This window comes from Bubalus kerabau, chromosome 2, assembly GCF_029407905.1.
Source record: "Bubalus kerabau isolate K-KA32 ecotype Philippines breed swamp buffalo chromosome 2, PCC_UOA_SB_1v2, whole genome shotgun sequence".
NCBI classification, from domain to species: domain Eukaryota; kingdom Metazoa; phylum Chordata; class Mammalia; order Artiodactyla; family Bovidae; genus Bubalus; species Bubalus kerabau.
The window spans coordinates 21,351,544-21,423,632 of record NC_073625.1 but is presented as its reverse complement, the minus strand read 5'-3'; the positions used below and the strand labels follow the sequence as shown (position 1 = coordinate 21,423,632).

The 72,089-nt window shown below is 41.5% G+C and overlaps 1 protein-coding gene across 1 annotated transcript; it reads left to right on the top strand.

Moving 5' to 3' along the window:
* The first annotated feature begins 15,196 nt into the window (after positions 1 to 15,196).
* On the top strand, positions 15,197 to 65,132 carry LONRF1 (LON peptidase N-terminal domain and ring finger 1). Its single transcript, XM_055567224.1, has 12 exons — positions 15,197 to 15,987; positions 43,414 to 43,532; positions 44,776 to 44,898; positions 47,863 to 48,012; positions 48,550 to 48,790; positions 48,890 to 48,986; positions 50,844 to 50,958; positions 53,976 to 54,097; positions 56,564 to 56,722; positions 56,848 to 57,010; positions 61,266 to 61,418; positions 63,775 to 65,132. The coding sequence occupies exons 1-12, from the start codon at positions 15,267 to 15,269 to the stop codon at positions 63,931 to 63,933; spliced, it is 2,322 nt and encodes a 773-aa protein (XP_055423199.1). The 5' UTR covers positions 15,197 to 15,266; the 3' UTR covers positions 63,934 to 65,132.
* The last annotated feature ends 6,957 nt before the right edge of the window (positions 65,133 to 72,089 follow it).

The window sequence follows — 72,089 nt, the reverse complement described above, 5'->3', positions numbered from 1 at the left end:
GCTTTGAAAGTTACTCAGTGCAGTTTTGTCATCGGTAAAATATGGATAATGGTACCTGTCTCAAAAACTGTTAAGGGAAAGGAGATAATGCACATGCCTGTGCCACGTAGTAGCTAATAAGTGGCATCTACTTTGACAATGGAATACCCAGTTGCATTTGATGATGTATAAGCTAGGTTGTGTGGTTCACTTAAGGGAGTACTTGAAGGTACTTTGTCACTAACATGAGCAAAGGCAGTCACCCAACCACAATGCTGCCTTCAGGAGGTTAAAGACCTCCCCTCTGCTACTTGCTGGGATTATGTTACTGGGTAACATCACACTGTCTTCTTTATTTATTGAGATATAATTGATTTCAGTTCAGTTCAGTTCAGTCGCTCAGTCGTGTCTGACTCTTTGCGACCCCATGAATTGCAGCACACCAGGCCTCCCTGTCCATCACCATCGCCTACAATATTATATTAGTTCTGGGTGTACAACTTAGTAATTTGATATTTTTATAGATTATACTCCATTTAAAGTTATTATAAAATATTTGATATGTTCCCTGTGTTGTACATTACATCCTTGTAACTTATTTCTTTTATACCCAATAGTTTGCACATCTTAATCTCCTATATTACCTTTTTTCTCCTCTAATCCCTCTCTCCTCTGAAACAACTAGTTTGTTCTGTGTATCTGTAAGCCTGTTTCTATTTTGTTTTATTCATTTGTTTTATACTTAGATTCCACATATAAGTGTCTTTTTTCTGTCTGACTTACTTTACAAAGGTCTGGGTCCATCCATGCTCTTGCAAATGGTAAAATTTCATTCTTTTTATGGCTGAGTAATATTCCATTGTGTATATAGATACCACTTCTTCCATATCCTTTCATTTGCTCATGAATACTTAGCTTGTTTCCATATGTTGGCTATCGTAAATACTTCTTCTTTGAACATTGGTGGGTTCATGTATCTTTTCTAATAGTATTTTCATTTTCTTCAGATAAATGCTCAGGAATGGAATTGCTGGATCACATGTAGTTATGTTTTTAGGGTGTTTTTTTTTTTTTTTTGCTGTACTGAGTCTTAATTGCCGCATGCAGATCTTTAGCTGTGGCACATGAACTCTTACTTGTGGTATATGGGATCTAGTTCCCCCATCAGGGATCAAAACCAGACCCCCTGCATTGGGAGCATGGAGTCTTAGCCACTGGACACACCAGGGAAGTCCTGTAATTTTCTTATGTAGCCACCACTTCATGACCTCTCTCCCACTCACTGTTGAAAAACAATATTCTTTTCTTACATATTTTATGGCACACTTACTTATATTTATATTATTAATGTTTATATTTTCGACAACCGTATAAAGCCCTGTAACACTGGTGCACGCTGTATATCTTACCAAGGTAATTACCTGAAAAGTAAGAATAAAGGGATGACCTCCACCCGCTCCCCTCTGCCACCTTGGGTTTGATGCCATTAACACCACTGCTCCTTTGTTAGGCACACAGCTGTTGTGACTGGGAGAAACGATGTGCTTCTGTGAACACAGGATGTGCAGGCAGCATCCTGGACTCCTTCACCTTCAGTGTTAATAGAGGAGGTGGCCCCAGACACCATGGGAAGGCAGCTGCTGCGGACCTGGGGGCTGTCTCCTTCTCCCTGGAGCTCCATGGCTACTGGGCTCGGCTTCAGACACAGGTAAGTCGCTTGTGTTCCTCAGCTGGGATGGCCTGGGTACAAGTGTAAGGCTCTACTGATGGTCTTGGGGGCTAAACAAGGATTTTCTGGTGAGTAGAGTGATCTCTCAGAACTGACGGGGACACAGCTGAAGGGGAAAAGGGTGGCCAGTGCCAAGTTTCAGGTGGGGCTGTTGTTTGTTCTGACTGTAGATGGGTATCTTTACACACTTCAGCAGAAGCTGCCTGGTTAGCTCCAAGGTCTTTGTAGGGCCCCGCTGCTTCCCTGGGTGTCTCACCACACCTGGCACGCTCCTCACAACTGGTCCGGCCAGCAGCATAGCACCAGGTCTTGCAAGGCTGGCACTGGTGGATAGGAGGCTCCCAGTCCGCATTTGCATATGGCGTGTCTGTTGCTCACTTCTCTTGCTGGTCTGGTTAGAGCTGCCCTTAAAGATCAGTGTGTACTTGAATTAGCATACCCTCCCTTGTGCAGCGTAGCTTTCTGTGCAGGTGGTAATCACGCTTACCGGATGCAGCTTTCCCCTGGGTAATCTGGTAACCTGGATGCATAGTTCATGGCCATCTGTTTTCAATATAGCTCTGCATGGCTCCGCATATCACGGGCTGCCGGGTGTTCGGCAGGCCTGGGGTCAGGTGGCTGAGCGCAGGGTCTCCCTTTTGCTCCAGAGCACCCTGGCAGGGGCAACTTGGAAGGGATGGGGACGCTGATTACCCACCCTTCGGCCCTTTCAGCCAGCTGGGTACGAGCCAGGGGTCTGGATCCCAACCACGCGCATCCAAGGGCACAGAGAGAGACGTGGTGGCACGTTCAGGAAGGGCCCATCCCCCCCCACCCCACCCCCAGACTCATAGAGAGGCCCTTTCACCCTCTCATTCCTGAACCTGGGCCGAGATGCTCAACTGCTTGCCTTTCTCAAGCCCCCAACTAAAACACCCCGGGGGCCACCTTTAACCCTCTGGACCATTGTGACCTAGCGCCTTCACACCGCCCTTTGTCCTCGCCCCCCTGTAACCACCCCCCACCTCGCCCTCGGGGTAGGGACACCATCTACTGCCCACCCTCCACCCCAAACCCTGCGAAGGCACCGATGCCCTGGGAGGAAGCACGGTGCGCCTGCATCGACTCCGCCTCCATAGGGCACGGCCCACTCCTCTGTGGGCGGGCCCCAATGGAGGCCTTAATTATGAAAGGTTTCACATATGGACCAAAACGACTTGGTTTTCCACTGGAAAAATATCAAAATAGCAAGGGTGTATTTGTGCAGAAATTACAGCCTCTCAGAGCTGGAAGGGAACTTAGAAATTATATGTCAAACTCCCTCATCATACTGGGAATGGGAGAAACTTTTGCACATGGGTGCACAGTGTCCGAGTGGCTTGTGAAGTCACTCAGTCGTGTCCGACTCTTTTGCGACCCCATAGACTGTAGCCCGCCAGGCTCCTCCGTCCATGGAATTTTCCAGGCAAGACTACTGCAGTGGGTTGCCATTTCCTTCTCCAGAGGATCTTCCCAACCCAAGGATCGAACCTGGGTCTTCCGCATTGCAGGCAGACGCTTTACCATCTGAGCCACCAGGTAAGCTTACTCTTCGAGTGGCTTTCCCTCTGGATAAAACGATTTTTGGCATTACTGCCTGCAGCAGTGTCTTTTAACTCACACTGTCTCGGCAGTTGGAAACTTCTCTTACGTGTTTAAGTGGCTCTATTTTTCCCCCCAGAGAAACACAAAGCAGCTTTGATTTGTCATATAAACAATTCCAAGACATTGTTAAAGCAAGTTGCTTATGTAAACAGATATAAATGAAAGCTTCATAAATTCAGCTCTTGCTGACTGCATTTGAGTTATCTAGTTATATTTGGGCCCAGATAACTTGGCTACATCAAATTTAAGAGAAACAAAAATGGAGCTGTTTAGTTACTCAGAATACCTCTTCTGGTCAGAAAGGTTTGATCTCAATCTAAAGAAGCCTGCCTAAGGGACAGACCTTAATTATTTTAGACCTCTGTTGATGTAATAGGGGACATTGCTGCAGTATAGTAATATCTGGATTAATAAATCTTCTAAGGCCAAAGGCACTTGTAGCAACATTATCTTGGTCATAAATGTGCCTGTGGGAATCTTTGATTCTCTTCACACTGGATCAGAAGTATTGTCACCTGAGATGTGAGTGAGATTTCAGGTCTGAATTTTCACAGACAGAAACCAGAGTCAGAATCAGGTTAAATTCAGTTCAGTTCAGTTCAGTCGCTCAGTCGTGTCTGACTCTTTGCGACCCCATGAACCGCAGCACGCCAGGCCTCCCTGTCCATCACCAACTCCCAGAGTCTACCCAAACCCATGTCTACTGTGTCGGTGATGCCATTCAACCATCTCATCCTCTGTCGTCCCCTTCTCCTCCTGCCCTCAATCTTTCCCAGCATCAGGGTCTTTTCAAGTGAGTCAGCTCTCCTCATCAGGTGGCCAAAGTATTGGAGTTTCAGCTTCAACATCAGTCCTTCCAATGAACACCCAGGACTGATCTCCTTCAGAATGGACTGGTTGGATCTCCTTGTAGTCCAAGGGACTCTCAAGAGTCTTCTCCAACACCATAGTTCAAAAGCATCAATTCCTTGGCACTCAGCTTTTATATAGTCCAACTCTCACATTCATACATGACTACTGGAAAAACCATAGCCTTGAATAGATGGACCTTTGTGGCAAAGTAATGTCTCTGCTTTTTAATATGCTATCTAGGTTGGTCATAACTTTCCTTTGAAGGAGTAAGCGTCTTTTAATTTCATGGCTGAAATCACCATCTGCAGTGATTTTGGAGCCCCAAAAAATAAAGTCTGACACTGTTTCCCCATCTATTTGCCATGAAGTGATGGGACCAGATGCCATGATCTTCGTTTTCTGAATGTTGAGCTTTAAGCCAACTTTTTCACTCTCCTCTTTCACTTTCATCAAGAGGCTCTTTAGTTCTTCACTTTCTGGCATAAGGGTGGTATCAAGATGAAAGTGAAGAACTATTGGTATTTCTCCCAGCAATCTTGATTCCAGCTTGTGCTTCCTCCAGCCCAGCGTTTCTCATGATGTACTCTGCATAGAAGTTAAGTAAGCAGGGTGACAATATACAGCCTTGACGTACTCCTTTTCCTATTTGGAACCAGTCTGTTGTTCTATGTCCAGCTCTAACTGTTGCTTCCTGACCTGCATATAGGTTTCTCAAGAGGCAGATAAGGTGGTCTGGTACTCCCATGTCTTTCAGAATTTTCCACAGTTTATTGTGATCCACACAGTCAAAGGCTTTGGCATAGTCAACAAAGCAGAAATAGATGTTTTTCTGGAACTCTCTTGCTTTTTTGATAATCCAGTGGATGTTGGCAATTTGTTCTCTGGTTCCTCTGCCTTTGCTAAAACCAGCTTGAACATCTGGAAGTTCGCAGTTCACATATTGCTGAAGCCGGGCTTGGAGAATTTTGAGCATTACTTTACTAGTGTATGAGATGAGTGCGATTGTGCAGTAGTTTGAGCATTCTTTGGCATTGCCTTTCTTTGGGATTGGAATGAAAACTGACCTTTTCCAGTCCTGTGGCCACTGCTGAGTTTTCCAAACTTGCTGACATATTGAGTGCAGCACTTTCACAGCATCACCTTTTAGAATTTGAAATAGCTCAACTGGAATTCCATCACCTCCACTAGCTTTGCTCGTAGTGATGCTTCCTACGGCCCACCTGACTTCACATTCCAGGATGTCCGGCTCTAGGTGAGTATGAGTGATCACACCTTCGTGATTATCTGGGTCATGAAGATCTTTTTTTACAGTTCTGTGTATTCTTGCCACCTCTTCTTAATATCTTCTGCTCTGTTAGGTCCATACCATTTCTGTCCTTTATTGAGCCCATCTTTGCATGAAATGTTCCCTTGGTATCTCTGATTTTCTTGACGAGATCTCTAGTCTTTCCCATTCTATTGTTTTCCTCTATTTCTTTGCATTGATTGCTGAGGAAGGCTTTCTTATCTTTCCTTGCTATTCTTTGAAACTCTGCATTCAAATGGGTATATCTTTCCTTATCTCTTTTGCTTTTTGCTTCTCTTCTTTTCACAGCTATTTGTAAGGCCTCCTCAGACAGCCATTTTGCTTTTTTGCATTTCTTTTTCTTGGGGATGGTCTTGCTTCCTGTCTCCCGTACAATGTCACGAACCTCCATCCATAGTTCATCAGGCACTCTGTCTATCATATCTAGTCCCTTAAATCTATTTTTAACTTCCACTGTATAGTCATAAGGGATTTGATTTAGGTCATACCTGAATGGTCTAGTGGTTTTCCTCACTTTCTTCAATTTAAGTCTGAATTTGGCAATAAGGAGTTCATGATCTGAGCCACAGTCCACTCCTGGTCTTATTTTTGCTGACTGTATAGAGCTTCTACATCTTTGGCTGCAAAGGATATAATCAATCTGATTTCATTGTTGACCACCTGGTGATGTCCATGTGTAGAGTCTTCTCTTGTGTTTTTGGAAGAGGGTGTTTGCTACGACCAGTGCGTTCTCTTGGCAGAACTCTGTTAGCATTTGCCCTGCTTCATTCTGTATTCCAAGGCCAAATTTGCCTGTTACTCCAGGTGTTTCTTGACTTCCTACTTTTGCGTTCCAGTCCCCTATAATGAAAAGGACATCTTTTTTGGGTGTTAGTTCTAGAAGGTCTTGTAGGTCTTCATAAAACTGTTCAGCTTCTTCAGTGTTACTGGTCGGGGCAATAGACTTGGATTATCGTGATATTGAATGGTTTGCCTGGGAAACAAACAGAGATCCTTCTGTCATTTTTGAGATTGCATCCAAGTACTGCATTTTGGACTCTTTTGTTGACTATGATGGCTACCCCATTTCTTCCAAGGGATTCCTGCCCACAGTAGTAGATATAATGGTCATCTGAGTTAAATTCACCCATTCCAGTCCATCTTTGTTCGCTGATTCCTAGAATGTTGATATTCACTCTTGTCATCTCCTGTTTGACCACTGCCAATTTGCCTTGATTCATGGGCCTAACATTCCATGTTCATATGCAATATTGCTCTTTACAGCAGCGAACCTTGCTTCTATCACCAGTCTCATCCACAACTGGTGCCATTTTTGCTTTGGCTCCATCCCTTCATTCTTTCTGGAGTTATTTCTCCACTGATCTCCAATAGCATATTGGACACCTACTGACCTGGGGAGTTCATCTTTCAGTGTCCTAGCTTTTTGCCTTTTCATACTGTTCATGGAGTTCTCAAGGCAAGAATACTGAAGTGGTTTGCCATTCCCTTCTCCAGTGGACCACATTCTGTCAGACCTCTCCACCATGACCTGTCCATCTTAGGTGGCCCCATACAGCATGGCTTAGTTTCATTGAGTTAGACAAGGCTGTGGTCCATGTGATCAGATTGGCTCATTGTCTGTGATTGTGGTTTCAGTCTGTCTGCCCTCTGATGGCAGCTGCAATGACGCACAAGCGTGGCCGAGAGGAGCTACCCCACGTCCAAGGTCAGGGGCGGTGGCCGAGAGGAGCTACCCCACGTCCAAGGTCAGGGGCGGTGGCCGAGAGGAGCTACCCCACGTCCAAGGTCAGGGGCGGTGGCCGAGAGGAGCTGCCCCACATCCAAGGTGAGGAGCAGCGGCTGCGCTTTGCTAGAGTGGTTGTGAAAAGATACCCCATGTCCAGGGTAAGAGAAACTCAAGTAAGATGGTAGGTGCTGAGAGAGGGCATCAGAAGGCAGACAGGTTAAAGCAATGGCCAGAATCCTGGGAGTTTCTATGAGCTAGTCAGCTAGCAGTAGGAAGGATCATCACACTGACACTTGTATACTGAAACATGCTCTATGTTTGATGTTTTGCTTAGAGCTATGATCAAGACATTTCTGATTACAAGGCATTTTATTCAGAATTATCATGTGTTTTTTATTTGGTTTCATAATGGAGTCAATGGAATTAATTAAGGAGAGACATAAGAATATGGGAGCTATCCTACTGGGTGAGATTCCTGGACCATTCAGCCCAGGATCCTGTTACCAACAGAAAATTCAAAGGCTGGATCTTGGGAAAGCATCTTTTTTTTTTTTTTTTTACTAAATTAAATTTCTGTAGCATCTCACTTGGGCTTCCCTGGTGGCCCAATGTAAAGAATCATTGACAACTCTTGCTTGCCAATGCAGGAGTCTCAGGTTCGATCTCTGAGGTGGGAAGATCCCCTGGCAGAGGAAATGGCAACCTACTTCAGTATTCTTTCTCTGGGAATTCCATGGACAGAGGAACCTGGTGGGCTACAGTTCGTGGTGTTGCAATAGAGTCAGACATGAATTAGGAACTAAAGAGCAAAAGTCTGACCTCCTTTAGTAGTATTTTAATGTACCCATTCTTTAGCTTGTTTACAACCTTTTAATATATTTTGTTAATTTTTGTGATAACTAGTGTTCCATGCTAGTTGAAAGAGTTCTTTATCTTGTTTATTTCACTTAAGTTTGAAAGAGCATTCTCATTTAAGTTTTGAAAGACTGTTTCCTCATCTAGATATGTTACAATGGTAAAGAAATAAAAAAGAGATTCTTCTCTGTATTGCATTTACCTAAACTAACCTGACCTGCAGCATGTGCTAGACATTGAATAAAGATCACCTATAACGCATATCAACCTGTGTTGCATGCCTTTCTTCTCCTCTTTTTTCTCTTATCTTTCTTAACAACTAACCTGGTTGCTCATTCTACCATTGTGCCCTCGTCTTGACTCTCTGATCTGTACGTGTTCACCTCCTGGCTAGGAACTCTTCCATCATCTGAGGGCATCATCTCTCCTTTCATGACACTGACGTTGTGGACTGCTTGGGACACAGATCACTGCCCTAACCTAGTCACAGATGTCTTCCTACCTCACATGCTTCCATCTCCTTCACCAGCTCCAATGCCCTCCCCATATAACTAACATACTCCAGTCTTTCAGATGAAATTCTGCAAATATTCACCTTATCCAAGCCACTCATTATTTTATGAATTACAACCTCAGATCCTTATGATTTATCTAATAACTCAGATTCTTAAAAAGTCACATACGAGCTGAAAATGAGTCAAGCAAAAGTGTACCGCATGGCTTTATCCTCTAAACCAGGTGACAGGCTAGTCACGCTGTATAACCTTAGAAATGTACAAAGGAAGCAAAACCACATGGGAAAGAGATGGGAGCAGAGGCTCCTCTGCATTTGATGGGCCTGGGGACTTTACCAGATTGAAGGTCCACTCATGAACTTTCAAGGAGTAAATTCACTGGGTATTGTTTTTTTTTTTTTTAAGTATTGCTGATGCTAGAACTCGACTTCTACTTGTCTAGCTCAAATATTATTTTGTCAGATTCTGTCACAAGAAACCATGTTAGAGGTTCCATTCTGTATCGTTAGATCCAGCCGTGTTCGTATAGTGGTTTGTACTCTGCATTGTGCATCCTTAAATCCATAGACTTCCAGCTGTGGCACAAACAGCCAAAGCCAGAAGCTGAGCCCCAGAGCACGTGGATGTTCACTCTGTGCACCCTCTGTGTGGAGCACCAGAGCCCCTTCCTTATCCTTTCATTCAACAGTTTTTTTAAATTGAGGATCTATTTATGTGTTCTAGACATTAAAAATCCAATGGAGAATAAAGCAGTTTATTACATAAAGTTTCCCTTGTAGAACTCATACTCTTGGGGGAGGCAGACAATAAATAAGAGAAAGAAAACATAACGGTTATATTAGTGATAAAAGCTAAAGATGAAAAAACTGGCAAAAGAGATAGGGAGACGAGGCAAGACATCACAGGTGCCATTTCATCCGAAGTCTAAAGGTTTGCTGGAGGCTGGGACAGACCAAGTTCTGGGTCATGGATGGGCCTTTGGATTTTCTTCTGAGTTAAAACGAGAAATAACTGCTGTGTTTCAAGGAACACACGGTTCGTGTTATAAGGTGCTGATAACAATGAAAGGGTGTCATGACAACAGCAGGGGCCAGTGGCAGGAATCTAGGTGCGAGATGCTGCTGGTGGCTGGCACCAGGGCGGTGTCAGGGGAGGAGCGAGATGGGGTCAGAGTCTGGATATATTCTGAAAGTAGAACCCAGAGGATTTTCTGGCCCACCATTCATGAAGTGTGAGTGAAAGAGAGGAGTTGAGGATGACTCCCAAGAATTTTTGGACCCATATACGCATCCCAGCAGATCTTTTCAAATGCTCAAAGATTTTCTGATACACCCAGGAGTTTAAGAAGCATTTCCAAATAACAGTAGTAGTAATAATGCTAGATTCTATCCAAATGAGTAGTGCTTTATAATTTTCAAGTTATTAAAGCTTTATTTGCTATATTAGACTGTTAGGTATTTGTTTTCTTGATTTATGTATGCATATGTTTTGTTGGTTATAATTTTCTTTTTATCTGTTCTCACCTGCAAAATTTTTTCTCTTACCTAAAGAGTAACCCATGATGTTATTTTAGTTCAGATGCTGATGGCTTGACCCAGGGTGATGGTGGGGGTGGCAGGGAGTTGGGAAGCAGAGGGAGCAGAGAGAAGGAGTCAGAGTCTGAATATATTCTGAAAGCAGAACTAGAAGGATTTTCTGGCAGGCCTGATTGGATGTATGAAAGCCGAGAAATGAAGAATATAAATTGTCCTAGTGTGTTAATGGTAATGTCTTCTTATCTCTGATTAGGGTGAAGAGTATTAGGTGATAGCATTAATTTGTGTGTGACTCATTCAGCAGTTATTATCTAATGCCCTGAGTGCTTGAGACACATCAGTGAACAAGACAGGCAGAAATCCCAGTTTTCAAGGAGCTTACAATTTTGGAGGACAGACATACATACTCTCTCTCTCTCTCTCTCTCTCTCTCTCCGTGTGTGTGTGTGTGTATATATAATTTCAGGTGACAGTAAGTGCTAAGGTGAGGGGTGAGAGGAGAAGGAAGGAGCATAGACAATACCAGGGGATTTGTGTGTGGTTAATTCTCAGAACTTGTTAAATAATGTGTGGAATTTATTCCTATGTCTGTTTCTATTTAACAGCTTGATACTGGGAACTACATTCCTTTTATCAGTTTGACTACCAGTAAAATAGAATATGGGTTATGTCCTTAGCATTTCTATGTTCTTCAGCGTATTAGAAAAGAATTAAGGATGATGATCTTGAGCCCTTTGATGGTGTTCCCCATGGGGATGGTGGTTTAGTCACTGAGTCATGTCTGACTCTGCGACCACAGACTGTAACCCACCAGGCCCTTCTGTCCATGGGATTTCCTAGGCAAGAATACTGGAGTGGGTTGCCATTTCCCTCTCAGGGGATCTTCCTGACCCAGCAATCAAAGCCAGGTCTCCTGCACTGCAGGCAGATTCTTTACATACTGAGCTACCAAGGATAACATTATTTTAATACTGGGCAATAAACTTGGTGAGACAGTAGTCATTGCAGGCCACTGGGTTTAGACATCTACTTACCATCACCTCTATTTAACCTACTCAGTTTGTGCTCATTAGGACTCTTCACTTAGAACACCATTACTGCAATCATATACTGTATTTTTAGCATCTTATATAAACTTCCCCACAAATGCCCAAGTTATGTAACCAGCTCCCCTCCCCCAGGCTTTCCTCCAGCCTCTCAGAGACTGTTAGAAGGGGCGAGGAGGTGTGTGTGGTGGGGGATCTCTGTCTGGCCGAAAACGCTCACGTCCCAGGGCTGGTTCTCCCTCCTCAGGACATGGCTGGGTGTGCTCCCATCAAGTGTGTTTCTCATCCCTCCTTTTCGCTTTTCAGCCTTCACCTTCTGCTGTTACATTTTCATCAGGTGTCACGTTGCTGCACTCCTGTGCCCGGGAGACCATCTGCCTCCTCTCACTGTGTTCAGACCAACCCCCAGGACTCTGCTCCAGAGGCAGGAGGCACCTGAAAGAGAGTTCCAGTTCTGGCATTTCACAGGTGGCAGATGAGGCTCAGCAAAGCCATGGGCCTTCCTGCCTGGCACAGAGGCACAGGCGCAGTCCAGGTCTGTGGCGTCTCTAATGTGACTTTCATAAGTGAGCAGCTCCTCGGGACTCAGTGTCCTCATGGCTGTAAAACGAGGGGCGTGCCAGGTGGGCTCTAAACTCCCTTCCATCTGGCCCTTACGTATCAATATGCTATTGGCTACACACTGACTATATTTCATTTTAGAATTGACTGTTCTCAGTGCATTGACCAGAATGTTACTAACTGAAATGAATCAGGAAGAGGACATAATTTTGCTTGGCTCTTTAAAGCTTAAATTCTGTCTGTCTTCTTTTTTAATGGTAAGAATGTGAAGAAACAAATGGTAAATTCACCCACAGTTAAAAAAAAAGAAAGAAGGAGGTTCAGATACACATCTTCAGCTGACTCGTGCACAGGAAAAGCACTGTGTTACGTGATGCTTAAATAGTTTACCTAACTATATCAGGAAAAGTCTCCTTCTGGCGCAGTGGGGGCGGGGGAGGGCTGGGATACGCAGGGAATGATGGTGATAAGCATTTTCCAAATTAGGAAACAGATATGCTTTTCTTCGTACTCTTACATAACTGATCTATTTTAGAAGACAACACAAAAAAACTGAAATGAAATACAAATCTCATCATTTTACTACTTTGTTAGCTAAGGCACAAGCAAGTAACGCTGGAAGGGAAAGAAAGGAGAGTTTTACCCCATCCTATTCCTCTTGGTCTGGAGGTTACCGCCACCTCTACCCACCACACACACACACACACACACACACACACACACAGGATTCCCTCTCTTCTGTGGCAGGCTGCTGGGTGAGTCAGAGACCAAAGTCCAAATTTTTTTTTTTTTAATGAATGAAAAAAGATACTAATTTTTCTCTCCTCTGAATTGAAAACGCACCCACATCAAAGTACATACCCTCTCGTGGTGGCACAGAATGATAGACAAGTAACCTGTCTTAGAGCTGGTGATAGTTTTGCCCCAGACTTCCTGACTCAGAGGGAAATTGTGCAGCACACAAAGGCCACAGAGGCAGTACAACCTCTTACATAAATAAGTTACATAAATGAGAACCAGTTATGTAAATGTATAAACCAGCAAACACGAATTATAACCATTCACAAATGCCAAGGAGAACACAGCAAGAGTCCTCCTACAGTCCCATCCCCCGCCCCCATATTATCAAAATTGTACTATTTTATTTCACACCAGAATCAGATGTGGCTATTTGTCACATTTATTGGGGAAAGAAATTCCAAAGGACAAATGATGTTTCATACTATTTTCTGAATATTATATTTTACTTTGGGGGGAAATCCCCTAGTTAAACCTGAATTATATTTGATAAGAAATATAAGCATATTTATCAACTTACACTTTTTTGTGTAATCATGAACACCATGTGTTAAGTAGTTACTATTGTATATTCTGCATGTTGCTGTGGCTGTTAAGGATAGGAATACATCACAAAAGTAAATGCCCATGGGCATATGGATATTTGTTTTATTACTTACAGTTTCAAGTTTCAGATGAGTTTGTGGGTATCTGACTAATGTCATTCTTCAGTGTATTGAAGGATGGCAGTAACTCAGGGGCCTGGAATCAGATTCAGGGTTGTGCTTGTAAATCAATAGTAATACACCCCACCTCAATTGATTGGAAGTTGCTCCTAGGGTTTCAGCTCCAATTTGCTTAGGTTCAGTGTGGATGATGAGTGAACTCTGCACCCTATAGGAACAGGCGCCTTGGCTTTTTCCTTGTTCCCTTGGGGGCAGGGAGATTTGCTAGTTGTGTAGTAGAAATACGTGTAACTCAAAGCAGTTTTGAGCCTAACTGCCTGTTCTGTATAAAGAGGGATGCTGATGGAACCGTTAGCCAGGTTCAGCCATACAATGCTCAGGTTAATGTTCTCTTCAGCTGTTTTGAAAATCTCATGTGAAATATTTTTATTTAAGATCTAATAATAGCAGAAAGAGTAAAGTGATTTTAAACCTTTGTATATTTTGAGCTGTGTGATTTTGGGCAAATAGCTTTCCCTCTCTGGGCTATTGTTTCTAACCTTTGAAAAAAGGACAGCTTTAACAATCTATGCCGTGCGCTGTGTGTAGTCGCATAGTAGTGTCTGACTCTTTTTGACCCAATGAACTGTAGCCCGTCAGGCTCCTCTGTCCATGGGGATTCTCCAGGCAAGAATACTGGAGTGGGTTGCCATACCCTCCTACAGGGGATCTTGCCCACCCAGGGATCCAACCTAGGTCTCCCACATTGTAAGTGGATTCTTTAGTGCCTGGGCCACCGGGGAAGCCCCTAACAATTTAGTACCCTACAATCAAATCTATAAATACTTTCAACAGAGAGCTTTAAACTGGTTGCCACCAAGTTTCAAGGAACTATAACCCATTATACAAAAACCAGATCATTTTGCTTCTCCTGTGGGCAAAACTGCAGACCTCGCTTGGGTTGCAGTGATAGGGTAACTGCCCCGTGAAAAACATTCATCCTGGCGTTTTCTCTTTAAAAAATGCCAAATGTAGGCCTTAGCCAGTTGTGCGGTAGTAAATGAAATGTGGAGAGGAACCTGTGGGCTTCCTCCCTCGACATGGGGGACTGAGTTTTAAACTAGAAAAGCAGCAGTAATTTGGCACCAAGCAAAATTGTCTTACACTCTTCAGGGAGTCGTGTCAGGTAGGTAGTGTGTGTGTAGAATGTTAGTTGCTCAGTGTCTGACTCTTTGAGACCCCATGGGCTATAGCCGATTAGGCTCCTCTGTCCATGGAATTCTCCAGAGCTCCCCTGGAGAAGGGCATGGCAACCCAGGTCTCCCGCATTGCAGGCAGATTTCTTTACCATCTGAGCCACATTTCGTTCCTAAAGTTGACCTACTCTAGACTCAGGGAGTCACTGAGTCGTCCCACTGACTGTGCGCGTCCCTGAGACCTCGGCCTCTACGTGTCCATCTGTAAGTTGGGCATAAACAAGTAAAAATGCAGAGGAGCACCGGACCTGTGGTAAACTACACTGGGAAGATCCCAGGGGACAGGAACGGGGGGGCGGGTCCCAACTTAGGTGGGCGTTTATGTCAGGAGAGGGATGGTGATTTGGGCCTCAGTCCAGCGAGGCCGGCTTGCCCGGCGGAGAAGTGCCAACGAAGCAGGGGTTAGGGGAGAATCTATGACTGAGGGGGTGGGGGTGAGGGCTCCGGCGGAGCAATCAGGTGGGGGATGGAGCATCGGACTCCTCCGTGCTTTGTTCAGTTACAAGCCAGGCCCTTCTTTCCGGAGAAGCCAATTAGATCCCCGCCGGGGGATCATCTGACCTCGCGTCTCCCGCCAGGAGGGGCTTCGGCAGGGGCGGGGCCGGCGGTCGCCTCCTCCGGGACCCGGCCGCGGGCCGTGCGGGGGAGTCCCGGGAGCCGCCGCGCAGCCCGGCCCCGCCCCGCGCCCGCCGCGCCCCGCCCCCGGGGCTTCCCGGGCGCGCGCCGCCCCGCCGTGTCCGCGCGCCACGCCCCCCTGCTCGCGGGCCGCGTGCGGAGCCGCGCGCCCCGGAGGCTCCGGGACCGTGGCGGCGGGCGGCGGCAGAGCAGCCGTCCGCGGGCCATGTCTTCCCCGGCCGTAGCGAGGAGCTCCCCGGGAGGGAGCCAGGAGGTGGACTCGCGGCCGCAGAGGCAGGGCCGGTTCTGGGAAGTGGGCGGCGGCGGCGGCGGCGACCGGCTGGAGCGCGCGGCCGCGGAGTCGGAGCGCTGGGAGCTGCTGCTCCGCCGGGGCGAGCTGCTGGCGCTGGGCGGCCACCTGAAGGGCGCGCTGGAGGCGTACGCGGCGGCGCTGCGCCGCGGGGCCCCGGTCAGGCCCGAGTGCCTCGGCACCCTGGTAGACTGCCTGGTGTTCAACTACCGGCTCCGCCACGGCTTGGGCTGGAGCGCGAGCCCGGCGGGGGGCGCCCACCGCGGCGTTAGCGCCGGAGGGCTGCTTAGCTGCCTGGGCTGCCGGGGCTTCCTCAGCGAGCCGGTGACAGTGCCCTGTGGCCACAGCTACTGCCGCCGCTGCCTGCGGAGAGAGCTCCGTGCGCGCTGCCGCCTCTGCCGAGACCGGCTGCCACCCGCCGCGGCCGCCGATACCCCGGGGACCTCCCCGCGGCCGCCTCCGGCCACCGCCATCGCCGCCTCCGGCTTCAGGACCAGCGTCGTTCTCAACCACCTGGCCGAAAAGTGGTTCCCGGGCCAGCGGGAGCGAGCCCGGGCGGCCGGCCGGCTCGGGGAGCTGCTGCACCAGGGGCGCTACCGGGAGGCCCTGGCCGCCGCCTGCGAGGAGCTGCGAGCAGGTGAGCGCGCGGGCCCCGCGACCGCACCCTTCCTTCCCCGACGCGCGGGGTGGCCCCAAGCTCGTCTGCGCCCCAGGCCGGCTGCCGCCCAGGGCTTGCGTCTTGGGGTCCCGGGGTGTGTGTGTTTTGGGGGGTGTGTGTGTGGGAAGGGGCGGCGCCCCGAGGTGCTTCGGTCACAATGGGGATCGCCCTGGAGCCGACTGTGACGCGGCGCGGGGTTTCCTCCGCCTCGGCCTGGCGCTGTGGCGGGCGCGCCCCGAGTGGAGCGGCGCGGAGCGGGTGGCCGGGCGAGGCCGCGCGAGCGCGGGATGGGGAGGGAGTTGGGCGAGCCTGAGCGTCGGCTCGCTTCCTGCCGCGCTCTTTCCGGTAATTGGCCGCCCGGGCCGGGTCCGCCGCGGGGAGACTCCTTGCCGGGGCGGGGAAGAGGATCCCCAGCCGAGGCTGGGCGTGCAACGTATATACCTTGGTCTCCCGCAAAAGTCACCGGGGCAATTGGAAGCCGCGGGAGGCAGAATTGCATAAGCCGGTGTGGGTGGGGGTGGTGGAGGGCGTTGTGTAACGGGTGACGTCGGGTGGGCGTGGCGGGAGCTGGGCGCCCGCACCCCGCACCCGGAGGCCCGGTCGGAGCTGCCCAGGGTTGTCCCAGTCTTAAATGAGAACATCCGGAGACTTGCTGCCTGTTGATGGTTCCCACCTTGATGGTTCAAAGCGTGCCTATTTCAGAAACGCGTGTGCTTCCTTTCGAATGCACGTAGCTCACGGTGAAGATAATAGAGGTAGTCTCTGGTGGAGTTCGTGGGCACGCTCGTGTTTGCCTTTCCACACTCTTGATCAAGCTGTGGCGGCGAAGGGCTTCTGAAGATCTTTGGTCTGTTCTTTCGCCGTCAAGAAGCAGTTTCAGCCTGCTAACCTAGGCTAGCCACTTTTCTTAAAGGTGGTTTGGAGCTGTGGAAAGAGACTTTGGCGGAGTTAGTTAGCTGTGTAAAATGAAGCGTTGTTCTTTAAATCGGTGGTTTTCTACCATGGGTATTCCCTCCACCCCCACCCTTGGGACGTTATCAGAGGCAATGTCTAGAGACATTTTTGGTGGCCACCCCTTGTGCGAGTGGAGTGGTGCTGGTACAAATAGTGGGCAGAGGCCACGAAGGCTCTTCAGTATCCAGTAGTGCGCGGCACAGTTTCCCACACAGTGATCAAGGCCCGAAGTGTCAGTTTTGTCCCTGTTAACCCTTGTATGAAATAAGCATATTTCAAGATGGAATGGAATAATACTTGGAGAATTAATCACCAAGAAAGTAGGTATCCAGAAGATAAACTGATGTGAGGTTTGAGGTGCATTTATAAACACTAACTGAAAGCATCTTCTTGGAGGCTTTATTTTTTTTTTAAACCCTAAGCGCTCAGTCATTTTGAAGTAGTCACTATGTTAAGTCATTTAATACCTTGAGAATTCAAACCACAAACTTGGCATGCTTTCATATGCTTTCAGTATCTTTATATGGGGAGTAACAGTTACAGAAGTAGCATGATAGACCCAGAACAAAACAGAACTATTTGGAATACAGAATTCCTCAACAGCTCAGTCTCTCTGGATGAATCGAGTTTGGATGGTCAACGAAGGACAGACCATCCTGAAAATGAGGAAGCAGAAGCCGGGGCAGTGACATGACTGGTCCACAGTCACACAGCCAGCTGATGTGTGGAGGCAGCGCTGTGTCCTGCAGTTCTCCTAAATGTTGGATCAGGGTTCATCCTACCGTTAGGGCTCATCCAATGAAAATGTGTAGCATCAATTCCCAAGGAAGTTTTTTGCCACTAGTGTGAAATAAAGGAGAAACTTACTGACAGCCCTATTCATTATTAACTCCCACTGATTTAAATGGTTTGACTCTTAAATTAGGCATTTTGGAAAAATTCAGGTCCTAATCCACAGAAGAACAGGGAGTATTTACTAATTAAGATCTAGCTTAGCGTTCTATGACCAATAATCTTTTTAATTAAAGAAGATTTTGGGCCTGGGATTGAGGATATTATTTTTAACAGGAAAAGACTGAAATACCTACTCTTTCTCCTTTTTTTTTCAATTTGCATAGACTACATGTGGGAATTTTGTCCATTCAGCTGCTCATTCTACTTTTGCAGGACTAGAACCCAAGACTCCTTTGACCTTGTCCATTTTCTCCTCATTTTTAGGTCTTTGAAAAATCTTTAATTCCATACTCCAAAATGTGTCTGATTGGTACTAATGAGGATAACTTTTTTCATCTTTTGAATCTTTAGTACAAAGTAGGAAGAAAAAAATCTTAGAGCTAACAAATTATAGTTGATGGAGTGCAGATATTATGTGTTTAACAGTTTATGAGGGTAAATAAAAAGGTTTAGTAGAGTTATAAATCTACTTGTGCAGTTAAGGTTTAACTTTTTGAAAGCTAGTTAGCTAGAAAGGCATTTGAAATGTGTTTGTATAATCGGACAGCTGTACCCCAGATACCTTCATTATTGCTAACAGTGGAAAAAGTGGAAAAAGACTATAATTTCTTCGTATAATTCTTACAATGAAACAAGTAAATACTATTAACTAGAAAAAATAATCAGTCTACAGTTAGCCCACACACATCCAAATTTAAGCCCTTTCAACAAGAAAGGAAAGCTAGAAAACCTTTGCCAAAATCAGAACGTTCCCATTGAGATTACATAAGTTTCTGTTGAATTGAAATATATTTAGATAACATTTAATCCATTGATCTTTTGGTATTAACTTTCAGATGTTTCATAACTTTGTCTTTTTAGTATTCAAGAATATTATGTAAAGATCTTTTCTGCTTTGGTTCTTTATACTTAAAATGATCCCACTCAGCTATGCTCTTTGTTTTATTTTTAATGAATTTTTACACTGACTTGCCACCCTCCCCACAAAAAAGACCAACAGAACAGTATAATTTATAATTTGAAATGGTTAGAAAGTAAATAAAAGTCACAGGGAAGAGAACATTTTATTTAAAATACTTGGAGAAAAAAAGTTTTATTTTTAATATTAAAAAAAAAAATGTTTGGCTATGCTAGATCTTATTTGCAGCGTTCAGAATCTTCTGTGTTTGTTGAGGCGTGTGGGTTCATTTTTGTTTTGTTTTGTTTTTAGTTGTGGCATTTGGAGTCTGTAGATGCAGCATGTAGGGATCTAGTTCCTGACATGGGATCGAACCTGGGCCCCCTGCATTGGGAGTGCAGAGTCTTAGCCATTAGACCACCAGGAAGTCTCTGTGTTGATTATTAATTATGTATTCCTTGTCAGGTATTTCAAAATGTTTTATATCATTTCATTGTCACAAAGAATCCTATGGAGTACTGTTATCCTCAGAGGGAAGTTGAGGCACCTGGGGTGCCTAGTACAGCCGGGTAGTTAGAGCTGTGCATATTGGTGTCTAAGACCTGGGTTTGAATCCCAGTGCAGTCTCCACCTGCTCTCGGGCCTTGGGCCTGTGTCTAACCTCCCTGTTTTGCTTTCCTTATCTGAGAAGTGAGCAGAGTGTCTACCTCATAGATAGATAACAATCATAACAACAGCCTAGGGCTGTTGTGAGAATTAAGAGAGTCAAATCATGTGAAGTGCTCTGAATGGTGCCTGGCAGATAAATACCCAGCAAATATTAATTAAAATATTCTTAAAATGTAAAATTTGTGCCCCAGTTAGAAGATGATTTAGCCAAAATTGAAATCTAAATCTTATAATATCAAGTCCTATTCTTTTCTCTCTACCACATTAATATTACCAGTGCATGTGTGCAGGCTAAGTTGCTTCAATCGTGTCCAACTCTTTATGATCCCATGGCGGGTAACCTGCCAAGTTCCTCTGTCATGGAATTCTCCAGGCAAGAATACTGGAGTGGGTTGCCATTCCCATCTCCAGGGGATCTTCCCAACTCTTGGATCCAACTTGGATCTCCTGTTTTGCAGGCGGATTCTTTACCATCTGAGCCACCAGGGTATATTAACAGAGTGAGGGTTAAATCCTGATTCTGGCCTACATATGTTAATTAGTAGTAACATTTTAGCATACATCAATGTAGTAACATTTTAGCATACATCAATAAAATATAGATGCTGCAAGGCTTTCCTAATAAAAAGATTAGTCGAATTATGTGTATGTTAGGCGCTAAGTCATGTCCAACTCTTTGAGACCCCATCGACTGTAGCCCACCAGACTCCTCTGTCCGTGGGATTTTCCAGTCAAGGATACTGAAGTGGGTTGCCATTTCCTTCTCCAGGGGATTTTTCTGACCTAGGGATCGAACTCCGGTCTCCTGCATTGCAGGCAGATTCTTTACTATCTGAGCCACCAGGGAAAAAAGATTAGTCAAATTATAGGTAAATACTGAATACCTTTAAAGAAAATGTAAAAGGTATTTTAACATTTTATTAGTGAGGTTAACATGAAGAGATTTGAATTTATCACCTCAAAGAGTCAGACAAGACTGTGCGACACTTACGCTTCACTTCAAACTTATGTATCCCTTGGAGTGGGGCAGGGCAACCCACTCCAGTATTCTTGCCTGGAGAATCGCATGGACAGAGAAGCCTAGCAGACTGCATTCCATAGGGTCGCAAAGAGTTGTACACAACTGAAGTGACTTACCATGCAAAATTATGTATGCCCTAACTTACTCTGCCAAATGCTTGAAACAGTAAACATTGACATTTATATGGTGGTTTATACTTTGCAACACATTTTCACTTCCATTAACTGAGTCTTAACCAAAGATCACGCGAGATAGGAGAGCATGTATTAGAATTCATAGAATGTAGAAAAAGAGCTCCAAGAAAGTGACTTTTTAAAGGCAAGCAAGTAACCAAGTTACAACTGAAAGCAGAAACTGGGCATGTGGATATTGCTTCTAAGACGGATTGATTTTAAAATGAGCATATAAAACATAAATCTTAAGTGTTCTTGTTATTAACAAGTGTTTATTGAGTGCTTGCTGTATACTAGGCTTTGTTTTAGGTGTTGGAAATACAGAGGTAAATAAAATCAAGTGCCTGTCCTCAAGAGAGTTTGTATTTTTTTGTTTCTCTTAAGGTTGCAGCAAATTAGTATTTATTGAAAATAGTCAGAAAAGGGGCTTATTGCTTAACTGATTTCTAACACACTGAATGTGTATCCTGTATATATCTGTTTCATCTTTCCTTTAATTTAGAAGTCCACTTGTAGGATTTTTGCTGTGCCTCACGGTCACTATTATAACAGCATTTTCTCATTGTTACAGAAAATGAAAAAGGGCTTATATAAATAACTCTTGAAGTGGTCTGTTTAAAATAATTTCTATGTTTTTACCTTTTATTCATCAAGCAAATGATGAAAGATTTACCAAAGCTCAGTTATCATAGAATTTCTCATTATTTGTATATTAAACTTTGGTTTACTCAGAATTGTTTTTATATTTAGTGAAATATTTCTGGAGGCTTAGGTGTATTCAATTATAATGTTAAATGTATTTGTATAGTATTCTGACTCTAATGGCTTCCCTGATAGCTCAGTTGGTAAAGAATCTGCCTACAATGCAGGAGACCCAGGTTCGATTCCTGGGTTGGGAAGATCTGTTGGCGAAGGAATAGGCTACCCACTCCAGTATTCTTGGGCTTCCCTTGTGGTCCAGCTGGTAAAGAATCTGCCTGTAATGTGGGAGACCTGGGTTCAATCCCTGGGTCAGGGAAGATACCCTGGAAAAGGGAAAGGCTACCCACTCCAGTATTCTGGACTAGAGAATTTCATGGACTGTATAGTCCATGGGGTCACAAAAAGTCAGACATGACTGAGCGACTTTCACTACTGCCTCTTGCATTATAAAGATATTTTTTGAAATTGTGATTATGTTTTACTATAGAAGGTGAATGATTTAAGAGAAATCTAAAATGCTAAGCAGAAGTTTCTGTTCAATTTTTTTTTCTTTTTCTTGTATTAATAGAATAGGATCATTCTTTTTTCTTTTTTTCTTCCCCTCCTTTTGTCCAACCTGCATTACTAATCCCTAAAGATATTTCCTCTATCCATGGAATTCTCCAAGTAAGAATACTGGAATGGGTAGCCATTTACTTCTCCAGGAGATGTCCCTGACACAGGTATCAAACCCAGGTCTCAGGCATCGCACGCCGATTCTTTTATCCTCTGAGCCATCAGGGAAGCCCAAAGATATTTCTTACCTGGCTAAGGATTATTTGAGTAAAAGATGTAGAAAATACTCTTCTAATACCTTGTATAAAGAACTGATTTCATTTATTTATCAACTTGTTTTGAAATATTTTGTAGTTTAACAGTAATTGTTACTTATTGAGTGCTTATGTGCCAGGCCTTGTGTTAACTGTTAACATCAGATCAGATCAGATCAATCGCTCAGTCGTGTCCAACTCTTTGCGACCCCATGAATCACAGCACGCCAGGCCTCCCTGTATCCATCAACAACTCCCGGAGTTCACTCAGACCCATGTCCATCGAGTCAGTGATGCCATCCAGCCATCTCATCCTCTGTCATCCCCTACTCCTCCTGCCCCCAATCCCTCCCAGCATCAGAGTCTTTTTCCAATGAGTCAACTCTTCGCAAGAGGTGGCCAAAGTACTGAAGTTTCAGCTTTAGCATCATTCCTTCCAAAGAAATCCCAGGGCTGATCCCCTTCAGAATGGACTGGTTGGATCTCCTTGCAGTCCAAGGGACTCTCAAGAGTCTTCTCCAATACCACAGTTCAAAAGCATCAATTCTTCGGTGCTCAGCCTTCTTCACAGTCCAACTCTCACATCCATACATGACCACAGGAAAAACCATAGCCTTGACTAGACGAACCTTTGTTGGCAAAGTAATGTCTCTGCTTTTGAATATCCCATCTAGGTTGGTCATAACTTTCCTTCCAAGGAGTAAGCGTCTTTTAATTTCATGGCTGCAGTCACCATCTGCAGTGATTTTGGAGCCCAGAAAAATAAAGTCTGACACTGTTTCCACTGTTTCCCCATCTATTTCCCATGAAGTGGTGGGACTGGATGCCACGATCTTAGTTTTCTGAATGTTGAGCTTTAAGCCAAGTTTTTCACTCTCCACTTTCACTTTCATCAAGAGGCTTTTGAGTTCCTCTTCACTTTGTGCCATAAGGGTGGTGTCATCTGCATATCTGAGGTTACTGATATTTCTCCCGGCAATCTTGATTCCAGCTTGTGTTTCTTCCAGTCCAGTGTTTCTCATGATGTAATCTGCATATAAGTTAAATAAGCAGGGTGACAATATACAGCCTTGACGAACTCCTTTTCCTATTTGGAACCAGTCTGTTGTTCGATGTCCAGTTCTAACTGTTGCTTCCTGACCTGCATACAAATTTCTCAAGAGGCAGATCAGGTGGTCTGGTATTCCCATGTCTTTCAGAATTTTCCACAGTTTATTGTGACCCACACAGTCAAAGGCTTTGGCATAGTCAGTAAAGCAGAAATAGATGTTTTTCTGGAACTCTCATGCTTTTTCCATGATCCAGCGGATGTTGGTAATTTGATCTCTGGTTCCTCTGCCTTTTCTCAAACCAGCTTGAACATCAGTAAGTTACGGTTCACGTATTGCTGAAACCTGGCTTGGAGAATTTTGAGCATTACTTTACTAGCATGTGAGATGAGTGCAGTTGTGCGGTAGTTTGAGCATTCTTTGGCATTGCCTTTCTTTGGGATTGGAATGAAAACTGACCTTTTCCAGTCCTGTGGCCACTGCTGAGTTTTCCAAATTTGCTGGCATATTGAGTAAAGCACTTTCACAGCATCATCTTTCGGGATTTGAAATAGCTCAACTGGAATTCCATCACCTCCACTAGCTTTGTTCGTAGTGATGCTTTCTAAGGCCCACTTGACTTCACATTCCAGGATGTCTGGCTCTAGGTCAGTGACCACACCATCATGATTATCTGGGTCGTGAAGATCTTTTTTGTATGGTTCTTTGTGTATTCTTGCCATCTCTTCTTAATATCTTCTGCTTCTGTTAGGTCCATACCATTTCTGTCCTTTATCGAGCCCATCCTTGCATGAAATGTTCCTCTGGTATCTCTGATTTTCTTGAAGAGATCCCTAGTCTTTCCCATTCTGTTGTTTGCCTCTATTTCTTTGCATTGATTGCTGAGGAAGGCTTTCTTATCTCTTCTTGCTATTCTTTGGAACTCTGCATTCAGATGTTTATATCTTTCCTTTTCTCCTTTGCTTTTCGCTTCTCTTCTTTTCACAGCTATTTGTAAGGCCTCCCCAGACAGCCATTTTGCTTTTTTGCATTTCTTTTCCATGGGAATGCTCTTGATCCCTGTCTCTTGTACAGTGTCACAAACCTCATTCCATAGTTCCTCAGGCACTCTATCAGATCTAGGCCCTTAAATCTATTTCTCACTTCCACTGTATAATCATAAGGGATTTGATTTAGGTCATACCTGAATGGTGTAGTGGTTTTCCCTACTTTCTTCAATTTAAGTCTGAATTTGGCAATAAGGAGTTCATGGTCTGAGCTACAGTCAGCTCCTGGTCTTGTTTTTGCCAACTGTATAGAGCTTCTCCATCTTTGGCTGCAAAGAATATATCAATCTGATTTTGGTGTTGACCATCTGGTGATGTCCATGTCTAGAGTCTTCTCTTGTGTTGTTGGAAGAGGGTGTTTGTTATGACCAGTGCATTTTCTTGGCAAAACTCTATCAGTCTTTGCCCTGCTTCATTCCGTATTCCAAGGCCAAATTTGCCTGTTACTCCAGGTGTTTCTTGACTTCCTACTTTTACATTCCAGTCCCCTATAATGAAAAGGACATCTTTTTGGGGTGTTAGTTCTAAAAGGTCTTGTAGGTCTTCATAGAACCGTTCAACTTCAGCTTCTTCAGCATTACTGGTGGGGGTATAGACTTGGATTACTGTGATATTGAATGGTTTGCCTTGGAAACAAACAGAGATCCTTCTGTCGTTTTTGAGATTGCATCCAAGTACTGCATTTTGGACTCTTTTGTTGACCATGGTGGCCACTCCATTTCTTCTGAGGGATTCCTGCCTGCAGTAGTAGATATAATGCTCATCTGAGTTAAATTCACCCATTCCAGTCCATTTCAGTTCGCTGATTCCTAGAATGTCGACATTCACTCTTGCCATCTCTTGTTTGACCACTTCCAATTTGCCTTGATTCATGGACCTGACATTCCAGGTTCCTATGCAATATTGCTCTTTACAGCATCGGACCTTGCTTCTATCACCAGTCACATCCACAGCTGGGTATCCCTTAAAAAAAAAAAAATTATTTGTCTGTGCTGGGTCTTAGTTGCCACACACAGCATCTTTGATCTTTAGTTGTGGCAGACTGGATCTAGTTCCCTGCCCAGGAATTGAACCCATGTCTCCTTCATTGGGAGAGCAGAGTCTTAGCCACTGAACTACCAGGGATGTCCCCTCACAACAGTCTTAAGATGTAGGTATCTCAAGCATTTTATAGGTGAGGAGACAGAGGTTCAAAGAGTTAAATAAATGGTCAAAAGTGAATCAGAACCCAGATCTTCTCAATCCAGTGGTTATAATCTTAATTAGTATGCCAAACTACTATTCCTGGACTTTATTAACTGCTAATAACTTCTCAGTCAGCAGCTCTTGGTTTAACTGTGATAACCAAGTTCTGTAGAAAAAATTTGGTATTTCAGTTAGCCAATGGAATTCTTAAACTAGCTGAACCTATAAATATAAAAAGAAAAGACACTCAAGAGGAATGATAAAAAGGAAATGAACAGGGAATTTTTATACTTACACATAAATAATTCAAATAGCCAATAAATAATTTTAAGGTAAAACTCACTGAGAAAAGGCACACTAAAATAATGATGCTGTTTTTCATTTGTATTTTTAAATTATTTTAAATGAAACAAAGATGAATATTTTTTAATGATAAAAAGTTCACAAAGAAGATAGACATTGTAAACCATTAGACACCTAATAACAAAGAAACGGATACATCAGAAGAAATATAAGGGAAAAGAAAAAATATATAATCATAATGAGACATACTAACTTTTCTCTAAGAATATTTTATGAAGTGCAGAAAAAATAAGAATCAGAGCATCTTGAATGATATTGTTAATAACTTGAATGTATAGATTTATGTTTAATTAATGTATATTAATCTTATATCCTACACAGATATATTTAAAATTTTGTATCTCATATGTTGTTATTAGATGTCCATAGGAGATTTAGAAAAACTGGCAAAAAGATAAACATTACTAAATTTCAAAAAGTAGAATTCTTGGTGTGTGATTCAGTTATATATATACCCATATTATTTTTAAAATTTTCCATTACAAGATATTGACTATAGTTCCCTGTGCTATGCAGTAAACCTTTGTTGCTTGTTGCATATATTTTTTAAAATTAGAAATCTAGCATTCTATTCATAATTTGAACAAATGGAATCAAAATGTCAAAAAATTTTTAATTAGGCAAAAATTCATTTCCTAAAATATACATATTATTTATATATACGTATACTAAAGCTTTTCTACTGTGCTTGAGAAAGACCATCAAAAAAAAAAAAAAAGGGGGAGAGATGGAGAAATTGGAAAATATAAAGTAAATGAAATGGGAGCAATGATCCGGGAGTTGGTGATGGACAGGGAGGCCTGGTGTGCTGCAATTCATGGGGTGGCAAAGAGTCGGACATGACTGAGCAACTGAACTGAACATGAAATAGAAAAACTGAAACAAACTTAAATAAAAGTGAAAGCTCCTCATATAGTCCAGTTGTTTTTAAACCTGACTGCCCATTAGAAGGCAATGGCAACCCACTCTTGCTTGGAAAATCCCATGAACGGAGGAGCCTGCTAGGCTGCAGTCCATGGGGTCGCTAAGAGTCGGACATGACTGAGCGCCTTCCCTTTCACTTTTCACTTTTCATGCATTGGAGAAGGAAATGGCAACCCACTCCAGTGTTCTTGCCTGGAGAATCCCAGGGACTGGGGATCCTGGTGGGCTGCTGTCTCTGCGGTCACACAGAGTCGCACATGACTGAAGGGACTTAGCAGCAGCAGCAGCTCATTAGAAACATAACTGGAGCTCTGGCAAAAAAGAAAAAGCAATATCTGGGCATTTTTTTCCCCAAAAATATCCCATGATAATTATGATGTGCATCTGGATTTTAAAAAGTGATTATAGGTTTTCCTATTAATGGTAGTTTTGATGATACAGAATTCTATTTTTCTGTTGACCAATCATGATACGGTGGTATTAAGTGGGTAATAGTTACATAATCATAGTAGTAAAAGATGTTTATCAGTTCTCACAATCAATAGCCAGACAAAAAATAAAAGATAATTGCAATTGAAAGCCATAATGGAAACACGATTAACCTAACTATGAAATGAATACATACAATTTGGGGGATCAGGCAGAGTGATGTGGTAAGTGGGAGTGCACGTGTTTTCCGTGTGTTTTCATCTGCTCAGCCAGTCTATCTCTTTTGGTTGGTCCTTTTAATTCATTTACATTTAAGGTGATTATCAATATGTATGATCCTATTACTGTTTTCTTAATTTGGGGGGGGGGTGTTATTTTCTGTAGGTAGGTCTTTTTCTTCTCTTGTTTCCTGCCTAGAGAAGTTCCTTTAGCATTTGTTGTAAAGCTGGTTTGGTGGTGCTGAATTCTCTCTTGCTTGTCTGGAAAGCTTTTCATTTCTCCATCAGATCTGAAGGAGAGTCTTATTGGATAGAGTATTCTTGGTTGTTGGTTCTTATATTTCACTTTAAGTATATCATGCCATTCCCTTCTGGATTATAGAGTTTCTGTTGAGAAATCAGCTGATAGCCTGATGGGAGTTCCCTTGTATGTTATTTGTCGTTTTTCCGTTGTCGCTTTCAGTATTTTATCTTTGTCTTTAATTTTTGTCAGTTTGATTTGTTATATGTCTTGGTGTGTTCCTCCTTGGGTTTATCCTTCCTGGGACTCTCTGTGCTTCCTGGACTTGGTTAACTATTTGCTTTTCCATGTTAGGGAAGTTTTCAGCTATTATCTCTTAAAATATTTTCTCAGGTCTTTTCTTTTCTCCTTTTGGGACCCCTGTAATGCAAATGTTGGTCTGATTAATGTTGTCCCAGAGATCCCTTAGGCTGTCTTCATTTCTTTTCATTCTTTTATCTGTATTCTGTTCTGTGGCAGTGATTTCCACCATTCTGTCCTCCAGCTCATTTATCTGTTCTTCTGCCTCAGTTATTCTGCTGTGAATTCCTTCTAGTGTACTACTCATCTGTTTGTTTGTTCTTTAGTTCTTCTAGGTCTTTGGTACACATTTTTTGCATCTTCTCAATCTTTGTTGCCATTCTTTTTCCAAGATCCCGAATCATCTTCACTATCATTCTGAATTCTTTTTCTGGAAGGTTGCCTGTCTCCACTACGTTTTAGTTGTTTTCCTGGGGTTTTATCTTGTCCCTTCATCTAGGACGTAACTTTCTGCTTGTTCATGCTGGTTGTGTGTTAGTCTCTCAGTCGCATCCGACTTTTTGCATCCCATAGATAGTAGCCTGCCAGGCTCCTCTCTCCATGGAATTCACCAGGCAAGAATACTGGAGTGGTTACCATTCCCTTCTCCAGGGGATCTTCCCAACCCAGGGATCAAACCCTAGTCTCCCTGCATTGCAGGCAGATTCTTTACCATCTGTGCCACCAGGAAAGTCCTTAACTTTATGGAATGTGGTTTGTTTTACTCGCTGTGGGATTGTGGTTCTACTTGCTTCTTCTGCCTGCCCTCTGATGGAGGAGGCTAAGAGGCTTGTGCAAGCTTCCTGGTGGTTGGGAAAACTGGGTCTTGCTCTGGTGGGGACACCCTTGCTTATTGAAGCTTTAATCCAATTGTCTGCTGATGAGTGGGTTTTCTGCTCCCTCCCTAGTAGTTGTTTGGCCTGAGGTGACCCAGCCCTCAGCTCTATGGTAGGGTTGCTGGCCACCTCCAAGAGGGTTTACACCAAGGGGGACCTTCCCAGCCTGCTGCTCCCAGTGTCCCTCCCTATGCTTGGTCCCTGCTGACCCACACCTCCACAGGAGACCCTCACACCAGCAGGTGGTTTTGGTTCAGTCTCCCGTGGAGTTGCTACTCTTTTCCTCTGGGTCTTGGTGTGCGCGTGGTTTTGTTGTGCCCTCCAAGACTGGAGTCTCTGTTTCCCCCAGTCCTGTGGAAGTCTTGTAATCAAATCCCGCTGGCCTTCAAGGTCAGATTCCCTGGGGATTCCCAGTCCCTTTATCTGGTCCCCAGGCTGGGAAGCCTGACGTGGGGTTCTGAACCTTCACAACAGCAGGAGAACTTCTTTGGTATTACAGTTCTTACGGTTCTCCAGTCTGTGGGTCACTCACCAGGCGGGTATGGGATTTAATTCTGTCGTGATTGTGGCCCTCCTGCTGTCTTGCTGTGGCTGCTGCTTTGTCTTTGAATGTGGGGTGTCTTTTTTGGTAGGTTCCAGCGTCCTCCTGTCAATGGTTGTTCAACAGCTACTTGTGACTTTGGTGTTCTCACAGGAGGAGATGAGCGCACATCCTTCTTCATTCCTATTTTCCTAGAAAACAAACACACAGCTTCTGGGAGTGTAACATTTTTATAAAAGGAGGGTGAGCAGAATATATTGAAGACTTTGTATAATATATCTACATAGCTTTCTACACACTCAGCTTTCTAGAAAATAAGGAAATAAGCTGATATGTAAAAGCTTATAGGTAAGTGTTCATTACAGTACTTTTTATAGTAGCAAAAATTAGAAGTAATAGGGAATTTTACATAGATGGTATATATAATGGAATACTTTGCAACCATTAAGTATCTTGTGGATATAATCACATTGATAAAAAGAGCAGATTATACACAGTATATATGGTATATTTTATAAAGCTATACATTAAAAATGTAATCTACCCACACAGATAAAAAAGTACAGGTTATATGCCAACACTGGTTATTTCTTAGTTCATGAGAGCATGAACTGAGGAGCTTAAGACAACAGATTTTAATAAATTGCTTTGTGGTAGGAAAAGGATCTTGGTTCTTAATTTTCTGTATTTTTCAAAGTTTACAGGTAAATATTTTATAACACTTGTTATTCAAAACAAGTTTCTTGAAGATAAATGATGTATACACACCTCTTACTACCCATCACCTCCTGGAAAACCGATTTCTTTGAGAAGTCTCCACTTTGGAGAACTCTCTTCCCACAGCCCATGCGGTACCTTGGACCACTTAAAGCTAGTTTCCTCAGATGTGTAGCAGAATTTAAATAAAATGAAATACAGTTGTTTTATTGACCTAAGTACTCACGATACCACCATGTTGAAGAGAAGAGGGAATGAGGGCCAGGATTGACGAGCCCAAGGGGACAGATTTTAATGAATTTCCTCTGCTTCAGCAGACATTTATCAAAGCCGGAATAGAGGATACAGAGACAGTAAATAATGGAGGGAGCTCAAAAACAGGTTTTTTTTATAATTAAATATATGCTACGCACATACAGTGATGGAGCGCAATCGTAATAGCAAACACTTAAATAGAGCTTATAATGTACCAAGCCTTGTTGTAAGTACGCCCTGTGAGCCCTGCTATTAGCAGAGGTGGACAGCAGGAACTCTGGATCCAGGTGGCTAGAGGGAGCATCTAGAATCCTTTACTTAGGAGCTGTTTGGTCTTGGGCAAGATACTTAAACTCTCTGTACTCAGTTTCTTTATAAAAATGCGAACAATGTTAGACCCATATAGGATTGTTCTGAAGGCTGTAGATCATTTAGAACAGTTTATAGTTTTTATTGTTACCAAATAACTGTATTAACTGAAAAAAATTATCATCTCACATATTTAAAATTCTTACCCTTTGCTCCTTTGTGTGTATTTTTGCATTTAAAGAGTCTATTTAAAATTAGTTCAATTCTTCCCTTGGGGGTAGGTTTTTTTTTTTTTTTTTTTTAATTTTTATTTTATCAGCCATAAAAAGGAACGAATTTGAGTCAGTTGTAGTGAGGTAGATGAACCTAGAGCCTGTTATACAGAGTGAAGTAAGTCAGAAAAACAAATACTGTATATTAACACATATACATGGAATCTAGAAAAATGGTACCGATGAACCTGTTTACGGGGCAGAAATAGAGACACAGGCATTGAGAACGGACCTGTGGACACTGGGGTGGGGGAAGGAGAGGGTGGGACTAATTGAGAGAGTAGCATTGACAAATGCATACTACCGGAAGTAAAAGAGAGATCTAGCAGGAAGCAGCTGTATAGCCAGGAAATTCAATTCACGGGCTTTGTGATGACCTAGAGGGGTGGGTGGAGAAGGAAATGGCAACCCACTCCAGTGTTCTTGCCTGGAGAATCCCAGGGATGGCGGAGCCTGGTGGGCTGTGGTCTCTGGGGTCACACAGAGTCTGACACGACTGAAGCGACTTAGCAGCAGCAGCAGCAGCAGCAGCAGAGGGGTGGGATGGTGGGAGGAGGGAGGTCCAAGAGGGAGGGAGTATAGGCATACCTTTAGCTGATTTACTTCATTGTACAGCAGAAACCAACACGACATTCTAAAGCAATTATCCTCTGAATATTAGTGGAGTTAGGTTAACAATGTGTTAGTTTCAGGTATATAGCAAAGTGATTCAATTATATATATACATGTATTATTCTTAAATTCTTTCCATTTAGCTTATTACAGAATATTGAGCAGAGTTCTCTGTGCTATACAGTAGGTCCTTATTGGTTATCTGTTTCAAACGTGGTGGTGGTGGTGGTGGTTTAGTTCTCAGTCGTGTCCAACTGGATGCAGCCCTATGGACTGTAGCCCACCAGGCTCCTCTGTCCAGGGGATCTTCCTGACCCAGAAACTGAATTTAAGTCTCCTTCATTGGCAGGCAGATTCTGTATCTGTTTTGTAATAAGTTCATTTGTATCATTTTTTTTTAAATGCCACATATAAGCAATATCATATGGTATTTTCTTGTCTTTTTCTGACTTCACTTAGTATGATAGTCTCTTAAGTCCATCCATGTTGCTGCTGATGGCACTATATCATTCTTTTTTATGGCTAAATAGTATTCCACTGTATGTATGTACCACATCTTCTTTATCCATTCACCTGTAGATGGACATTTAGCTTGCTTTTGTGTCTTGCCTGTTGTAAATAGTGCTGCAGTGAACATTGGGGTGCATGTATCTTTTCAAATCCTGGTTTTTTCTGGATACATGTTAAGGAATGAGACTGCTGAATCATATGGTAATTCTGTTTTTAGTATGGAGGTGTTCTTCATAGTGGCCGTACCAATGTACATTCCTACCAACAGTGTAAGAAGTTTCCCTTTTCTCCACACCTTCTCCAGCATTTATTTTTTGATGATAGCCATTCTGACTGATGTGAGGTGATGTCCCATTGTTGTTTTGGTCTGCATTTCTCTAATAATTAGCCATGTTGAGCATCTTTTCGTGTGCCCCTTGGCCATCTGTATGTCTCTGTTGGGGAAATGTCTGTTGAGACCTTCTGCCCAGTTTTTGATTGTGTTGTTTGTTTTGACACTGAGTTGCATGAGCTGTTTGTAGATTTTGAAGATTAATCCTTTGTCAGTTGTTTCATTTGCAGATATTTTCTCCCCTTCTGTGCATGCATACGTGCTCAGTTGTGTCCAACTCTTTGAGACCCCATGGACTATAGTCCATAAGACTCTTCTGTTCATGGATTTTCCAGGCAAGAATACTGGAGTGGGTTGCCATTTCCTCCTCTGGGGGATCTTCCCGACCCAGGGATTGAACCTGAGTCTTCTGCATTGGCAGGTGGATTCTTAACCACTGAACCACTGGGGAGGCCCCATTCGGTGGGTTGTTGTCTTTTTGTTTTATGGTTTCCTTTACTGTGCAAAAGTTTTTGAGTTGGATTAGGTCTCATTTATTTTTGGTTTTATTTCCATTACTCTGGGAGGCGGATCTAAAAAGATATTGCTCAGATTTATGTCCGAGTATTTTCTCCCCATGTTTTCTTGAGAGAATTTTCTAATACCAGGTCTTACATTTAAGTCTTTTCTTTTAAAATTGGAGTATAATTCCTTTACAGTGTTATATTAGTTTCTGCTGTACAATAAAATGAATCTCCCAACTCATCTCTCTCTCTCCTTTCTCCTCTATGTCCATGTGTCCATGATCTATGACTCCATCTCTATTCCTGCCCTGGATATAGGTTCATCTGTACCATTTTTCTAGATTCCACATACATGCGTCAATACATGATTCTTGTTTTTCTCTTTCTGACTTCACTCTGTATGACAGACTCTAGGTCCATCAACACCTCTACCAGTGACCCAGTTCCATTCCTTTTCATGGCTGAGTAATATTCTATTATATATATGTACCATATCGTCTTTATCCATTCATCTGTCTTGGGCATTTGCTTTGCTTCCATGTCCTGGCTGTGGTGAATACTGTTGCACTGAACGTTGGGGTACGTGTGTCCTTTTGACTTACAGTTTTCCCAGGGTATATGCCCAGAAATGGGATTGCTGGGTCATATGGTAATTCTAGTTTTAGTTTTTTAAAGAACCTCCATACAATTCTCTACCGTGGCTATATCAGTTTACACTCTCACCAACAGAGCAAGAAGGTTCCTTATTCTCCACACCCTCTCTAGCATTTATTGTTTGTAGATTTTTTTTTTACTTTAAAATATTGTATTGGTTTTGCCATACATTGACATGAATCCACCATGGGTGTGCATGTGTTCCCCATCCTGAACCCCTCTCCCTCCTTCCTCCCCATCCCATCCCTCTGGGTCATCCCAGTGCACCAGCCCCAAGCACCCTGTATCATGCATCGAACCTGGACTGGCGATTCGTTTCACATATGATAATTTACATGTTTCAACGCTATTCTCCCAAATCATCCCACTCTCACCCTCTCCCACAGAGTCCAAAAGACTGTTCTATACACCTGTGTTTCTTTTGCTGTCTCGAATACAGGGTTATCGTTACTGTCTTCTAAATTCCATATATATGTGTTAGTATACTGTATTGGTGTTTTTCTTTATGGCTTACTTCACTCTGTATAATAGGCTTCAGTTTCATCCACCTTATTAGAACTGATTCAAATGTATTCTTTTTAATGGCTGAGTAATATTCCATTGTGTATATGTACCAGAGCTTTCTTATCTATTCATCTGCTGATGGACATCTAGGTTGCTTCCATGTCCTGGCTATTATAAACAGTGCTGCGTTGAACATTGGGGTACACGTGTCTCTTTCGATTCTGGTTTCCTCAGTGTGTATGCCCAGCAGTGGGATTGCTGGGTCGTATAGCAGTTCTATTTCCAGTTTTTTAAGGAATCTCCACACTGTTCTCCATAGTGGCTGTACTAGTTTGCATTCCCACCAACAGTGTAAGAGGGTTCCCTTTTCTCCACACCCTCTCCAGCAGTTATTGCTTGTAGACTTTTGGATAGCAGCCATTCTGACTGGCGTGAGATGGTATCTCATTGTAGTTTTGATTTGCATTTCTCTGATAGTGAGTGATGTTGAGCATCTTTTCATGTGTGTGTTAGCCATCTGTATGTCTTCTTTGGAGAAATGTCTGTTTAGTTCTTTGGCCCACTTTTTGATTGGGTCGTTTATTTTCCTGGAATTGAGCTGCAGGAGTTGCTTGTATATTTTTGAGATTAGTTGTTTGTCCGTTGCTTCGTTTGCTGTTATTTTCTCCCATTCTGAAGGCTGTCTTTTCACCTTGCTTATAGTTCCCTTTGTTGTGCAGAAGCTTTTAATTAGGTCCCATTTATTTATTTTTGCTTTTATTTCCAATATTCTGGGAGGTGGGTCATAGAGGATCCTGCTGTGGTTTATGTTGGAGAATGTTTTGCCTGTGTTTTCTTCTAGGAGTTTTATAGTTTCTGGTCTTAGGTTTAGATCTTTAATCCATTTTGAGTTTATTTTTGTGTATGGTGTTAGAAAGTGTTCTAGTTCATTCTTTTACAAGTAGTTGACCAGTTTTCCCAGCACCACTTGTTAAAGAGATTGTCTTTTCTCCATTGTATATTCTTGCCTCCTTTGTCAAAGATAAGGTGTCCATAGGTGTGTGGATTTATCTCTGGGCTTTCTAATTTGTTCCATTGATCTACATTTCTGTCTTTGTGCCAGTACCATACTGTCTTGATGACTGTGGCTTTGTAGTAGAGACTGAAGTCAGGCAGGTTGATTCCTCTAGTTCCATTCTTCTTTCTCAAGATAGCTTTGGCTATTCAAGGTTTTTTGTATTTTCATACAAATTGTGAAATTATTTGTTCTAGCTCTGTTAAAAATACCATTGGTAGCTTGATAGGGATTGCATTGAATCTATAGATTGCTTTGGGTAGTATACTCATTTTCACTATATTGATTCTTCCAATCCATGAACATGGTATATTTCTCCATCTATTTGTGTCCTCTTTGATTTCTTTCACCAGTGTTTTATAGTTTTCTATATATAGGTCTTTTGTTTCTTTAGGTAGATATATTCCTAAATATTTTATTTTTTCGTTTTAATGGTGAATGGAATTACTAGAGCTAATCAGTGTTTTTAGATTTTTTGATGATGGCCATTCTGACTGCTATGAACTGATACTTTATTGTAATTTTGATTTGCATTTCTCTAATAATTGGTGATGTTGAGTGTCTTTTCATGTGCCTTTTGCCCATCTGTATGTCTTTTTGGAAAGATGTCTGTTTAAGTCTTCCAGCCATTTTTGATTGGGCTGATGTTTTGATATTGAGCTGCATGTTGTTCTTGTTTTTCAGTCACTCAGTCAACTTTTTGTGACCCCATGGACTGTAGCACACCCTGGCTTCCCTGTCCTTCACTACCTCCCAGTGTTTGCTCAAAGTCATGTACATCAGTGAGGCCACCCAACCATCTCATCCTCTGTCACCCCTTTCTCCTCCTGCCCTCAATTTTTCCCAGCATTAGGGTCTTTTCCAGTGAGTTCACTCTTTGCATCAGGTGGCCAAAGGATTGGAGCTTCAGCATCAGTCCTTCCAATGTATTCAGAACTGATTTCCTTTAGGATTGACTGGTTTGATCTTACAGTCCAAGGGACTCTCAAGAGTCTTCTCCAACACCACAGTTTAAAAGTGTCAATTCTTTGGCACTCAGACTTTTTTATGGTCCAGCTCTTGTATTGGTACACAACTACTGGAAAAACCATAGCTTTGACTCTGCAGCAAAATGACGTCTCTGCTTTTGATGTCTCTCCATTTTCCTTTCTCAGGATTGCTTTGGCTATTTGAGGTCTTTTGTATTTTCATACAAATCGTAAATTTTTTGGTTCTAAATCTGTAAAGAATTCCATTGGGAATTTGATAGGGATTGCATTGAATCTGTAGATTGCTTTGGGGTGGTATAATCATTTTCACAGTATTGATTCTTCTAGTCCAGGAACATGGCATATTTCTCCATCTGTTTGTGTCATCTTTTGTCATCAGTGTTTTATAGTTTTCTGAGTACAGGCCTTTTGTCTCTATAGGTAGGTTTATTCCTGGGTATTTTATTCTTTTTGTTTTGATGGTAAGTGGGATTGTTTAATTTCTCTTTCAGATCTTTTGTTATTAGTGTATAGGGATGCAGGAGATTTCTGTGCATTAGTGTTGTATCCTGCAGCTTTACCCAATTCATTGATTAGCTCTAGTATTTCTTTAGTGGCATCTTTAGGGTTTTCTCTGTATAGTACGATGGAATTTGCGGACAGTGACGGTTTTACTTCTTCTTTTCCAGTTTGTACTCCCTTTCTTTCTTTTTCTCTGATTGCCACGGCTAGGACTTCTAAAACTATGCTGAATAAAAATGGTGAAAGCAGACATTCTTGTTTTGTTCCTGATCATAGAGGAAATGCTTTTAGTTTTCACCATTGAGAATGATGTTTGCTGTGGTTTGTCGTACATGGCCTTCATCATGTTGATGTCTGTTCCCTCTGTGCCCACTTTCTGGAAAGTTTTTATCGTAAATGGATGTTGAATTTTGTCAGAAGTTTTTCCTGCATCTATTGAGATGATCGTATGTTTTTTTTTATTCTTTAATTTGTTAATACGGAGTATCATATTGATGTGTATATTTTGAAGAATCTTTGCATTCATGGGATAAATCCCACTTGATCATGGTGTTTGATTAATGTATTGGTGGATTCTGTTTGCTAGTATTTTGTTGAGAATTTTTGCATTTATGTTCATCAGTGATACTGGTCTGTAATTTTCTTTTTTTGTGATATCTTTGTCTGGTTTTGTTATCAGGGTGATTGTGGCCTCATGGAGCAAATTCCCTCTGCAGTTTTTTGGACGAGTTTGAGCAGGATGGGTGTTATTTCCCTAAATAAATGATAGAATTGGTCTGTGAAACTGTCTGATCCTGGACTTTGTTTGTTGGAAGATTTTTAATAACAGTTTCAATTTTGTTACCTGTGATTGGTCTGTTTATAGTTTCAAATTCTTCCTCATTCAGTTTTGGAAAGTTGTATCTTTTTAAGAATTTGTCCATTTCTTCCAGGTTGTCCCATTTTATTGGCATATAGATGCTTGTAGTAGTTGTCTGTTATGATCATTGTATTTCTGTAGTGTCAGGTGTTATTTCTCATTTTTCATTTAATTTTATTATTTGAGTACTCTCCCTTTTTTTCTTTGAATCTGGCTAAAGCTAAAGGTTTATCAATTTTATCTGCTCAAATAACCAGCATTTAGTTTTATCGATTGCTATTATTTTCCTCTTTTCTGTTTCTGCTCTGATCTTTATGATTTCTTTCCGCTGACTTGGGGTTTTCTTTGTCCTTCCTTCTCTGGTTGCATTAGATGTAAGTTTAGACTATTTGAGATTTTTCTTGTTTCTTAAGGTGAGATTGTTAGAACTGTTTGAACTGTTTTTGCTGTGTCCCATAAGTTGTGGATCATCGTGGGTTTTTTTTTTTTGGTTGTGCTGGGACTTCATTGCTGCACAGGCTTTTTCTCTAGTTGCAGCGAGTGGGGCCTGCTCTCTAGTTGCAGTGCACAGGCTTCTAACTGTGATTACTTCTCTGGTTATGGAGCACAGGCTCTAGACACACAGGCTTCAGTAGTAGTGATACTGGGCTCAAGAGCACAGGCCCAATAGTTGTGGGGCACTGGCCTAGTTGCTGCGGGGCATGTGGGATCCCAAACTGGGGATCAAACTCATGTCTCCTGTGTTGACAGGTGCATTCTTTACCACTGAGCCACCAGAAAAACCCCATTGTGTTTTCTTTGTCATTTGTTTCTGTGTATTTTTTTTTCTTTGATTTCTTTAGTGATCTCTCAGTTATTGGCAGCACGCTATTTAGCCTCTGTATTTGTGGGTTTTATTTTTACAGTTCTTCTGCAGTGTCAGATGTAATTTCTCATTTTTTTCCGTGTAATTGATTTCTAATCTCATAACATTGTGGTTGGAAAAGATGCTTGATACTGTTTCAGTTTTCTTAAATTTTCTTTGTCCTGATTTGTGACCCAAGATGTGATCTATCCTGGAGTGTTCTGTGTGCACTTGAGAAGAATGTATATTCTACTGCTTTCGGGTGGAATGTCCTGTGCTGTGCTTAGTCGCTCAGTCATGTCTGACTCTTTGCGATCCCACGGACTTTAGCCCGCCAGGCTTCTCTGTCCATGCGGATTCTCCAGGCAAGAATACTGGAGTGGGTTGCCATGCCCTCCTCCAGGGCATCTTTCCAACTCAGGGATCGAACCCAGATCTCCCACATTACAGGCAGATTCTTTACTGTCTGAGCCACCAGGGAAGCCCCAGAATGTCCTATAAATAGCAATTAAGTCTATCTGGTCTGTTGTGTCATTTAAAGTTTGTGTTTCTATATTTATTTTCTGTCTGGATGATCTGTCCATTGGTGTAAGTGGGGTGTTAAAGTCCCACATTATTGTGCTACTGTCGATTACCCCTTTTATGGCTGTTAGCACTTACCTTATGTATTGAGGTGCTCCTATGTTGGATGCATAAATATTTATAATTGTTGTATCTTCTTCTTGAATTGATCCCTTGATCATTCTGTAGTGTCCTTTCTTATCTCTTGTAACAGTCTTTATGTTAAAGTCTGTTTGATATGAGTATTGCTTTTGATTCCCATTTGCATGGAATATCTTTTTCCATACCCGCACTTTCAGTCTGTATGTGTCCCTAGCTCTAACGTGGATCTCTTGTATACAACATATATATGGGTCTTGTGTTTGTATCTATTCAGCTAGCCCTTGTCTTTTGGTTGGAGCATTTAGTCCATTTACATTCAAGGTAGTTATCAATATGTATGTTCGTGGGTTTTTTCCTTCTCTTGTGTTTCCCATCTAGAGAAGTTCCTTTAATATTTGTTGTACAGCTGGTTTGGTGGTGCTGAATTCTCTTAGCTTTTGCTTGTCTATGAAGCTTTACATTCAGGCCTTTAATCCATTTTGAGCTTATTTTTATGTGTGGTGGTCTAGTTTCATTTTTAACATGTAGCTGTCCAGTTTTCCCAGCACTGTTTATTAAAGAGACACTCTTTTCTCCACTGTATAGTCTTGCCTCCTTTGTTGTAGATTAATTGACCATAGGTGGAAAAAAACTCAGATTTTATAGCTGAGGAAACTGAGGTACAGAGGTAATTTGCCCCAATTCACAGTGAGTGAGTAGAGGAGCAGAAGTTGAAGCCAGGCTGTCTGGCTTCCAGGTTCTGAATCCTTCTGGAATGCCACGTGGCAGTAGATGCAAAGGAAAGCACCTTGGAGAAGAGGTTGGTGAGCTGAGTCTTACTGGATCAGAAAAAGTTGTCCAGACAGAGGGGAGTTGCGTAGGGGTGGTCTCACAAGGAGGAAACTCTGTGAAAAGGAAGGAGGCATGAAGTAGGAAAAGGCGTGCATGGGGCTGACTGAGTAGCTAGGTCCTGTTGGGACTCACTGGGACATTCATATTGATGGGAAATAAGGCTGGAGAGATGGGCAGGGCCCAGGCAGGCAGGAACGTGGATGTCCTGCTAAATAACGACATCCGTGGGGGGTGAGGGTATAGGCAAAACGAGGCATGGTGTGCCGTTAGCAGGCTGTTACAGTAGTCTTAGCTTGATTTTGGCTTTCAAAATGTTGTTATTAGCAATTGGATTGGAAAAGACCAGGGATGGATTAGGGAAATACTAGAGGAGGTAAAGCTGACTGTGGTCAAGGTTTGATTTGGACAGTGTTACTGACAGAATACAGCACACATATCCTTTTGGGGGTGCTGGAGGTGTGGGAAGTGACTGAGCCTGAGGAAAAGCACAGCTGGCTGTTGGAAATCTGATGCAGCTGCAGGTAGGGTGAAAAAAAGAGGTAGGAATTAAATCCTGCCCAGTACACTCGGCCCTGACACATCTTTATATTTCTGCACTTTTTCAACAAACCAAGTCTGTGATGCGCCAGGCACTGCATACCTGCAGCCGTGGACTGAGGGGCGGGCCCTCCCTGGTGGCTTGTGCAGTGAGGTGATCAGTTCATCCCAGGGTCCGTGGGCCCCGGAACAGAGCAGATAGTAAATATCTGTCGCCTGTTAAACACTTGAGTTAATGACACAGGCTGGCTGATGGCATTTTTTTCGCAGTTGCCTTTCCCACAAGCGGAGACAGAGGGCAGATGTTCTGTATCCTCATACTGTTCAGAGACCCTCAGTCATGCATTGGTTGGTTGTTTTTTTTTTTTTTTAATTAGGAAGGACTTGAAGGAAACAAGTGGGGTGGCCCTAATCTCTTTAATACTCTTCTGGGAGTTTGAACTCAACTGATGAGGCTCCCCCCTCCCCAACAGTCAGTCAGAATCACCATTCCATTGGCATGTGAAGTGCTCAGTAAGAACAGAACCTACAAGGATTCAGGAAACAAGAGTTTTAAGATCTGACCCTCCTGTCTCCTTCACGGGCCCACCACGCTTCTCACCCAGTAGACACCAGCTTTCCAGGGAGCCTGGGTAGCTTGAGCTCCTTGTTTGCATCCCTTGGAGGGGACCCGGCGCTGTAAAGACAGAGGTCTCCCCAGCCCCTTCCCGCAGCGCTGCCCTGGGGAAGCTGCGTAAAGGGCAGCGCCAAGCGGTAAAGACCTCGATCAGAGGGTACGGTACTCACGAGGTCCCCATGGGCACTGCCTCCAGGGTTGTGCGGGGGGACCTGCTGTGAAAGGAAACACGTGAGAAGAAAAACAGTCCAGTAAGGGATCCGAGTGTGGAGGGGCCTGCTTGTTGTGACTGAAGCCCCTCTCTCTGGAGGTGCCGGAGCACAGGCGGGTCCCAGGGGTGCTGTTGGCAGGACCCCAGCTGTGCCCGACATGGTCCCCATCCTCTCCAGCTCAGAGAGCTGGACGCTGCTGTGGTGACCACTCATTGGACGGGCTGGGCACCCGCTGCTACCTGTTTCCCGGAATCCAGTTGTGCTTGTCCAGTCAGGACCACGTGATGCCATTTCACGAGAAAATAGGATTTCCTAACGTGACTGTAAGCTCCTCAGAGACAAGGAGAAAGTAACATTTTTGAAACCCATCCAGCATCTATCTAGCTTGGTGCTGAGACTCCTCATTCTTGATTGATTAATCACATGGAGCTTTCAGTTTCTATGAGTTTTTGTTCGGATAATGATTTACAATTATATTGCTTTAAGAAACAAAAGATGAAATGTTCCAGACATGTCTTTTTCTGCTTAGGAAGTAAGAAATATTTTCATGAAATACTAATTTTATTCTTAAAATTTTTTCATTGGTATAAATTTGAGGTAACAGTTTGAGTTCTCAAGTACCAGCAACTGGAAAAGGCCTAATTGTTAAATCGAGAGTTATCTGTAAAGAAGCAATCATTTTAAAACTAGAGTAAAGGAAGCTATTAAGGAGTTTTATTATAGTTTTTATTTTGTTTGCCCAGGACGGTGGGTGGTAAGGTCTTTATGCCCTTCCCGCAACAAATACTTTATTTTATAAGCATACATTTTGGAAGCCTTTAAAGATGAATAATAGCTTTAAAAAGAAGAGTGAAATTAATGTCATCTGTAGATACTGAAAATTGATTTCTGGCTTAGACTTCAGTTTCAGAATCTATGTACCTGTAGTAATTTTTTTTAACCTTTTTTTATTGGAATATAATTGTTTTACAATGTTGTGTTTCTGCTGTACACTGAAGTGAAGCAGCTATAAGTATACAAAATCGTTTCCTTCTTGGGCCTGCCTCCAGCCCTCAGGTCATTACAGAGCCCCGAGCTGAGTTCCCTGTGCTGCTCGGCAGGTTCCCACTAGCAGAGTCACGTGTGGCAGTGTATATATGTCCATCCTGACCTCTCAATTTGTCCCACCCTCCCCTTCTCCCCTCTGGTGTCCATATGTCCATTCTCTGCCTCTGAGTCTGTACGAAAATAGGGTCATCTGCACCATTTTCCTAGATTCCACATGACCTGTAGTAATTGATTATAGTATCATAAATGAACCAACTAAGTGTCTGAAATTTTTACTGCCTTTGGATACTAGTTTGGTTTCTCAAGTAGAGACAGAGAGCATAGTGAAATTATCACCTAAAGCTTTTTACCCTCAAATATTTGAAATTAAATCATTCTGGGGCCATCCAATCCTGTTCTTATTAATGGAAGGAATTTAAAAAATTTTCCCTCTTAAGAAACCTGACTCTTGTTAAGCCATTTCCTCCAGAAACAGGGCCACCATGTCCTCTCCTAAGATCGTGCCTCGGTCAGTCTTTGTAACTGTAGCAATTCCATGTGCAGTTACACATGTAGTCATTTATAAAGATTTCAAAATCAGGTATGAAAAAAGATTTGCCACAAAAAGACAAATCTTCTAAACATCTAAGATACATCTTCTAAATCTTTACCTATGTTAGGAAAACATTCAGTTTCTTAGGGGTGATCATATTATCAAAAATGTTTCAGTTTTTTAAAAAAATCAGTTTCCTCCACTAAAATAATCTAACCATAAGGATTTGCTATGCTGCTGCTACTGCTGCTAAGTCGCTTCAGTCGTGTCCGACTCTGTGCGACCCCATAGACGGCAGCCCACCAGGCTCCCCTGTCCCTGGGATTCTCCAGGCAAGAACACTGGAGTGGGTTGCCATTTCCTTCTCCAATGCATGAAAGTGAAAAGTGAAAGTGAAGTTGCTCAGTCGTGTCCGACTCCTAGCGACCCCATGGACTGCAGCCTACCAGGCTCCTCCGTCCATGGGATTCTCCAGGCAAGAGTACTGGAGTGGATTGCCACTGCCTTCTCCGAGGATTTGCTATAACTTAGGGAAATGTCAGTATGCCAGTGGGTTGCACCTGTACTGTGCTTGGCTCACTGCCTTTGTGTCATTGGTTACTGACTAGAATCGCGGAGTCAGTTCTTACTCTAGTATGATGTTTCCGTGGATTATACAGTAATCTTTTAAAAATAATTAAACCTTCATAACATTGATTTCAGAGCCCAGCGACTTGACTCTGAAAATCTACAGAGCTGAATCGTATGCTGGTCTCCAGGAGTTTAAAGCAGCTATAGAAGATTTAAATGCAGTTCTCTTTCAACTGCCAAATTGGCCTGAGGTAAAATTACTGTTTTACATTTGCATGCATTTAAGAATTTCAACTGTAGGGAATATGCATTTCAATTATGATTGTAAGTTACAACGAAATGGATTGGGCGATTTCTTTTAAATATATAGAATAGTTCTACAAGTCTAAGGTCAATATTTTGAGTGGATGAATATCATCTGACAGTTTTTTAAACTATAAGAAATGTTTATTTCCTAACTAGAGAACAACTTGAATTTGACACACATGAAAAAAAAAACAAACTCTAATATACAGCATTTCCTCAAAGACATACATCTGGCCCTATTGTGGAGATGGACCCAAATAGGTTATCAGTGGAGGAGGTTTATTAATGGAGAGAGAAGAGGTTCTGTGGCTGAACACTTGACTGAGGCATTGTGATGGGAACTGGGTGATGAGGCAGTCGTTTAATACGGTAGATGGGGGCCTTGCCCATGCTCTTTTGGAAAAAGATTTGCAGCATGTATATATTATATAATCGGTTTACAAATTCTCCTTTTTACCAATACTGTCAAGGCAAATCAGTCCATCTCCCATATATGTTATTTAAGTTAAAAGTCATCTTTTAATGTGACTTTTTTTCCTGCATTCAAAGCTATGCCTTTGAGGACTATATAGTAAGGATGCTCTAAAATTTAAAATTAATAAAATGATTCAGAATCTCATGATGACATGACCAGTTGGTACAAGTCAAATCAGTGTTAAGAATACGAGGGAAAGTGATTTGTACAGACTGCTTTGGTGGCAGCGGTGGTTTAGTCACTAAGTCATGTCTGACTCTTGCGCAATCCCATGGGCTGTAGCCCTCCAGGCTCCTCTGTCCGTGGGATTCTCCAGGCAAGAATACTGGAGTGGTTTGCCATGCCCTCCTCCAGGGGATCTTCCCAACCTGAGGATTGAACCCAGGTCTCCTGAATTGCAGGAGAACTCTTTTGCCAACTGAGCCACCAGGGAAGCTCTTAAAACCATTAAACAGGAAAGAACCCTCTGGACTTATCATTGACAGGATATAATTAGAATGTGGCTTTGGAGTCATTTTCTGGACCTCATAATCATAGGTACCTCTCCCAGGTAGGGTGTAAATGTGCCTTTAAAATGCTTTGGGCTCCTGAGAGTCATTCAGAGTTTCAAAATGAACATTTCCAAGCAGAACTTTTTTTTAACCTTATGTGATATTGATGTTTCAAAAAACAATTCCATCCATAAAAGTTGGGTATGTGTGCTTTTATTGAAGGTCTACTTCAGGAAAGGAAAAGTCCTCCACGATGCTGGTTTTTTAGGTGATGCCTTACAACTGTTTCTTCAGTGCTTAGCGCTTGATGAAGATTTCGCACCTGCAAAGCTAGAAGTAGAAAAGGTAATCCGTTTACCAACTGTAACACTTCCAGCCAGTTTCCTGACAACACAGGTCTTTTTACAAATGCCAGTTAGACTCTTGGGGTAAGGACATAAAGGGTGTCCATAAGTCAGATTTAGTAGCAGTTTGATAAGGGGTTTTCAGGTTCAATATACTTATTAGCATATTGAGTTCTTACCAAAATCAGAACATTTCAGAGAGAGTTAAATGGATTACTTTTGCCTAGTTAAATTTAGATGTTCTCTAATAGTCTGTTCCATGGGAGCCAGACCAGTCATTCTTAATTAAATACTGTTGTCATGATGTTCCTGCTCAGGAATTTTTATTGGCTTCCTTTGCCTTTCATTTCAGGTCTCAACTTTGCTTGCTGTCCGTGGTTGCCAATAGTACTGCCCCACTCAATTTATTTCGCCTTAATTTTCTCAGTGCGCCATACATCACTTGGCAGAGTTTGTTCAGTGGTAGATGTTAATTAAAAGGAAAAGGGGTTCTCTGATCAAATGACTCTGGGAAACACTGGGTTAAACCAGTCAAACAGATTTCTTCAGCCCTTGTCGAGAGTTTTTGCTTTGCTAGCATGACAACAGCATTCAGCTTTTGCCAGATTTACTCACAGAACATCTGGAAGACTAGAGTCTCTGAAAAATGTTTTAGGAAAATCTATCCTAATACAATTTCAGTGCCCAGTCATGTTGTTCCCTTCAGTGTCCCCCAAAGAGGCCACATCATTTATTGCGTTTGTAGCGTTTCTCAGAACATGGCTTTTTGTTAGTCATCTTGAGTGCATGGTAAACACAAAGATTTCCTGGGTCCCACCACAGACCTTTGGAATTAGAATCTCTGGAATTAGAGTATAATTTAACAAGCACTTCAGGAGATTCTTATGTCCCTTAAAGTAAGAGAACTTTGGAATTTTTCTTGCATTCCAAATGCTTTAATGAATAAGCCAACATCCTCCATAAGACTTGTTTGCATACATGTTCCAGCCCACTGATTTAACAAAACACGGTTTACTGTTGTGTGTTTTCTTATTGTGTTCTCTTTGCTAGAGTGATCTCCCTAGTGAGACTGCAGACTTTATAAGGGCTCATAATTTTGCATTTTCCGTGCTGCTGGGTAGCCTTACTTTTCTGTAATTATTTGTTGGTTAATAAGGTCAGGTGAATGCAAAATACCTACTGCCTTGAAATATTTTTTCTTTTTTTGGAGTAAATTGTGGTATAATTTACACATAATAAAAGGCATTTTATAGTTCAGTGAGTTTTGAGAAATTATACATTCATGTAACAACACCCCAGTCAAGATACAGACTATTTCAGATCACCCGGGAAAGCTCCCTCATCTCCTCTGCAGCAGATCCCCTTTCTCTGTGCTTCCAGAGGGACCTACTGCTCAGACCTCTAGTGCCACAGACTAGTTCTGCCTGTTCTGAACCTTCACATACAGTGTATATACTCTTTTTTTGCTCAACATGTTTTTGAGACACATCCAGTAATTTTTTTCTTTTTTCACCAAGTATCCTGTGGTATGAACACGTCACAGTTTGTGATATTCACAGTTGGTGGTGATTTTCATTTGGATTGTTTCTAACTGATGCCACAAACATTCTTTTGCATGTCATTTTGTGAACATATGTTTTTATCTCTCTTCAGTAAATACCTAGGAGTCAAGTAACTGTCTTCTAGGGTGGGGGTATGTTTAATACTTTTTTTTTTTAATCAGGGGAAATGTAAAAACATATCCAAATTCTTTAGTGATTGTTCATTAAATGGTTTATTGCTTGAGCACCTACAGATACACACACTTTGATTAATACCATGTATATTTCCTTTTTATTTAAATTGTAAAGATTTGTGGAAAATTCTGATTTTTGTGCCTTGAGAGATAGAACAGCTGAAAAACCAAACTTCCAAATTGCGACTTTAAGAAATGTGTATATGCTGTACATATACACACAGCTTATTTGACAAGCAAACAAATTTGAATCCCTCTCATTTCCTTGTAGCCAGTCTGTTCCTCTGTCGTAATCCCCTTGGTGTTTCTGAGAGAAGCACCCAGAGTTCAGATACTGCAGCTGCCTCCGTTTGGGCCGGCTGCCATGGGGTGCCCCCGTTAATGCCGGGGGTGGTGACTGACCGTACAGGTCACTGGTTCAGGGAGAAGCTAAATTCACTGTAAACACATGGAATTTTAGTTCTGTGGTTAAAGGTCCAAGTTCACATAAACAGTCTAAGTTCAGCCTTAGAATATACATCGGGATGAACCATTAACTATATTGACTGATGGGACTTGCTGATGGTCAGAGGTAAATATTTTCCACTTCTCTTAAGATCTCTTCTTTCTACAAACCTTATATATACATGTAAACCTTTACCTTGGGCACCTTCTCAGGCCACCAGTCTAATCACCCCTGAGCCCTCCTTTTGAACCATTCCTTTGATGCGGTTTGACCCCCTTGGAGGCACACCTTGGTTTTGGCAGGACTTTTAAAATCAACATGGAAGTCCTTGTTTTTTTTACTTAACCTGTTCCTTCCCTGCCCGTTAAAAATAATATTAGCTCTAAGTTTTCTTTTTTTTAGTTGATGTATAGCTGACTTACAATATTATTAGTTTCAAGTGTACAACAAAGTGATTGGATATTTTTATAGTTTATACTCCATATGAAATTTTCCAGAAATTCTTAAACATTGAGTGAGTGAGGTGAGTGAAAGTCACTCAATCGTGTCCGACTTCTTGCGACCCCATGGACTGTACAGTCCATGGAATTCTCTAGGCCAGAATATCGGAGTGGGTAGCCTTTCTCTTCTCCAGGGGATCTTCCCAACCCAGGAATTCCCACATTGCAGGCAGATTCTTTACCAGCTGAGCCACAAGAAAAGCTCTCTTAAATATTAAGTAACTAAATTTAATCCTTAATAAACTATTTTATATTTTTCATTATTCTTTGATACCTTCCTTACAGATTTTATGTGATTTATTATCACCTGAAAACTTAAAAGAAGGCCTGAAGGACTCTTCCTGGAGTTCATTACCATGTATTAAAAACAAACCTTTCAGTTTTCCTTCAGTGATGGAAGAGTCTCACTCTGCCAGTGAGCTGAGCCCAGAGCAGGTAAGGGGTGAGAAAAGACGGTCATAGGCTTAGTGTATCCATTTTCTTCACAAGATCTTCACTTTCCTAGTTTCAAATATTAATACTAAAATCTATGTAGGTACTTTCAACTTAGTAAGGCTTGCCTTAATAGGATTCCATCTGTGACCTTTTATTTTACACTAAAAACTTTTATGTGAAATATCTGCTCATTAATCACGTTACATCACCTGAATGTCAGAAATGTTTGTCTCTTGGAAAAAACCAGAACATTGTATTTATCTTACTTTCCTTGTACTAGAAACAACTATATTAGCATAACTACTTAAACCTCATTATGACAGAAGTCAGCTTGATGTCCAGGGCTCTCTTAAGTACTGGCAAAAATCCTTTTCTTGCCAGGGTTTTAGAATTAAAAGTTGGTTTTGTTTTAAATGAACAATAAAATAAAGCTTTCAAGACATCACAGTTTCATTTCAGTTTAGTTCTTGGCGAGAGCAATAAGGACAGTAAAAACATACAGTCAGTTACCCTTATTTGTTGCATTTTTTTTTGTAGAATGAAGAAATAGCAGAGGTCACCTCAGAGCCTGTCAAAGGAAGCCTAAACCGTGCTCGGTCAGCACAGGCTATAAATTCCACAGACATGCCTGCCAGAGAGGACTGTTTAAAAAGAGTGTCCTCGGAACCCTCACTTTGCATTCAAGGGAAAGGTGTTCTGCTGAAAAGAAAGTTGTCTCTCTTAGACCAGGATGTGATTGTAAATGAAGATGGAAGAAATAAGCTGAAAAGACAGGGAGGTAAAAATTTCACTACACTCACAGAAAACACATTGATTTATTCAGAATGGCTTCCAAATTTTTTCCTAAAAAAATAACCCCATCTCTTTGTTTTAATAGAAATTCCCGCTGAAGTCTGTACGTTTTCATTAACTTACGGTGATGTCCCAGAAGAATTAATAGATGTCTCAGATTTTGAGTGTTCTCTCTGCATGAGGTAAGTACGTCAAATTTTAAGAGATGAATATTTTATATTAATGTAAATAAATAAGTACAGAGTAGATAAAGGTAATCTACTCTGTAAGAACTGGACTTCCTTGGACTGGAAGGAGATCAAACCAGTCTAACCTAAAGGAAATCAGTCCTGAATATTCATTGGAAGGACTGACGCTGAAGCTGAAACTCCAGTACTGTGGACACCTGATGCGAAGAACTGACTCCTTGGAAAAGACCCTGATGCTGGGAAAGATTGAAGGCAGGAGGAGAAGGGGACGACAGAGGTGGTTGGATGGCATCACCGACTCAACCGACATGAATTTGAGTAAACTCTGGGAGTTGGTGATGGACAGGGAAGCCTGGTGTGCTGCAGTCCACGGGGTTGCAAAGAGTCAGACACAACTAAGCGACTGAACTGAACTCTTAAGAAAAAGCAGTGTGAAGTAACAGAGTAGTGAATTAAAAATCAAAAGATAAGAATTTTAGTCCTCGGTTTTCCTTTCACATCTTGGGCAAATAATATAATCTCTGAACCTTATTTAGCTTTTCCTTACTTAGAAGGGGCTTCCCTGGTGGGCCCATTCCCTTTCTTTACCATGACTGAGCAACTAACTTTGACTTTTCACCTAGAAAGTGGTGTCAGGATTTGTGTGTGTGTGCACGTGCTCAAGTGCTCAGTCTTTCAGTCGTGTCTGACTCTTTGCAACCCTGTGGACTGTAGCCCACAAGGTTCCTCTGGCCATGGAATTCTCCAGGCGAGAATACTGCAGTGCGTTTCCATTTCCTTCTACAGGGCATCTTCCTGCATCTCTTATATCTCCTGCACTGGCAGGCAGATTCTTTACCACCATGCTATATTTAAGTCTTATAACCATCAAATGACTAAAATATAGAAAGTATCTGAGGAATTGTACTATAAAAGCTATACATGTTATTACTGAGACTCCATGGTTTTAGATTTGGGTAAGAATACAATGATGTATTGTGTGTATGTGATTCTATCTTGTTTATGTATCTTAACTCCAAAATCCTTTTTAAGTAACACTGGATAAGGATTTCCATTATATGAATGCTTGTAATTCTAAGACTGATAATTTGAAAAGAACATTTTCCATTTATATAAATCGTGGTGGAAGCAAGGGAACAGTGTGTCAAGCACCTGGAACTGGCCACACCAGGTATTTCTGAGCCACGTCCCTTGATTCTGACCCTTGGCTGCTTCATCTTGAGGTGAGGGGATCAGACCCCGACGATTTCTGAAGTACCTATACGTCTAACAATACTTCTGGGAACTCTCAAAGTATTGTGTTTCAGGAAATAACTAGAATGTAAGGAAAATTAGTTTTTCCATATTGTTTGAGTATCACATCTGGTTTTGAGCATCAGTTTTCTTTGGGATTCAATGGTAATATTCAGTGGATTATTTTGAATGAATTTCATATAGTAAGGCTTTTTATAAGCTTTATAAGCAAACTAGTTTTAAAGTGATGAGTGTACAAAAACAAATGAATAAGTAATAATACAGTTTACATTGTTAATCTTGCACTAGTCTGGTGTGCATTTTAGAAGTACTGCCCATCTGTTTGGACCAGCCCCGTTTCGAGGCTGCAGTAGCCCCTGTGAATGGTGGTGATATTAGTCCGTACAGCTCCAAGCAGGGTACCCCTGTTGATGGTGAACTTTTAAACAGTTCAGGAGGCTGTACCTGGCATTTACCACTGGTCCTTCCCTCCTCTCATGCCTGTCAAACCCTCCTTCCTCTTCTAAACAGAAGCTAGTGTTACGGTTACATTATTTGTTCAGTTTTTCCAGTGGACAGCTTATGGTGAAAACTAACATGTATTCTGGTTGATTTCAGGTTGTTTTTTGAGCCAGTGACAACCCCTTGTGGACATTCATTCTGTAAGAACTGTCTTGAGCGTTGTTTAGATCACACACCATATTGTCCTCTTTGCAAAGAAAGCTTAAAAGAGGTAAGCATTTGTGTATTTGTTTATTGCTCTTATGTGTAGCAACATGGTTTGACTTCTATTTAGCCATAGAAATAATGATTATTAGGTTCAGAATAAATTACATTATACATACTGATTGACCAAAGGGGATCATGCATGTCTCATTACCCATCTGCTAGTATTGGAGAAAAGTGAGTTTGGAGAGGGTAGGAGAAAGCAGAGTCTGAAGACCGAATCCCTATACTTAATTTTTTAAACAGATGAGGTGTGATCAAGTATCTGGTCAGGAATATGTTGACTTTAATGACAGTATTGGGGAATCTCAACTGCCCTGCCACTCACCCCCATTTTTAGGTTGGATTTCAGGCCTCAGTCAATTCCCTTAACATCTGGACCAACATCTAGTAGCACTTGCTACATTGATGGAAATGCCCTGTATCTACGCTGTCCAACATGGTAGCTATTGGCCACATGTGTGGGAGGGACTGTACTTTTAATTTACATTTAAGTAGGCACGTGTGAGTAGTGGCTCCTACATTGGACAGCACCGTTCTAGAAAGTGGTAGCCTGGCAAGGAGAGGGAGGCTTCCCACACCCCTCCTTGTCTGGCAGGTGGTCTGCACCAATCATCTGCATTAGGAAAACAGCTGGTTCTCAGGTGGGTCTCTTCTGTAACCAGTGGGAGGGCAGCACCCTCTTCAGTCCTGCTTGATATCCTCAAAGGTGAGGCCAGAGCCTTAGAATTCTTGTTGCAGTGGTAGCATTGATCCAGGAGAGTGATTCTGTCTCTAGATTTTAAGAAAAAAAGTGTCTTGAAAATACAATGTAAAAATTTGATGAAAACCATTTTGCTATTAAAAATAGTTATTTCCTATGTAGAAAGCATAGCTCTGTACGGATATCATATAGCATATATGTATTGTTACATTTCATACAACATAGCAACCCTATATGTAGTGGAACACAAAACACAGAATGTTTACAAAGTCAGGAAACCTAAAATAAATCTTTAAAGAGTTTTACATTTCCAACTTTTAGACTCTGTTTTCAGATAAAGTACTCTAAAACATGCTATCTTTCCTGGTTTTTCAGAGTTTTTTGATATGCTTATATATTTACTATGCTTTAAATTTAGAGTTATTGCACCTTAAATGTCTGAAGTTCTAAGGAAAACAAAGTAAGGATGTTATTTAAAAACTTAACTAACATATTGTTTAAAATAACTTTATCCTTTGTCCTGACTTGACACCATGTATAATTGGTAAAGTCTAAATATACCTTTACACGGATAAAATGGATATGCTCTAGTTTTCTGCTCTTCCTACTTACTTTGCTCATTTTTTCATCTGAATGCATCTCAAAGATGTGATTTTCATAGCAGCATACTAGTCCAATGATACAACATTTTTCTGTTTTGGAGCATTTCAGTTCTTTTTTTTTTTTCTTTTTTTAGTATACTATGGTCAGTGTCTTTGACTCTTTGCTTAGGATAAATTCCTGGGAGAATTACTGGATCAAAGGCCATATATTTTAAGACTCTTAAAACCAATTGCCAGATTGCCTAGGTCTAAAGTAATGTACAAATTTAGATTCTTACCAGTAATGGAAGAGAGGCCATATTTCCCAAATTTAATACATGAGTCTTAAGTTTTAAAATGTCGTTATTACTTTGAAATTGCTTTTATATCTCTAATTTGATTAACTTTATAATAAACTCTTAAGTTACCTATATATATGTGTATATTATCTGCTCAAGAGTACATCTCTCCAGTCAATAGCCCAGTTGTTCTCAAGGTATGTTCCCCCAACCAGCAGCATCTATATCGCCTGGGAACTTGTTAGAAATATGAATTCGCAGACCCTTCCCCAGAGCCACTAAATCAGAACCTGGTGAGGGCTCAGCAGTCCGCACTTTTAACAAGCCACGGTTCTTGCTGAAGTTGAAAAACCACAAGTATAAGCCATTTGCCCAGCATTCATATTTTCTACCCTGTACTTCATTAGATACTGACAAAGCCCTTATTTTTGCTGGATCTAGGGGAAAAGCTGGTTTCTCTTTGTCTTGTGGTTGTCTCACTAGAGTTTTCCTCTTTACTCATTTCCTCATTAAGCAAATTGGTATTGGACATATATATATATATATATATATATATACACACACACACACACACACACACACACACATATGTTTTGTTCAGAATTCTGTGTACACACTCTGAACTGGTCCCTGGCCCTATGCAGTTCTTAGTTTAGTTACAGAGATATAATATATCCCCGTCCAGCTAATATAGTGCAGGGTATGGTAGCTGCCTTCTGTATATTAAAGGTTATTCCTAGGAGACAGAAACATAAGGAACACTTTATGCAAAAGGTAAAATTGCAGCCAGACCTTGAAGGATAGTCAGATGGCTTTTGGCAGTTGGAAGAGAAAGTAACACAAAAATGTATCAGGGTGGCAGCGTTCAGAGTACTATGGAGTGGCACAAATGTACCACCTTACCCAGAGGGTGACTCACATAGGAAAAGCAGCCTCTTGATAAGATAAGGGCATCGATAGTCATAGTGGGATGACAGCAGAAGAAGAATCTGAAAGAAAAGTTATCTGGAACAAAAAAAGGGAGCAACTTTGCTTTTCTTAAGGCAAATGCATTATTTTCTTTATTCCTTATTTTTGTTTCTCGATTAAAATGCTAATTTCAGATACTCATGCACTGTCAGAAGGAACTTACCTTTGGTGTGGGAGATGGCAGGAGCAGGGCTGACTGCTGTTAATGATGTGTGATCATAGCAAGACAAGGGTCATCTTATATACAGAACTTGTTTCGGGTTGCAGACTTACCTTGAATGCTCTTGAGCTAAGCTTCAGGCAGGTTTTCCAGTTTAGCGTCATCCGTTGTATTGTTCCCCCTCACTAATGAATTCAGAACCGACTGTGTAAATATGTAATAAAGGCTTTACTATATGAGTTAAACTGTTTTACCTGTTTTGTACTGTAGGGGGAAAAAAGTGCTGGAATGTAAAATAATATTGTCTTTCAGTATCTAGCAGATAGGAGGTACTGTGTCACACAGCTGTTGGAAGATTTAATAGTGAAGTATCTGCCTGATGAGCTGTCTGAGAGAAAAAAAATATATGATGAAGAAACTGCTGAACTCTCACAGTAAGTTTCTTCTCATACAAATTAACATAATCAAATCAAACTACTACCCTTTGAAATAATGAGGAGAAGCCTCCTCACAGCCAGCTGGGTTCTGTCTGTAGTTCAACCCAGTCTAGTCAAAGGCATATCGTAAACAAATATTGGTTAATTTCCCCTGTCTTCAACACTCAGAGGTTTTCAGGTTTATTTGGTAACTTCCAGATGTTCTGTTGGGAGTGACGTCCTGACAGCTCTCCACACTGAACCAGTCTTTTAGCTGAGGGGGTGGCCGAGGGCGGGGTGTTCCTCCAGGGACATCAGGCTGGTGGAGGTGGTTGCTGGGAACTGCCCCCCTCAACTATCAGCCCCCGCCCACAGGAGAAAGTAGAGGGTAAGTGGCTTGGATTGGCAGGGGGAGTAGCCAATCAGAGGTTGGCAAGGGGGTGGGACCTTGAGACCTGAGACTGAAATTGGAAGGGGTGACTTTAGGGGCTAAATTCTCAATGAAGATACTGACTGTTCGCATAATTGACTTAATATCAGGAAGGTGAAAAACCTGGTGGTAACTTTGGGATTCAGTGGTACAGGGTACTACTGAGAGCACATAAAAAGCTAATCAGGGCTGGGTAATTTTGTTGCTCTGTGTGTTGCTTTCTCACACTTTTCTTCTTTTCTCTTCCCTCCATGACTTGACCTCTTTCACCATTTTCTTCAGTCTCCAAGTTTCTTTACTGGGTTTCTAATTTCTTAACTCTTTCTTGTTCCCACTTTAACTGGACACTGAAGACCAATATTGTAATTTTTACATGCTGTTTCTAGTTTTTTTAATATAAACTAAAACATTTTCTAAGAGAAAAATAACTGTGCTTTACAGACTTTTTGTTTTTAGTATGTGTCCACCAAATGTTGTCGTCGGGTCAGTGGCCTTCAATAGAAGAAAGGTTTCTATCTTTTCTTTATAGAAGTTGATAGTGGTTTGTCTTCTGATGGAACTGATATTTTATTGTGACTTTGTGATAGAAAATATTCTAATGTGTGGATTATAAACCTTTTGGACCAACACTGCAAAAAGCTGGATACAAGAAAGCTTCAGATTTATTTTTGAAATAGTTAAACACAATGACAGGACCAGACCCCCGCACCCCCCCACCCCCACCACACACACACAGACTGGAATTCATGAATGACAGGAGTAGTGATGCAAGGGAAGCTGCGTGTGATGGAGAGAAGCCTCGGGAATCTTGCTGTGTACTAACTGGGCTATTTTCTTAAGGGTAGCTCATTCTCTGGTACTTATAAGTTTTGCTAATTAAAAGATACACTGGGTTGTGCACTCCCCCCACCTTGTTTTTATGTTCATAAGAGTGCTTAGTGAAGGTAAAAGACACAGTTTTAAAAGTAGAGGAATTAGGACTTGTATGTTAAACATGTATTACATATAGACTTCACATTGTGGTCTTTTTGAAGAAAGAGTAGAAAATATTAGTTGGGGGTGGGCAGGGAGAGCCATAATCTGTAACTCAAAGGTAATCACCACTAGCATTTTGGCATATATCCTTCCTGATTTTAATATGTATATCCTTCCTGATTTTAATATATATAAATACATTATAAACGAAGATGGGATTATTTTACTCCCATTATTCAATACTTTCCTTTCTCATTAATCTAAAGTCTAAATATAGTATCTCATTTTATGGTTACATCATAATTTATTTTACTGGTTGTCTCTTTTTGCTTCTAAGTTTTGGCAACTGTACACGTTGAACATTTTTACAGTACTTGCAGAAAAAAGTACACCTTTTGGTTCAAAGGATATGAATATTTAAAAAAATTTTTGATGTATATAGCCAAATTCTTCTTTGGTATGGTTGTACTATTTCAAACCGCCCCTGTCAACTGCCAGTTTTTCCCCATACCCTTGCCAAAGGGTTTCTTTAGATTAATGAGAAACTGAGTGCTGCCTTTATCCTTCATATTTCCTGCCAATCTGGGAATTAAAATGTATCATTTTAATTATCTGGAAAAAATTGTATGCCATTGAATTACCTGCTTTTGTTAGGAAATATTTTAGTGACTAAAAATTTTTTTTAATGTGTTTTTTGTCCTTTGCAGGAACTCACTTATTATTGTCTAAGAGTAAGAGTGTTTTATGGATAGAAGATAATAACTCTGTCATGTTACAAATATTTGAAACATTTTTAATATAGAATAATTACAATCAATTGCTTTTTTATTCATAAAAGTACATAGCTCTATATGACAACTTTGTAAATTCGAATTTACTTGTAAGAGGATTGCAGACAGTTTTAGGATTAATATTGTATCAACATAAGCTTAAATGAAGGGGATGCTGATTCTTATTCCTGCCAAGAATGAAAATTACCTGCTTTTAGAATACATTTTTGTTTTCTGTTATTTATTGAAAGTTTCACTCATTTTGTTGTATCTTCTGATATATAATAATGCAGTTTTTTTCTTCTTCAGCTTGACCAAGAATGTTCCAATATTTGTTTGCACTATGGCCTATCCCACTGTGCCTTGCCCTCTTCATGTATTTGAGCCAAGATACAGATTGATGATTCGAAGAAGTATACAGACTGGAACTAAACAGTTTGGGATGTGCGTCAGTGATACACAGAATAGGTATGCTTTTTGTCTAAATGTTTTTATTGATTCTTGAGTTTTCTGTGAATATTGCTGAGAACGTGCATGCCTGTGGCTTGAACTTTTGCTTGAACTTTTGGTACTAACTGGAGTTTTTCTTCTAGTTTTGCAGACTATGGTTGTATGTTACAAATTAGAAATGTACATTTCTTGCCTGATGGAAGGTCTGTGGTTGATACCGTTGGAGGAAAGCGGTTTAGGGTTTTAAAAAGAGGAATGAAAGATGGATATTGCACCGCAGACATTGAATACCTGGAAGATATTAAGGTACTAAAACCTACCCTTTTTCAGCATTGGTGTACTCTGTCCTAGGCATTGTACAGGCGTGAAGGCTGCAGTTTTCTAGGCACATTAACCAGTTCTTCCTGTCAGAGACCCTCATCAATACTTAGGCAAATTAGCTCCATTACCTGCTTCTCCTTTTTTTTTTTTTTTTGAAATTTTTATTTTATAATGGAGAATAGCTGATGAACAATGTTGTGACAGTTTCGGGTGGACCTTTATATCATCTTGCTCTTAATTATTGTGAGTTCCAAGAGAACGTGGGAGACCACAGCCTAGACTTTGTTCATGTCTACCGCCGTGACAACCACCACCGTGCCTAGAATGTAGTCACATGTGTAGCTGCATGGTAGTTACTTAACAAAAGCAGGTGTTGAACTTCCAACCTAAGTTATGAAACCTGCTAATTCCTGCCCTTTTAAATTAATTAGTAGTCAAAGCGGATACAGTCAGCAGTAGATTGAACTTTGGTATAAAGGTAAACATGAACTCCTTGAATGGTTCTATATATAAGATACGCCTAAGATAACCTCAGTGATAACATACACACAAGCTCTAGAGCATCCCAGATACAGCCCTGTCAGTATAATTACAGGTGGTATCTTACCTGGGGAGGGTTAGGGTGATAATTTTCTTGAATAGGGTTAATGCTATCCTTTTGATACTTCTAGTACCTGCTTTAGCATCTGCAGTTAGTTTAGGTACCAGAAAAATGATTTGAGATACTATAAATATCAAATGAAAGGCAATTTTCTTTGGAAGGTCATTAGAAAATTAGAAAAATCAGAAAATCTTGTATTATCACTTGTTCATTGATCTGCTTGATCATCCCAAGCAGCATTTACTGAGTGTTAGCATTGGGCATTTCTACAAACAGTAGCTCACTGAATTTCCAAAAGTCAGATAGCAGGTAAGGAAAGTAGGATTCAGGAGTTTTAATTAGTAATAATTTGCCAAGATGATGATAATTTAAAGCCAGCTCTCTGGCTTCGAGTGCTGTGTTTTATCTTGCACTCTTGACAAGCTTCTCTGCTGATGAACTTCATTAAATCTGCCACTGCCTATCCTATTATAAAGATGCAGTGAGCTAGAGGTATTGAGTTGGAATTTTAAGTTGATTGATATAGTCTGTGCCTTAGCATATTTGATTAATGGACTTATTTCCTAAAAGTGATAGTCTTTGTAAAACTAATAAACTTGAGTTTTATGTAAACTTACATCTCCATATATTGGATTTGCTGACAAAATTCCTTGACTATATATGTATATGACATATAAATATGACAGTATGATAGAATATTGAAAGTATTAGGGATTTGATGTTTAGAATTATCTATGTTGTAGTTTTAGGAATGTCTAAATTTTTCTTCATCTTAGTGCCTCATCTGTGTAATGATTTCTTGTTCATTCTGGGAAAGCGTCTCAAATTTTTTATATCAAGGCTGTTTTTTCCCTTGGTGTTGTAATTCTGTTTTCTTTCAATAACATTTTAGATTCTGTTATTGCAAGGAAATTCCATAACTTTAAAACTTCTGCCAGCTTTTTAGCTCCTTTTTCTAACCAAGACTCATGATTTTTATCATTCCTTGTTTACCAAAGTTCATGGTTTGGTCCCTTGAATTTTAAAAGGCTGGAAACTAGATACTTTTTTCTTTTGTAATAGTTTTAACAAGTATCATGTTTATTTTTTTAATGAAGATTTTAAAAATTGAAGTATAGTTGATTTACAGTGTTGTGTTAATTTCTACTGAACAGTGAAGTGATTCGTTTATACGTAAAATATTAAAAAATGTAAATATTTCCATTTTCATTTATTATAGAATACTGAGCATAGTTCTCTGTGCTATATAATAGGACCTTGTTTATCCATTCTATATAAAAAGCTTACATCTGCTAACCCCTGCTAACCTCTCCCTTCATCCCTCCACCAATCCCCTCTCCCTTGGCAACGACCCGTGTATTCTCTGTATCTGTGGTTCCGTTCCATAGGTTCATTTGTGTCATATTTTGAATTCCACATGTAAGTGATATCATATGGTATTTGTCTTTCTCTTTCTGCCTTACTTCACTTCATTGTAGTTGCAGCCATGTTGCTACAAATGGCATTTTTAAGTTTATGCCTGAGTAATATTGTATGTATCATCTTTTTTTTTTTTAACTTTTCATTTTATATTGGAGTATAGCCAATTAACAATATTGTGATAGTTTCAAGTGGACAGCAATGGGAATCAGCCATAGCTATATATACCCATTTCCCCTCAAACTCCCTTCCCATTCAGGCTGCCACATAATATTGAGTAGATTTCCCTGTGCTATACAGTAAGACCTTGTTGGTTACACATTATCAGTGTGTACCACATCTTTATCCATTCATTGTTTCCGTGTCTTGGCTACTGTGAATAGTACTGCTGTGAACATAGGGGTGTATGTATCTTTTTGAATTATGGTTTTATCAGGATGTATGCCCAGAAGTAGGATTGCTGGATCATACGGTAATTCTATTTTTAGTACAGTTTGCCATAGTAGCTGTTCCAACTTAGGTTCCCACCAGTAATGAAGGAGGGTTCCCTTTTCTCTACACCCTCTCTGGCATTTGTTCTTTGTAGACTTTTAATGATGGCCATTCTGGCCAGTGTGAGGTGGTACCTCATTGTAGTTTTGATCTGCATTTCTCTAATAATTAGCAGTGATGAGCATTTTTTTGTTTTTATTTCTGTTGCCTTGGGAGACTGACTTAAGAAAACCTAGGGGAATGTTTTGCCTGTGACCTCCTCTAGGAAATTTTATCGTGTCATGTCTTAGGTTTAAATCTTTAAGGCATTTTGAGTTTATTTTTCTGTATGTGGCTGTCCAGCTTTTCCAATACCCCTTGGCTCCTTTATCAAAAATTGATTGTAGGTTTCTGGGTTTATTTCTGGGCTCTCCATTTCTATTCCATCGATCCATATGTCTGCTTTTGTACCAGTACCCTCTCAGTGGCATTAAGCACATCCGCATTGTTGTGAAAAAGCAGATGCTTTTTTATCTTCAGTTTTATTTTTCAAGTCATTAAAAAATAAAAAAGTTACGTTCTTTTGTCTCTTGTGTACTATAGTCTTACCTTTTATATATCAGGATGTTTTTTAGAGTCTCATTGTCTTTATACTGAGTCATCCTTGACATATGAAAGGCTGACTAAGGCGGTATTTGTTCAGATGCATTAATGTATGTGAAATATAGCGCTCTCGGGCACACAGCGAGTGGGATATGAGTGTGTGTTAAAGAAATCAATATCAGATGGATGAGTTAATGCTCAATCTTCCCACCTGTGTTTTATGTGCCTAGTCTTTTGGATCTTAGGCTGGAAGGCTGAAGCATTTAATTTTGTATTTGCAGTTTGATGAACCAGTAGTCCAAAGAGCGTACAGAGGGGATTGAGGTAGGACTTTACAGCAGAATTTCATCACTGCATAATGTATTCTCTATCTTTTGATATTCTGGCTTTATTATGCTAAGATATTGCGTGTTTTGGTTTTTTGACCCAACTCCCTGGTAAAAGTTGTAATTACGCTTTTCCTCTGTGCTCTTCCTACTTTTGCCACAGGGGATCTGCACCTGAGACCTCCCCCAATCTTACCTTTCATTGTAGCAACTGTATTCTTCTGCTTTTTTTTTAGTTCCACTGCTTTCAAAGGCCCTTGATCCATAGAGATGAGTTCCCAGTCCCTGTAGACCATTATCTGAGAACTCACTCTCCATCTTGCCCCTCCCAGCTGGACTGCTAACTCAGCAAGGCCAGGTTAGCTGTGCTGGGAGGTCAGGCCTTGCTGTCTGTCTGAGTCTGGCCTATTGGTACTATGTGAGGCAGAAATGTGTGGGGTTTACTGTGTTCATAAGAATAATACTCCTGAGCATATGCCCAGAGAAAAACATGGTCTGAAAGGATACATACACCCCAGTGTTCACTGCATCACTGTTTACAATAGCCAAGACATGGAAGCAACTTAAATGCCCATCAACAGAGGAGTGGTACATATCTGCAATGGAATATTACATAGCCATTAAAAAGTAGGAAATAATGCCATTTGCAGCAACATGGATGGACCTAGAGATTTTCTTGCTGAGTGAAGTCAGTCACACAAACACTCTAATCCAGCATTGGGACAGGTATTCCTTTTTAAGTATTTTTTCCCCCACTTCTATAATGTTGGTAGTGTGGATGGGAAGACTAAACACAGACATCTTACTGTTATATTTCTAGGTTGAGAATGAAGATGAAATAGAGAACCTCCGGCAACTTCATGATTTGGTCTACTCTCAAGCCTGCAGCTGGTTTCAGAATTTAAGAGACAGATTTCGAAGCCAGATTCTTCAGCACTTTGGATCAATGCCTGGGCGGGAGGAAAACCTGCAGGTATGATGGTTTTGATACAGTTTCCAAGTTTCACTCTGTGTGTAAACCCAAATTGTTAGATTTTTAAGTTTCTTCATCTTTAGAGTTTCATTCAACATTTCCTTTGTCTGGCCCTTAGACTCATGACCATATATTTCTAGCACAGTGGTACCCACTGCATCTTATATAGGAAGAAAAAGGAAACAGGTGTGAGCTGAGATGTCTATTAGGAGTTAGTGCCAGAGAAGGAGAAAGCCCTTCTAGTGAGGATTTTTCAGAAGGAGGATAAGGAGTCAAATGTGGGACATAGGAGGTCGGATCAAGATTGCACAGACACATCAAACTTATATGTACCTACAGAACGATTCTCACAGAACACCTACTGAATGCTGATGTAAAGATCTCAGACTTCCAAGCAGCAAGAAAATCTCCATATAACCGGGCAGGAAAGGAAAAAAGAGAGAAGGAAATTGGGATGGGACCTGAGCCCCTGGGAGGGAGCCATGACGGAGAAACGGTTCCTGGGAGGTCCCTCACTGGCAGGGAGGCCAGCAGGGAAGAGGGGGTGCTTCCGAGGTCAGACCCTGTGGGGAGGATGGGGGTTGGCTGTCTAGGGAGAACTGTAGGGGCTGGGGTGTGGCGCTCACTGCCGGGGGAGCACGGAAAGGGCTGCCAGAGAGGCAGAACGCCGTTGTTGGGGGGCGCAGGACCATCATAGGAGCTTCTCTCAGGCAGCAGGGGGCTGACTACATGAGCTCCGGGGGTGTGAGCCGTGACCGCCGTCCCGGACTCTGGAGGTGGCCTCACTCGCTACCGCTGCCTAGGGTTCCCTGAGGGGGCACCAACCCCCGCCCTTCCAGAAGCATCCACGAGCCGCGTGCCTGCACGCCCCCAGTGAGGGGGGCGATGACCAGGCAGCCTGAGGAAAGAGGCAGCGGGTGTCCAAACCAAACAGTGCTCTGGCCAAAATCTATTAAACCCACACAAGCTGTGCAGGGGTGCTCCCACTTGTAAATAGCCGTCCGAGACTACAGTGCCTACTTGTTTCTCCTAAACCCAGAGTAAGAGAAATGTAAGTAAAATGAAGATGCAGAGGAGGCACTCCCAGTAAAACAGACCCAAGAGAATTCCCTAAGAGAACAATGAAATATAGGCCTCTTCAGTCTAGTAGACAGCAGGTTCAAAAAAGAGGCAGTGAAAATAATTGAAGGCATTAAGAAGGGCTATCAATATAAATGCAGATTGTTCTAGAAAGGAACTAGAAACTAGAAAGAGGAGCTGAGAAAAATTAGAAAACTCATTTGCTGAGATGAAAGCTAAGCTGAAGGCAATGAATAGCAGAATGAATCATGAAGAGAGAAGTAAGTGTTCTGGAAGACAGAATAATGGAAATTACCCAATCAAAACAGCAGACAGGAAGCCAAATGAAAAAAAAAAAAAAAGCAATATAAGATCCCTATGGGATAAAATAAAGTGGGCCAGTCTGTGCATAATGGGGATTTCAGACGGGAATGAAAGAGAAAAGGGGATCAAAAATGTATTTGAAGAAGTTATGACTGAAAACTTTCCAAATCTAAAGAAGGAAACACATCTCCAGGTACAGGAAGCACAGAGGATCCCAAACCTACACCAAGACATGTTACTATTAAAATGACAAAAGTGTAAGGATTCTAAAGGTAACAAGAGGAAAAACAGAGTTAATTACAAGGGACCCCACCCCATTTGGCTGTCAACTGATTTCTCTACAGAAACACTGCAGGCCAGAATGGAGTGGCAAGATATATTCGAAGCCCTGCAATGGAAGAACCCTGCAACCTAGGATACTCGACCCAGCAAGATTATCATTTAGAATAGAAGGAAAGACAATTTCTTAGAAAAGCAAAAAGTAAAAGAATACAGCAATTCCTAAACCTATCCTAAAAAAAATAATGAAAAGTCTTTTCTAAATAGACATCCAAAAAAGTTCATTCTCTTCAAGTGCACATATTAGGACACAGAACTAACCTCATTCAACAAATAAGAGTATAGAAATCAGAAATCAGCTACAGGAAAAGAAGTGAGAATGATTAAATAGAGACTGAACAGTATGCTACTAAAAAACCAATCGGTCAATGAGGAAATCAAGACTACTACCTCACACAGGTCAGGATAGCCATCATTTAAAAAGGCCATAAATAACAAATGTTGGAGAGAGAGTGGAGAAAAGGGAATGTTGGGGGGAATGTAAGCCACGATGGAAAACAGTAGGGAGATTTTATTTAGAAAGAGAATCTGACACTGAACTGCTCAATCCAGATTAGCTTGGTGGTGGTGTGTTGCTGCTGGGCCTACATAACTGCTTGTTTTGTTAACATTATAAAATGTGCGTTCTTTTTAGGCAATCCCTAATGGTCCGGCCTGGTGTTGGTGGCTTCTTGCTGTCCTTCCCGTTGACCCCCGCTATCAGCTGTCGGTTTTGTCAATGAAGTCGTTGAAAGAACGGTTGACAAAGATACAGCATATACTGACTTATTTTTCCAGAGACCAATCTAAGTAACCAACTGCTTGGATCCTCCTCTGAAATTACCCTAATCTGGCTGGGGTGACGGCCAGGTTGTCCGCTGCCTTTGCACATCCAGTGCTGGTTTGAGAAATGTAAGGAAACTGTTCTTTTTTTTTTTTTTTCCTTTTTCTTCAACCTCCTGAGTCATGTGGTTCTGCAGACGAATACCTTCAACTAGGATTTAGACCACTAAGAACTTGCACAGAAAAAGACACACTGAATGTGTGTTAAACCTCTACCTTGTGATGAAGTTGCACTATGTACCATACTCTAAATGAAATGAGAACTGTGTGTGTATGTGGGGTGGGTGCGTGCGCGTGTGTGTGTCTCTGCACGTGTGGGTAGTATGAGTGCATTTTCTCTGGCTTTAAAATTTTAAAAGAAAAAAAAAAAGCCATAGAGAGCAGTACTTGCCGAGGGTCACTTATTGCCCAAGTTTACAACAGTAGCGATACAAGTTTTTGCAAATTGAATTTGCCTCAGATTTCTCTGTCCTAATGCTTACTTTGCACAAGTATTTAAGCTATGGTATTGAGTATCCCTCTTTGTCGGAAATACCGCTCTTGCTGAACCGTCTTGACCATTGACTATGACACAGTTTCTTATTTATGTAAATACGTGCATCCCAATAGCCGACGGGCATCGGATGCAGAACCTAGAGCCAGTTTTCAGGAACAACTGCAAACCTGACTTGGTACTGTGCATCTATTCATAAAACACTTAAAACTGTGAAAATATGGTTTACACTTAACTGTACATAAAGGTAAATGGAGAACTCAGTTCAGTACCAGTTCATTTGTACATTTTGGGGGGGGTGCTTTTCACATTAACTGCCCATCTGTGTAATTTATAGTTTGACATGATGTGTTTGTTTAAAAAAATTACATAGTATAAACCCATTAAGGATCTGAGGGAAAAGAAGCTTAATGTAGAACTAAGCTTTTAAAGTATGTTTTGTTTCTTTTTAATCCTGGTCTTGGTGCAAATGTTAGTTATGCCTTATTCATATCACAGTTAGGTCACTATGCTGTGACATGGTCTGTATTCATGCTGCCCTAGATACTTTTGTAATTATTTGTTGCAGACTTGTGACTGTCCCTCTTAACTTTCTTTTATGTAAGTAATTTGTAAAAAGTTTCTTAAAAATTTTGCTTTTGCTTATTTAATTTTGAATAAAAGCTAAATTCATAATACTTTTTTCTTAATTATTAGGTCAATGTCAAAAAAAGAACATGAGTTTTCTTTACTGTTTTGTGTTATGAGATGTAAATAATACAGCTTTCAAAATATTTTTGAAATATGTTTTTTTGGTCTTCTTTTGACCAAACAGTGAAGTGTCTTAAGGAAGCTCTAGGCCCATCCTCTAAAACACATTTTGCAACCTCTTAAAAGATTTGTCCCTGGTTGCTATATGATGCAGGGAGCTCAACCTGGTGCTGTGTGACAATCTAGAGGGGTGGGTCAGGGTGGGAGGGAGGTTCAAGAGGGATGGGACATTGTATACCTTTGGTTGATTCATATGGATGTATGGCAGAAATGAACACAACATTGTAAAGTGATTATCCTTCAATTAAAAATAATTTTCAAAAATATCTATGTCCCTTAAGGATAAAGATAAGACTCTTACTGATTCCTCTTGACTAAACAGTTTTAACTACTTAGGTCCCCAGTTTCTCAGCTAGAATTTTTCAAATACAAATAAGTCATCTTAATATCAAATGTTTTTGTTTTTCAAAAAGGCAGAAATGACTGCCTAGATAGAGGGCCACCCTTTGTCCCCACAATTATGCTACTCAAGAATCTTGACTAGTTGAACAGAAAATGTTCAAAGAATGAGCAATTTCCCAAAAGTACCATATGAATAGTTTTCTGAAGTATTAGATTGCACTTTCTTGTAATAAACTGTCTAACGTCTGTTAAGTAGTGTCTGGGTGGTGTCAGTGACGAGTTTACCTGTATGGTTCTCCAATTATGTATCACGTGGCAGTAGGCGTTACCTGGTGCTAGAGCTACATCTGATAGTTTCTGCAGTGTGTCTACACACACGCGGCAGTAAATGGTCTCTGTCTATGTACACCTGCTTTCTAATGGAAATTCATGGGTTTTATTTATCATTCGACCCTGGTTTTGTGGTACATGATCTCCGATAATTACTATGTCTATAGAAAATCTTTGGAAATCTTTTTCCTCCTATAATTCCCATTCAGTTTATCAGAAAGAAAAAAAAGCAGAAGAATCTGACACATTTTCTCTTGTCACTTTAAGTGACTAAGTTCTGTCAAGAATTCCGTATTTCAAGCCAAGGTAGCTGGTTGTTGCTCTTCCCTTCTTAAACACCTGTCTCTACATGTGCGGTTCTTCCTGTTCCTCAAGGTCAACTTGAATACCTTCACTCAGCTAGAACCCTAAATCCATAGCACTTTCCTTACACTTTACTTATAGCGTTTATGGGGGATACCTGAATTAAATACATAAAGCCTCTCGAGTATTGAGACTAATGTCTAGCAGTTTAGACAGACGTAATCTCCAAGACATAAGTTGACCACTGAACAGAGCTGAAATAAATGCCAATTAAAAAGGGAAGTTGGATAAAGATATTTAGATTGAGAAAATACCTTTGTCTTGTTTTCCTCCCCAAGTTCAAAACAGTGACAGTAAAGAAAATGAAATCTAATGGTGCTACAAAACCAAAGTCAGTGTTTTCTGGAGGAATTTATGAGATTTGGAAACAGGATCTGATATAGAAGACCAGAGGAGAACATAGCTTTATAGAAATGGAGAACTACAGGGGAGCCCCAGACTGATGGAGAATCTCGGGCAGATTCCTTGGGGAGGTGGCTGGATAGTCTGGCCTGTCCCCACTTGGCCTAGGCAGCAGGCAGCAACAGCAGCTGTTCTCGGGCCAAAGCACTGAATGTGGGCGTTGGGCCAGAGAAGACCATGAAAACATAAATAGCCACAGAGCCCCAATGGGGTGGCGAGCCCTCAGGCACAGACAGCAAGCTACCAACCTCCCTCACGTAGGCTGTGTCCCAGCCTTCTCCACGGTCAGCAGAAGCAGGCTGCCTGGGACTGAACCAGCGAAGCCACAGGAAGGAACAAAGGCGAGTAGACAGTCAACTTCTACGAATTTGCGGAAAGACAGTCTAAACAAAACAACAAATCCAGTGCCCTTTGATTGGAGGACGTGCAATTCCAAAAACTACCTGGGGATCTAAAATATGTTCCTCAGACAGTCCTTGGCAACCAGTGAGTGGGTCATAAAAATAAGCAGATGAGTTAAGCAGAATGAATTCAGACAGAGGATGAAGGGATGAGGCAGAGGGTGGGTCGGGGTCCTTTCCAGGACACAGTGCAGAGGTGGGCAGAGGCTGTGAGACTGCTCAGCTGTGTTCAGCTCTTCGTGATCCCTTGGGCTGTAGCCTGCCAGGCTCCCCTCTCCATGGGATTCTCCAGGCAAGAATACTCCAGAGAGGTGCTGTTTCCTCCTACAGGGGATCTTCCTGACCCAGGGATGGGACCTGCGTCTTTTGTGTCTCCTGCAATGGCAGGTGGATTCTTTACCACTGGCATCACCTGGGAGCCTAGTTTTTTGAACCAATGAATGAATCATAAAAATATACTAAGCAGGTGAGTTAAACAGAAGAATGAATTCAGACACAGGATTAAGGAATGAGGCAGAAGGTGGGTTGAGGTCCTCTCCAGAACACAGTGCAGAGGTCAGTAGAGCAGGGTAGGAGGGAGAGATCAAGATGTGGCAGAGAGATTCTAAGTTTTCATGTCCATCTGTACAACTTTAAGACGAGCAGAGAAGAAACAAGACAAGTAATTGACTCCAGGGTAATAAAATAACCTATGGGCTTTCTTGGGGAATGGAGGTCATCCATTTAAATAGGACAATAAGGCAAACTTAGGTGACTAAGAACAGACAAAATAGCAATAACTCAAATCAGCTCATCGATCCACAGGGAGATGACGGGCTCAATGAGATGAATTTTCTTCCTAAGCCAACATGTAAATGCCAACATTTTTTAAAAAAAGACATTTATGACCAGCTTAATAAATGAGTTCTCTTAGAGACCTGACTCCAAATACTTCTTAGCTGTTCACCAAAATTTAAATGTATCCTTGAGGAAATTTTTTTTGTCACAGTAGGATATTGAAAAGCATATAGGCTTCATTTCAAGATGTGGTAGACACTCAACATTTAATCCTCAGAAAAGTCCTGTGAAGTAATGTCCTTGTAAGGATGAAGAAACAGAAACACTAAGTAATTAAGTAACTTGCCAAAGGATCACACAGCTAATATATGGTAGAACTGACTGAACCCAGGCAGTCTGGCTCAACCTTAACCCCACATCAGGTTCTGAGACAGCAAAGAAGGTCTGAAAGTGACTGACATGACTCTGACTTACAGGCTTTCCACTCGGGGGAGGGGTGCGTTTTACAGTAATGGCATTAGAACTTGCGTCTAAGCACCTCACCAAGATAGTGAGACAGCCAGATCAGGCTCAGCCCTACATTTAGGGGAGCAGTGTAAATTGCTAACAACCTTTTTAGAAAGTAGTATTGCAGGGTATGTATATCAAGGATCTTTAAAATGCTCTTAATCTTCAATCCTAAAGGAAATTAACCCTGAATATGCATTGGAAGGATTGATGCTGAAGCTCCAATACTTTGGCCACCTGATATGAAGAGCCGACTCATTGGAAAAGACCCTGATGCTGGGAAAGATGGAGGACAGGAGGATAAGGGGGTGACAGATGATGAGATGGTTGAAATAGCATCACCAACTCAATGGACATGTGTTTGAGCAAATTCCGGGAGACAATGAAGGAATCCTGGCATATTGCAGTCCATGGGGTCTCAAAGAGTCAGACACAACTTAGCTACAGAAAAACAATCTTCAACCCAATGTCAGACTGTGGGGTCTTCTTATCCCACCTTGTTCCAAGTAGCAGAGACCCAAATTAAAAACTCAGAACAATGGGAAAATCTCATATACTTATGTACCCCATGCTTATCATCTCTATTCTTTGAAATGCCTTTGTTGCTAAGTATTCAATGATTCCATGGATGGAGGAGCCTGCTAGGCTACAGTCATGGGGTCGTAAAGAGTCGGACACGAGTGAGTGACTTCACTTTCTTTCTTTCTATAGTTCATTTTGGAGAAGGAAATGGCAACCCACTCCAGTGTTCTTGCCTGGAGAATCCCATGGACAGAGGGGCCTGGTGGGCTACAGTCTATGGGGTTGCAAAGAGTCAGACACGACTAAGCAACTAACACACACACACACACACATTCAATGATTCCCATATCTTAATCCATCTGATTTAACTGTAAGCCAGAGTCACTGAAATTAGCCGAGATAAGTCTACGGACCCTTCCAAAGAGTGAAGGAAAGGAGGAAGGAAGGAGTGTGCATGTGAGATTCCTGAATTCAATTTTCTCATCACTAACAAACTGAATATGAAGACAGAGAAGTAACAGTGTGGCAACCTACAGAAACAAATCGCTGAACAGCCTGACATGCTAGAACACATCTAAGCAAGGACAACAAAGAAAAACAAAATGACAAGGTGGAAGGTGGTAATAACTCCTTGTGCAAGCCAGTGAGTGAAAGAAAAACATACTGCTAGCTCCAGGAATGTTTTCACATCAGTGGAGGTAGAAGAGACTCGGGAATTACCTCTTGTATTCAAATGTTCAAGCCCAAGACAGGGTGGTTAAGTGGCAAGTGAAAACAGACATGGCGACAACCAGGTCTCTCAGTGTGCAGCCTTCGATTGGGTTCCTCTGAAATACCAGAGCCCATTCTAGGCCCAGGCATGTATGTTGCTACTGAAAGCCTAATGCAAATCCAATTTCTGTTCTTTTGTTAAGTGAGCTAGATTCTTACCTGGGCACTCCGATTTTTTAATAACTTCCCTGTTCTCTCAGTAGTGAATTCTATTCAGAGTTTCAGATTTAGTATTTCACTGTAAAGTTATCAAACTGTGCCATTAATGCACATATATATACACACACATGCATCTTTCCATATGTACATTTTTCTTTTCCCTTTTTTTTTTAAATAATTACTTGCATGTTAACCCATTGATATTCTTTCATAGATCTTTGATGCTCTGTTGTATTTTCCCTTTCTTTCCTCTTTGTGTTTCAGTTGAGATCATTTGCTTTGATCTGTCTTGAAGTTTGGGCATTGGTTTGTGTTGAGGGGTTCACTAAGCTACTCTGTAATACTTGGAGTATTGGCATCCCTTTGTGTGGCTAAGCGGCTAGCAGGGGCCTTGAACAGATGCTAGCCCTCTCACGAGTGTGTGCTCTGCACAGCAGTTTGGAGTCACAAGTTCCTGACGTGACTGCTGATAAACAGTCTCTCCTGCCTCCTAGCTTTCTCCACTTGTGCCCAAGAGCCCCTGGAGCTTACTTAAACCTTGCTGTTTATGGTTTGAATGAACTGATCTAGCCTTAGCCCAGGGCTTACAAAGCACTGCGCCTGTGGACCCTAATAATGGCACGTGCCCCAGGTCCTCTGCTGTTGGCGGTCTGCCTGCTCCCGCCCCAGCCTCTCTGCATGGCCCCTGGAGGCTGCCATGGACCTCCGCCAGGACCTGTGAGTAATAACCTTCTCTGGTTCACTTTCCCTTTCCGTCTCTATCAAATTATGGCTCATCCTTCAACTCAGTACCCGAGGCTCTACTTAACAATTGTTAATTTAACAAAAATCACAACAGTTTGCTGGAGGCTTTTTGTTCGTGTTGGTGTTCTATGCTTTCCCAGCTACCTGGGTTCATAGCAGTGGATGAGTTTTCAGTGCTTACCTGCTGGGTGAATAAGGGGGTTTCTCTCTTATCCTGGGCCCCCTCGGTGGAGATGCCCCACTCCATCATGAACTCTGAAGATGGCTCTGTTGGTTTAGTATGTAGACGATAGATTTCTGTTGTTTAAATCCACTGAGTTTGTGATGCTTTGTACCACCATCTCAGGACATTAATACAGCATTCAATTCAGACTGACAACAAGAATTCTGATGCAAAAGCCTTGTGGAAGTGGGTCTGAAACTGGCTGAAAACTTCCTCTTTTAGACATAGTTGATTCTAGTAACTAGAATTGGGAAATTTGTAGGTAAAATTGCCAGAAATGAAGAAAGGAAGGGACTTAAAAATGAATCAACAGATGAGACTCAAAATAATTCTGCCTTGAAGACTCCAGAAGCATCTAATGGAAGATCCATTCAGAAGAGCCAGTGAACACGAGACACATGGACAGGAAAATCCTCCTCCCACTGTGGAGAACAGGGAACCCTCTTGCACTGCTGGCGGGAATGTAAACTGACACAGCCACTGTGGACAACAGTTGGGAGGTTCCTTAAAAACCTAAAAGTAGAATCACCATATGAGCCAGTAATCCCAGTCCTGGACATAGACTGAGAAAACCATTAGTTCAAAATGACACATGTACCCCAGTGTTCACTGCGGCACTGTTTACAGTAGCCAAGACAGAGAAGCAACCTGAATGTCCATCAACAGAGGAATGGATAAAGAAGATGTGATACCTATACACAACGGAATATTACTCGGCCATTAAAAAGAATGAAATAATTGCATTTGCAGCAACATGGATGGACCGAGAGATTGTCTTACTGAGTGAAGTCAGTCAAAGAGAAATGTCATACAACATCCCTTAATTGCAGAATCTAAAAAGAAGTGATTTCTGAAAAACAGAAAATAGACTCATGGACTTGGAGAACAAACACATTGCCGGGGGGGGAAAGGATAGTTACAGAGTTTGGGATAAACATGTAAACACTGCTATATTTAAGATGGATAACCAGCAAGGTCCTAACTGTATAGCACAGGGAACTCAAGGTTATATGGCAGCCTGGATCAGAGGGGAAGTTGGGCAAGAATGGATACATGTATATGTATGGCTGAGTCCCTTTGCTGTCCATCTAAAACTATCACAACATTGATAATTGGCTATACTCCAATATAAATTTAAATTTTTTCCTTAATAAAAAAGGAATGAAATTGGGTCATTTGTAGAGATGTGGATGGACCTAGAGTCTGTCATACAGGGTGAAATAGAAATACAAATATTATATATCAATGCATATATGGGGAATCTATAAAAATGATACAGATGA

Excerpts from the sequence above, each read along its gene's own strand:
- LONRF1 (XM_055567224.1), top strand. The coding sequence starts at position 15,267 with ATGTCTTCCCCGGCCGTAGCGAGGAGCTCCCCGGGAGGGAGCCAGGAG. Across the intron at positions 50,959-53,975 it reads GCAAAGAAAGCTTAAAAGAG|TATCTAGCAGATAGGAGGTA; the intron begins GTAAGCATTTGT and ends ATTGTCTTTCAG. Across the intron at positions 56,723-56,847 it reads GTCAGTGATACACAGAATAG|TTTTGCAGACTATGGTTGTA; the intron begins GTATGCTTTTTG and ends TTTTTCTTCTAG.